We start from the raw sequence: 72,089 nt of genomic DNA on the forward strand, positions 1-72,089 counted from the left end.
TGTTGGAGCAACTCACTCATTGACTAGATGTCATGGATGAGTGATACGCTCGAGAGGAGTATGGACCCTTCAATCGGAGAGGGCGCAGAACAGTTCATGATGGGGGGAGGTTGGACGAAAGTGATGGAGATGCTGATGAAAATGAAGAAGAAGAAGAAAATTAGGAGTTTGAGGATCATGAGCCTCGAAGTCGACGTCATAAACAAAATTTTCACCGAGGTTATGCTGGTCATCATGCAGCTTATCAACCTCTTGGTGAACTAACCAAGAGAATGAGAGTTGATGTACCAAACTTTTTTGGAAAATTGGAACCCAACACTTTTGAGGACTAGTTAATGGCTATCGAGGATTATTTCAATTGATTTGATGTATCGGAGGATAGAAAGGTTCGTTATGTTCGGATGAAATTGAAGGGGCATGCACGAGCATGGTGGAAAAGTGTGGAAGAACAATTACGCCATACACGACGACCAACAGTTTCTAACTGGGAAGAGATGAAGGAGCGACTAAAGGAAAAATATTTGCCCATTGATTATGAGCAGATGATGTTCGAGGAGATGTTGCAACTCAGGCAAGGATCATTGAGTGTTGATCAATTTACGGATCACTTCCACGAGTTGACTATCCGTAGCAAGATCGTGGAGACTGAGCAACAAACTTTAGCTTGATACCGTACCGGATTACGCAGTGAACTACACAAAGAAATGTGGATTGCACATTTAATCAACGTGAAGGAGGCGTATCAAATGGCACTTCGTATTGAGAAACAAATAGGGCCTTCGTTTGGAAGGAAAATGACGTCAATGGATTCAAGACAGGAACGCGTTACCACACCTTCATTCCAAAAGCCTCCATTGCTAAAAGATCAATCTAAGGGTGCTGCAAGTGGAAACCAGAAGAGAAAAGCAAAAGTTACCAGTGAAAGGCCACAATGTTATAAATGTAAAGGATTCAGACACTATGTTGTTGTGTGTCCTACAAGAGATAAAAAACTAGCCTTTATATGTGAAAAAAAATTATTAATGGTGGACGCTATTGAAGACACGGATGGGGAGGAAACCGAAGAGGGTAATCATAGTGAGGAAAAACATTTGGGTGCGTTAAACCTACCTATCTACGTGATCCAGCAAGTTTTGACAGGAACTAAGAGAGAGTTCCAAATGAATCCCGAGTGGCTACGCACCAATATTTTCCACACTCGTATGGAGCATAATGGTCAAACCTTGAATGTTATTATTGATAATGGCAGTGGCATGAATGTGATCTTCGAAACGGCTGTCGAATGTTTGGGGTTGAAGATTAAGAACCATCCTATTCCTTATAGGATCGGCTGGGTTAATGAAGCCAATTTAGTCTTAGTAAAGCAACAGTGCTTGGTTAAATTTTCTTTGGGAAAAAAATATATGGACGAAGCTTGGTGCGATGTAATCCCTATGACAGTCTATCACATGTTATTAGGACGCCTATGGCTCTATGATCAAATGGTATTCTACGATGGGTATGCTAAAACTTACTCTTTTACTTTCAAAGGTAAGAAATTTGTTTTGGATCCTTTACAAATTTTGAAATTTAAGGCAAGAAAAAACGTAGTCCCAGTTTTGACGATGCGACAATTCTCTCGAGTCTTGCATGAGGGTGATATGTTGCTTATGGTCATAAAACGTGAAGTAAAGCAGGTGGACAGTAATATTCCAGCGGAATTCAAGGCAATGTTGGAGGAATTTTAGGATATCATGCCGGATGAAGTGCCGAATCAACTACCTCCAATGAGGGAAGTGCAACATGCTATCGATCTGATCCCCGACTCAACTTTGCCTAATTTACCATACTACCGCATGAGCCTAATAGAGAATGAAGAACTTAGTCGACAAATTCAACAATTACTAGACAAAGGTTTTATTTGAGAAAGTCTTAGCCCCTGTGCTATTCCAATTTTACTCACCAAAGAAGGATGGTAGTTGGAGGATGTGCGTTGATAGTCGAGCAATTAATAAGATAACCGTGAAGTACCCATTTCTCATTCCCCGTCTTGATGATATGTTAGATTTGCTATGTGGCTCCTCTATTTTCACTAAGATTGACCTTCGAAGTGGTTACCACCAAATCCGTATCCGGTCAAGAGACGAGTGGAAGACGACCTTTAAAACGAAGGATGGTTTGTTTGAATGGCTAGTTATGCCCTTCGGATTAACTAACGCGCCAAACACTTTCATGCGCGTGATGACACAAGTTCTCAAACCATTTTTGGGAAAATTTGTCGTTTATTTTGATGATATTTTGATTTTTAGCCAAAGTTTGCAGGATCATTTAAGCCATGTTGAGCAGGTATTGAAGGTTCTAAGAGCCGAACAACATTATATTAATCGGGACAAATGCTCATTCATGAAGAAAAGTGTCGAGTTTCTGGGTTTTATAATTTTTTATCAAGTTGTTGAGGTTGATCCCGCCAAAGTGCAAGCTATCCAGAATTGGCCTACGCCCTAGAATTTTATTCGAGGTTAGAAGCTTTCCATGGTTTGGCCACGTTCTATCGACGATTTATTCGCAGTTTTAGCACTATAATGGGTCCAATCACCGAGTGCTTGAAAGGAAAAAATTTCTATGGAGTGTCGCAGCTGCCAAGGCATTCTCCAAAATTAAAAAGCGAATGGGGCAAGCACCGGTACTTAAGTTACCGGACTTCTCTAAATTTTTTGAAGTAGTTTATGATGCTTCACATGTGGTCATCGAAGGTGTGTTGAGTCAGGAAGGGCACCCTATTACTTTTTTCAGTGAGAAACTTAACGATACTCGTCGGCGATACTCGATATATGATATTGACTATGCTTTAATTCAAACTCTCAAGCATTGGCGACCATACTTGATCCACAGAGAGTTTATTCTTTATACAGACCATGACTATTTGAAGCATTTAAATTCTCAAAGTAAACTGAATGCACGACATGCTTGTTGGATGGATTATTTGCAGCAATTCGAATTCGTTATCAGACATAAGTCAGGGGCTGAAAATAAGGTGGCTGACGCCTTAAGCAGGAGACCACACTTGTTACATGTGTTTTCAACTAATGTCGTAGGATTTGATAATATAAAAACAGAGTATGCCAATGATGAAGACTTCAACAATATATGGAGTGATCTCTCCACTCATCAGTACACATCTAGTAATGATTATATGTTGCACGATGGTTTCTTATTCTACAAATCACGGCTATGTGTTCCGCATGGCTCTTTTTGGGAGTTTCTAATTACGGAACTCCACGGTGGGGGTTTAGTTGGGCATTTCGGTCATGATAAAACCTTTGCCATTGTTGTTGATCAGTTCTATTGGTCTCGGATGCGGAGATACGTGTATACAATGGTTGATCGATGTCGGATTTGCCAATTAAACAAAGGCACCAAGCAACAAGCAAGGCTCTATTTGCCACTTCCCATTCCCGACAAACCATGGCAGCATATTAGTATGGACTTTGTTCTTGGGTTGCCAAGAACTCTTCGACAACATGATTCAATTATGGTGGTGGTCGATCGTTTTTCCAAGATGTCCCATTTTATTCCATGTCACAAAACTTATGACGCATCAAAAGTTGCTGCAATATTTTTGCAAGAAATTGTCTGTTTGCATGGTATTCTGACTTCGATTGTGTTTGACAAGGACGTCAAATTTGTGAGTTATTTCTGGAAAACATTGTGGACGAAGATGGGAACAAAGCTTATGTTTTCTAATGCATTCCATCCCCAAACTGATGGCCAAACTGAGGTAACCAAGAGGACAACATGTTGCACTCCATTTGAGGTGGTGTATGGGTTCCGACCTAGCACTCCACTTGATGTTAATTCATTGCCATTGCCACCTAGGCCAAGTGAGGTTGCATTGGATTTTTCTAGCTATATGCGAGCTGTCCATGAAGAATGCAAACGACACCTTACCATCCATACAAATTCTTATGCAGCTTCAACAAATGCAAAACGCAAGGATCGACAATTTAATGAAGGCGATATGGTCCTTGTTCGTTTAAGGCTGGAGCGATTCCCTCCAGGGAGTTTTACCAAGCTGCATGCACGTTGAGCAGGTCCTTTTAGAATAACCAAGAAGTTGGGCACCAATGCATATGTTATTAAATTACCCTTTGAATTCAGTATTAGCCTTGTTTTTAACATAGAAGATCTTATAGAGTTCAAAGGTGATGTCGATGAAAATTCCGCAATTTCGTTACCAGAGGCAACACCAGTGCGGGTTCTAGAAAATACAACACCACGAGATGAGATTGCTGCCATTCTTGACCATCAATTTGTTACAACTCGTCGAGGAGGATATTACAAGTTCTTAGTGCAGTGGACAAATCGTCCAAATTCGGACTCTGTCTGGTTGCAAGCTTCAGAAGTCAAGCGTTTACACCCACATCTATTTGATGCTTACATTCGTCAAAACTTGCCAGAGTCAAGTTCTTCAGGAGAGCCGACAATTGATGCAAATCAGGAGAAGGATATCCCATAATTTCGTAAACCATGGAGCTATTATGTGATGCAGAGGACTTTTAGGAATCTTACGTATTTGTTGCAATTCTGTTTTTATTTTTTATTTTTTTTATTCTGTTATTCTTTCCAAGTTCATTGCTTTCCTAGTTTATTTCTTCCAATTTTAATGCTTTCCTAGTTGGAGTTGGAGATTTGAATATTGGTTTGTTATTTAAGGAATGATGGAAAACTAATGATGGCAATTTTTTTGGCCATTCGAAAATTCGAATCCTTTCTTTCTTTAGAGTGATTCCAATTTTGCAGATAGATTTTGTGTTTGCTTAGCTCTTGGTTTTGACATGAGATTGGTCTAGGACGCTTGGCGTCAATTTTATGATGTTTTATAAAACAAAAATCTGTTTAAAAACCTAAAATGCTTTTAACCTGTTTTTAATATTTTTAAATATATTTTAAAAATAATTTTTATGTCTAATGTTTTATTTTTAATCATTTTACATGTTTATATAATTATTTTTAAAAATAATTATCACAAAACAAGTAAAAATAACAAGAAACTGTTCTAAAAAACAGTTACCAAGCAAGCCCAAAATATCCATCTTGAAGATGTCAAAAAGAAAGAAAACCCCCAAGCTACAGTTACCATAAATTACTTGACATATGTTTCACCCAAAATTAGCTGACACCTTGTGTTTTTCTCATGTTAGACTAGGTTTTGAAGGCCTTTTTGGTAGCCTATCATTTTCTTTGCCACAATCCTTTCTAGCAATAATGCCCCACTCGTTGGAGTTGGGCAAAATGATCCATCTGCAACAACCCAACCAGCGAGAAAAGTCTGATTCTTTCAACACTTTACAATCAAGGTCATCATGAAATCCAAAGACTACTATGATATCAAACAATGAACATGATATGATCGAACCAAGACTTGCATTTCTAACATGTTTCCTGGAACATTACATCATAAAAGATCAAAGACAACACATTTTTCCATCGTTTTGATGCGTGCAGCATTGTAATCAACAAGTCGAAACAAGTCTCTCACCAAGACAACCACCTAAACATTTACAGCAGATAATGTACATATGCCCTTTGCTCTTTTGCCTTTGTTTCCATCTTTCCCACCAACTGCTTCTACACTCTAGGAACATTCACCAGGCCTCAAAACAATAAGGCTGGCAAAGACAGTCAATAGCATGTATAAGCTTTCTCCGAGGCCCTACTGCATCAGCACCCATATCCTTCAGTTTCTTCATGGTCAAGTTTATCAATTGAAATTTATCAACACTCCTACGCTGAAAAATCTTCACAAACTGTCCCAGTCCCAGTAATGCAAGCCACCTACTCAATCCACCAGCTCTTTGAAGCTTCCTCTCAAGATTCAATGCTCTCATTCGTTGATTTAGCAACACACCCCCAATAGGGAAGTTAATGGGTTCATGTAAAAGTGTTGGCCGCTTAATAGCTTTTGCAGCACTATTAGGCCCAAGCATTCTTTGGGGTTTAAATGTACCAACTCCTTCTGTATTGTCTGACCCCCTCCCAAAATATAGCCTTGGTGGTTTTACTGATGTTGAAACAGGTTGAGCTGAAGGAATTTTTTGAGTAACTTGAATATCCCTTTGAGAACCTAATGATGTGGACTTCTCTCTTTCAACAACTGAATCCCTCAGAGGACATGCCTCACTTGAAACTTGCCATCTTTTAGTATTAGTTTCCTGGGGAATGGCTTGTGGCTGACTTAGTCCTGGATTTGGCATTTGAGATTCTTTAGCAACAGGCAGAGGAGGAACCAGAATGGTGACTCTTTGCTTCTTCACTATCACCCAACTATCCTCTCCAAGCAGGTCCACTTTAGTTTTCGAGTTTACAGAACCACTAAGGCCACTTGGAGCACCATTCTTGTTTGCTGGTAATGCTGCCAGCTGTCTTTTCTTTGGTTTCACCATTAATGTTGCACACCTTCTAGGCAAAAAACAGTATTAGATATTAAATCAACATTTATTAATCACAAGCAATGAGATGAGTGGTTTTAGTGGATACTCGGTGAAAATAGAACACTTACCTATAAGTTTAGCAATTGATGCATGTTATTGGCAATATTGTACCATCTTAATGACAAGCACATGGCATATCATAAATTGGTAGAAGGAACTTACAGTCACATTGAATTCAATAAATAAGAGAAATCAACAACTAAATAAAGTACCAATATAGCGGAAAACAAGATAGCACAATAATAACTAGTAGGATTTTTTGTTTAATGAAACACACAGGTTTTATGAAACTTAAATTTGAAAAGCTAATGATAATTGTTGGACAACTAATTTTCTCAAAAAGCTTAAGCTATTAAAATTTGAATCCATATTGTATACCATGCTCAATTAGTGGTAGGAGGAGAAAAATTAAAAAATTGTTATCACAAGTAATTAAATAGATAATAATTCAATAGGAGAGGATGAACCGGATCTTTAATACCATGTTGGATAATCAATTTTCACAAAAACATAAGCTTTTCAGATAATAATTCAATCAATCACAAGAAAAAAAAAGAAGCTACCTTGACAGATACACCTTGGATATGGATTGAATTTTAGGATTTAGAATTTGCCCTTGTGGATATAAAAGTTTTAATATTTGGATTTAGTTATGGATTCAATTTGGCAATAGGTTCGCCTTGGATATGGATTTCTTTTGACAATAGATTTGTTTTGGCAATATGTTAAATTGTTGATATATTGCATATGCAATCTTGACATAAAATAGACTAACTTTCTTGATATATGAACAAAGAAACCTTAATATAAAATATATTAAATTTTGAGAATTTGCATCATCAAATACTCAATGTTGTGTAGCAAGTACTTCGGATGAAGGTGAAATCCTGTACAGTGAGGCAATAATCATAGTAGAAGGCAAAAAAAAAAAAAAATGTTGAAGTTTGGATTATTGACTTAATAGCATGGCACATGACTTCTCATAAAGAATGGCTTCACTATTATGAACCTATCTCAAGAGGATCAATGTACATGGATGACAATCATGCCCCAGAGATTGCTGGCATTAACTCCACCAAAGTAAAGATGGATGATGGTGAGATTCACACCATTCCAGAGGTACGGCATGCAAAGGGCTAAAAGAGGAATCCATTATCTATGGGCTAATTGGATGACCTTGCATATGAATTTCATACTAAAAATGAAATCATAACAGTTATCAAAAGTACGCTTGTGGTGGTGAAGGCCAAGAAGACTGTCGCAAACTTGTACATGTTGCATGAAAGGACATATTGGGAGGCAGAGACTTTTGTTGCAAACTTCGGAGAAGAATTGACAATGATGTGGCATCGCAAACTTAATTGCATGTCAGAAAAGAACTTAAAAATCCTCTCCAACCAAAAGCTATTTGCACTATGTTATCGATAACTAGCATAGATTAAAATTTGATAAATCTACTGTAACAAGTACAGGAATTCTACACTTAGTCCATTTTGATGTTTGGGAATTACCAATCACATGTCTTGGAATACTAAACTATTTAGCATTGCTCGTAAATGATTATTCCAAAAGATATTAGGTATATCTTATCAAGAGAAAGTCAAATCTTTTTCCAATATTCAAAGCCTTTAAAGTGCGATGGGAGCTTGAAATGGAAAAGAAGATTAAATGTTTGAAGACAAACAATGGAGGAGAATTTTGTAGCCAAGAGTTTGATGCATTTTTCAATTGAAAAAGCATACAATGACAGAAAACTATTACTTACACTCCACAATAAAATGACGTAGTAGAGTGGACAAATAGAATCCTCACAAAAAGAATGAAAGTTATGATGAAGATAGCCGGGGACAACCCAAAACATTCTGGGCTAAAGAAGCAACAACTATCTGCCATATAATTAATAGGTCTCTATTGACAACAATTGAGATGAAGACATGTATGGAGATGTGGACTGGTAAGCCAACAAACTATTCCTCCCTACACATATTTAGATGTTCTGCTTATGTGATGTATAATGACCAAAAAAGAACAAAACTGGATCTAAAATCTAGAAAATGTAAATTCCTAGGATATGATAATAGAGTAAAGGGGTATCGTTTATGGATCCCACTGCCCGCAAGGTTATCATCAATAAAAATGTCATCTTTGTAGAAGACATGCTATATATTAAAGAAGGGGATAGCACACTAAAGAAAAATGCAGATACTATAAGTTTCATTGAAGACAAACAGTCAAAACAAGAACAACTAAAATCTTTTGAAGTAGTTTCAGAGCATAATGAACAAGTGCTAGATGAGTCTGAGACACCTGAAGTGTGGCAATCAACCCGAAAAAGAAGAGAACCTTCCTGGCACTCACAGTTTATTTTGGCAATCAATGCTGCAAACTATCTCCTTACAGATTGTGAGGAGTTTAAAAATTATTAGGAGACCATAAATAGTTCAAATTCATCTTTATAGGTGACAACAATACAAAAGGAGGTTAAAGCTTTGCATAAGAACCATACATGCAAACTAGTGCCACTACCACCATGAAGAAAAACTATTGGACACAAGTGAGTTTATATGATTAAATGAGATAGCAATGATCAAGTGGAGTGATATTGTGCAAGACGGGTAGTTAAAGGATATACTCAGAAAGGTGTTGATTTCAACAAGATCTTTTTTCAGTTGTTTGACTTACATCAATTTGAATGGTCCTGACCATGTGTGTTAAATTTGATTTACACCTTGAGCAATTAGATGTAAAAACTGTGTCTCTTTATGTAGAGCTTAAAAAAAAAATTATATGCTCCAACGAAAGGTTTAGAAGAAAATGGGAAAGAGAACTTGGTTTCCAAATTAAGCAAGTCTTTATACGGCCTAAAATAGACGCCAAGATGTTGGTACAAGAGATTTGATTCCTTCATTTTGAGTATTGGGTACCAGAAATTCAATTTAAATTATTGTACATATTACAAGAGGTTAGGGGGTGATGATTTAGTTATCTTCTTATTGTACATAAATGATATGTTGGTTGCAAACTCCAACAAAAATCGAGTCCAAGAATTGAAGGCACAATTGATTAGGATGTTTGATATGAAAGATCTAGGAGCAATAAACAAGATTCTTGGGATGCAAATTCACTGAGACAGACAAAGCAGAAAGATTTGACTTTCATAGAAAAACCAATTGAAGAAAATTCCATGTCACTTCAACATGTATGATTATAAGCCAATTTCTACCCCACTTCTTGTGAATTACAAATTATCCTAAGTATGAATCCTAGTAATAAAGAAGAGAGGATAAAACTATTTCGAACACCATATGCATCAACAATGGCAAGCTTAATGTTTGTTGTGATTTGTGCAAGACTAGACATTGCACCAACAGTGGGAACAGCAAGTCGGTTCATGGCAAATCCAATGAGAGAGCATTGAAATATAGTTAAGAGAATCCTTAGATACATCAAAGGGACCTTAAATGTTGAATTATGTTTTAGAGGATCAAAATTCATCATCAAAGGCTATGTTGATTCAAACTTTGCAAGTGATACTAATAAGAGGAAATCTACTAGGGGATATGTGTTCACACTTACAGGAGGAGCTATAGGCTGTGTTTCAAAACTCCAAACTATTGTGGCTTTATCTACAATAGAAACAGGGTGCATGGCAACTACACATGCTTACAAGGAAGCTACTTGGATCAAAAAGTTATTGGAGGAGCTTGGGTACAAATAAGAGAAGATTTTTTGTTCTATGATAGTCAAAATGCTTTGTACATTGCAATGAATCTAGTCTTCCATTCCAAATTAAGCACATAGGAGTTCAATATCATTTTGTTCGAGAAACAGAAGAAGAAAAAATTGTGAACATGCAAAAGATCCATATGAAGAACAATCTTGCAAATCCCTAAACAAAATCAATTAATGCCAATAATTTTTATTTTTTTATCAGAAACAAAATATATGTATTAATAGAGAAAAGGGACATGAGAAGGATGAGAAACCCTCCCCATGAAGTACAAGCCTGATCAAAAGAACTAAGTAAATCTCCACTAATCAAGGAATGCTATACAAGAGGTACAAAAGGCCACGTGATCGAAAGAATTAAGTAAACCTCCACTAACCCAAGGAGAGCTATACAAAACAAAATGCCTATACAAGTAAAAGAATCTTGACCCTCTAAACCCAACCCTAGGGTGTACATAACAAAAGCCAATTAATGCTAACAAATTCAACTAATACAAATCCTCTTATGATTTGACAGTAACATAAGCAGTAAGTGATAAGACAAAACATTAAAAAAAAAAAAGACTTAAAGTAGGAGAATGTTAAGTTCGAAGTCATCCCACATTGGTTAGGAGACAAAGGGAGGGAGCTTTTGTAGGCTATATAAGGAGGACTTCATCCCCTATTCTTAGTACCCTAAAACTACCATCTTTTTGTAAGCTTTTATCTTCTTTCTCTTGTCACAAAATATCCTCTCTTCCTAATCAAGAGAGATGATGTAATTATTTTATGTCCTTAGTGAAAAAAAATTCGATCTTTCCTGGTAAGGGTTTTCAAGGAGGGTTTTACCACAAGTACTTTTGTTCCATTGCTTTATTTATAGCTTCATTACCCTTTTATTGTTTTATTTCAAATTATCATTACAAGTACATTTCATAATAGTGGCATATTGAACTCAACATTGACAAAAGCATAAGTTAACCTTAACCTTAACAAATAAGAAGAATAATGAACCTCAAAAATCAACAAAAATTGAAGTCAATAAAGCACTTGGTTCTCAATTATTAAAGCACTTTACAAGCAAAAATTAAAGCTAATAAAACACCTAATAACAAGATATAACAGTTGCATTGACACCCAATATAATATTAATCCTAATGTAATTGTGCTCATTAAAACCAAAAAAAGTCATGATATAAATTAATTGAAGAACCCAAATAAGCCACAAACCACCACAATGGCAATCAAGAACTAAAAACAATTTCATTGTCTTATGGCTATGAAACAAAGAATTAAGATTTTGTGGGGGTTGATTTAATGCTTGTCAATCAACTAGCATATCAACATTTGTGAAAAGAAAGAGATTGAAACTATTATGAAACAAAACATCAAAATTTAACCCTAAAAGGAGGGGTAAGAGATAGAAAAAAAAAATTCAAACCAAAGGATTCCAACTTGAAAAAACTCACACTTTTGTATGAAACAAAAAAAGAAAAACATTTAAATAAAAGAAGAAAACCTCTCAATATTTTGAGCTACTTGATAATTTTTAGATCTATGTTTATTTTCAACTATTGAATCATAAATACCATTAGAATCACCTTAGTATACAATATAGATAGATAATCAACTAAAGAAATATAGCCTTAATATCAATAATTTTAGAATGATAGAGAGTTGAGTCACCCATAAGAATTTACTAGGTCGATTGAAAGCTTTTTTTTATTTTTTTTTTATTTTTTTATTTTTTTTTTATTTTTTTATTTTTTTATTTTTTTCCATTTTTCTATGTAGAGCTTTTCATTTCGCAAACTTCCTAGACAAAATTAGATCTAGGCATCATAACCTAACACATTCTAATATTGTATGTTAGATTCATACAATATACCTTAGGAGAAAAGAGACGAGAGATGCATGAAAAACAAGCTCCCTTTATATTTTTTGTTGTGTGTGTGTGTGTGAATTATAGGGAATATAGGTACTCAAATGTATATCAGTTTCATATAGTTGAAAGTCATACTCCAAACTTTCATGCAAGAATACAAAGGGAAAAGAACAACTCTATCCTTTAGCTTTAATTATTTTTTATCATTTTTTAATTAGTAAAAAAAAAAAAAAAAAAAAAAAGAGAGAGAGAGAGAGGGTGCCCTACCAATATAGCTAGAACAACAGAAAACCTAGGAGAAAAATTATAAATGAACTAGTTTATACTACTCATTGCATTGATGAAAATCAAAACTTAACCTCTCTTCCCATATAGGAAATCTAAACCAAAGAGGTTGCCTAATTAGAATATACATTTGGGTACAGAGGTAAGGATTTTGAAGTATAGGAAGACAAAGTGCACATCCACCACTAAAGTCAACATATGACTCCTCATGCCAAGTTTAATAGAGTTCATGAGTTGTGGCATTTCAAATGACAAATTTTGTACAACCATTTGGTATGAAATCAAACAACTTCCATCTTTGGAGCTAATAGACATAGTACAAGCACACCAATATAAAATATTGTTAAAATAAAACACATGTCCCACAAGGACATTTAAACACACACACATGTTTATTATCTACTTGCATCCCTCCTTATCTCCAATCCTCCGCCATCGTGACCTAGTTCAATTTTTATTATATGTTACCAGATGAATCAATAAATTCCCATGTACAAAAATATCCTCCTAGTAAAATGTAAATTGCAGATGAAATTGATTAATAACAGGAATAATACTTTTTTTAGTTTAGAGTCAAACAAATGATGCAATAAATTCTAATTGAGAAAAACATTAAAAGCCTTTGGAAATTTTTTCTTTATTATCTTGTTTTTTTAAATAAGAAAAACTATAAAAATAAATGAATAAAATTATATTGGGTAATGCGATTTTATCTCAAATTTTTCAGAAATTATACTTCCAAATTGACAAGTACCTAAGGATCTTTAATTTTTCTTAGATGGAAAACCTATTTTAGAAGCATGACCTTCATTTGCAACTGATTTCATGTACACCTCTTAAATCAACCCCAAAACTATTCGCTAGCTTAACCAACAACAATGAGTTTCACATATTAACCACCTGTTATTCAAGCCATCATTAAAATTTATCACATTAATTTAACCAGAATTTTGTAGAGTCTTAAAAGTTTTAAGAACCTTTATTGGTGATCACAGAAGACAAGACTACCCGGTTTCTCCCCTTTTCAACAAAGGATCCCAAGTTCTTTTCTTCTCGACCTTTCACTCTCTGCCATCATACTACCCAATAAACCCAACAAAACAAATACCACCAAAAAACAGGTCAAGAACTGAATATTACCATCTAGGATTGCCTGCAACTACTTTTCAAACCATAAACCCATTTCTCCGCCAAAGTGTGTTTAGATGTATATACATGAAGAGAAAAAAAAAAAACCATCCAAATGACAAAACTATGAAGAAAGAGAGAGCAAAGATAAAGATAAATAAAACCTTACTTCGGTCACAAAATGCCCCATAATAATAAAACTGATACCCTAATGAAAAACCCATGAGGCGATTTCACCCCTAAAACAAGGAAGACCAACACAGAGTCAGAACCCTTAAACGCTTAATCCATTTCTCAACATTCATTCCTCTTCTTTCTTTCACTAGGGACGACTTAGCACTTCATTGATAGAGCAAAAGGAGCAATGAACCCTAACCTTAGCCCTACCGTAATCCAAAATGTATCACCGTTTGGATTCATAGAAAATCGCAGAAAATGAAACAAAATCTAGAATGGAAATAAATAACAAAACCCTCGCTTCAAAGAAGTACCTAAAAGCCAATGATTTGATGGAAAATCCTGGAGGAGCCGCACTGGCGCTGAATTCTGGGAAATTCTGGGTTATGGGGTTCCAAAATCGTCTCTATCCTTGTGCGTTTGGAGTGTGCATATTCACCGTCAGATCCTTTATAATCCAAAGGGTGGAGAATATCATATAAATTATCTCCTTCATTAATTTCCTTCTTCTCCCAATCTTGACGTCCAGAGTTGCGGGTTGCGATCCGGAATTAGAAAAGGGTTATTTGGCTAGAAGGGTCTTTAAAAATCTAACTTTTTATTTTTTTTTGTTTTTTTATTTTTTTATTTTTATTTTTGTGAAAATAATCCCTCCATTTAAAGCTTATATATAAATATTTGAAATGACAAAAAGTATTTATACCAAAAATGAGTTATTTTTTAGAGATTATTTTATCCCTTTTAACCTAATATTTATTAGAAGAAAAAGTTATTTAGTTAAAAGAGCTATTTGGATAGAGATAACAAAATAACTTTCAAATTATAAAAACGACCCCTCTTTTTTATTTTGATAAGAAATAACCCATTTTGAGACTTATTTGAAAACTGTTTTTCAAGATAAAAAACGTATAAAACATATTTAACAATAAAAAACTATTTTTCATTTTGAAGAATAGAAAACATGTTTTCAAAGAATATGTTTTAGTTGTTTTGTTATTTTTTTAAAAATAATTATATCAATATGTAAAATAATTCAAAATAAAATACTACTTATAAAATTATTTTTTAAAATATTAAAAATAGGTTTAAAAAATTTCAAGTTTTCATACAGACTTTTATTTTATAAAAATTAGAAAACTATTTTTTAAAATTATTTTTAAAAATAGTTACCAAACATGCTCTTACATTTTTTATTTATTTTTATTTGCATTAAAAATACTATTTTCTCAATTATTTTATTCATTCTATTTCTTTCATTTTATAACACATTTATCCGGTTTTCTTTTTCTTTGAAAAAACTTTCTTAACTATTTTATCTCTCAAACAACTCAATTTTAGTTTCTTTCTAAATTCGGGTTAAATTTTCAATTATAATGGAAACTTGAATCATACGATGGTTATGTTTCATTTACAAATGAGGGTTGACCTTTCTGGTCTGGTCCTCTCTTTTGGGCCGAACACCCATCGAACCGTCTAAATCGGCTATCGGCGGATGAACTGGTTCAAAGCCCACCTCCTTTGCTACCTTTTTGGGCAAAAGGTGGCCCAAACACCAAGCCCCACCAACCCAATGTGCAACCCCACTACCCACCTCCTGGCTGGTCACTTGTTGAAAGCCCTTTTTATCTCCCTCTGTTTTCGATGTGGGATAAATGAATGAATATTTTAAAGAAAAATTACATTTATAATGAGGAGAGCTTGAACCTAAGAACCCAGGTTAAAGCAAAGCTGATGGCACCACTCTACTACGCCCTCTTAGCTGCTAATATTGATGAAAAAAAAAAACAAATAAATTGCATATATTATTTCAAAAAAATAATATAAATAATATATATATTATTTAATAAAATTTAAAATATTAATACATTTATATAAAAGATGAAGAAATAAATATCATTGATTTTTAATTTTATATATAGTTTAAATTTTAAAAAATTATTTTAAAATTTAATAAATATATAAATTATATATTTATGACGTCATCGGTTCGATTGCAGTTCAACCATCGGTCCGATCGCTAAACTGTGAAACAGTAATGAGAAAACAAATGTTATGCTTAGTTAAGAAAAACACCCAAAGGGGGGGGGGGGGGGGGGGTGAATTGGGTTTTTAAAATCTTTTCAATCACAACAAATTTAAACAAAATATAAGCAAAGTAAATAGATAGAGTTTAGAGAATTCAAACTCGGGTTTATAGTGGTTCGGCACTTCCTTGCCTACATCTACTCTCCTCAACCTCCTAACCGAGTGAAGGTTCCACTAACTTGAAGCTTCAACCAAGCTTCCAATCTTCTTACACTTGGATTCCGGCTCCAATGGGCTCTTACACAACCTCTTCAAGATTCAACCCTCTTGAAGGCTTTAACACTCAGATTGTTACAAGATATAATCACTCAACCTAGCTTAAGGATGACTCAAATACAAGACAAAGCTAGGATGACAAACAAAAGTGCACTAAAGGATATGCAAGTGGTGATTTAATGCACTATGAAAGAAATGAGAGATTTTTTATCAAGAACAGGTAGGTATGCTTCGAATGCAAGTGTTATCTTCTCAATAAATGAAGTGGAGCTCTCAATTTATAGGTTTCTAAGCTCAGGAGTCAAAAACAGCAAAAGGTAACCTCGTCTGGTCGAGCTAGGGGTCAACCGGTTCACTAGCCGTTGGAGCATTTAATGCATGACAGGTTACCGTTGCCTCAACCGGACCTCGACCGGTAAGAGAATCACCTCGATCGGGAAGAGAAGGCTACTGGGAGAGAGAGAAGGTTTTTAACCTTTCTTGATCGGTCCTCGATCGGACGACCACAACCGGTCGACCGATTCCTCAACCAGTTGACCGGTTGGCCATAGCCTCGACCGGTTGAGCCTTTTTGGCCTCGAAAACCTATTTTTTTTATTCCTTTCTTTTCTAACACTTAGGCAAGGTCTTTAGGTAAATTATTAAGCCAATTTTGAACATTTTGCCTAAGGTACATTAGTTAAAAACTCGGGTTTGAATGAAATCAACGTTTTCGAGAATAAACCGAGTTTTCAAAGATGCATGAAACATGTGAAAATCCTAAGTGCACTCATGCATTCATTTTACATTAGTTTCCTATAAACACAAGTCTTCCAAGCGTCTCGATCTTGTATCCATTTGGTCCTTTGATGAATTTTCGCGTTTATACCTGAGATTCTTAAACATTTAAACCAATTAGTCACTTAACCATGGTTTGTTATCATCAAAACCCAATTAGGTGAACCCTTGGGCTAACAATCTCCTCCTTTTTTATGATGACAAACCTTAGTTATCTAGGAGAGGAAAAAATTTCCCCTTCAAACCAATCATGGATCAATCAAATGATTTTTAATAGGAAGCAATGTAAAACACGAAAAATGAACAATGGATCATAAAAATATCATATCATATATATATGGAAACCTCATATGTACAACAAGATAGATATGACAATGATAACAATGACATGCATGAGGGTCTCTTAGATCCTATAAATTTCTCCCCCTTTGGCAACATAAAAAAGAAACGGAAGGGGATGTCTAGATAGTCTCAAGGCTGAGGGGGTAGAGGAGGAAACACAGAGCGGAGGTAAGCCATCATCTCCTCATGCTGACTTGCCTGACGACTCTTAATACGATCAATGCGCTGCTGGAGATGCTCAAATGTAGTCTGCTGCTGATCCATACGCTCCTCTATGCGCTCAAATCGCTGCTGGAAGTGATCAAACCGAGAAGTGACTCCAATATGATACTGATCCAGGTGCTCCTCCATAGAGTAGAAGCGAGAGTCATGGACTAAGGCAAGCTCCTCCATACGAGTCCCAAGAGAGCTGATCTAAGCGGAGACATCCATCCAAGGTGCATCATCAAGAGCGTGAGGTGCCTGAGATGGTAACTCGGTAAATGATGGTTGACATGATGGTCCTGTTGTGAAAGACGGTTCAGTCATCATAGGCTATGAGAAGGTAGCCTCAACATGAATGTCCTCTAACTGAGGTGGAAGCGGAATGTCAAGCTCGGGCCCTCTCTGCTCAAAGTCCCTATAAGGGTCCAACCCATCCTCCATCTCTTTGATCTCAGCCTCCTCCTCAATTCCGGGATGTATATGATCTTGTCCACGGGCCTATCGCTCGGCTTTCCTAACCCATGAGCCATCGGGTGCCTTCTCGAACGTCATACGTACCAAAGACTGTTCATCATACGTGTCATAGCTGGTGGGAGCCTCGAAATCCGTCTCTCTACTCAAGTCGACCCCGACATCCTTGAAAACTCGGGTAAGGAAGTGGTCGTAAGGGAGTACTCGTGTCATGCTCTCAACACAGGAGATCATATGTATCATCATCAGGTATCCTACTTGAATCCGTCTCCCGGTGAGGATCGAGTCCACAATAAAAGCCTCGAGGTAGGAGACCTCGTCTCGATGTCCTCCACGTGGTAAGAGAATAGAGCAGATCATGTGGTGAAGGACTCGGCTGGTCACAGTTAGGCTGTGAGTCGATGGTTTGCCCATCCCCTGGGGATCGGCAAGTCCGCACAACCTCTGAACAACCTCTCTAGGCTCGAATCCCGGCACAGTGGGCCACGCCTTGGCCTCATACACTCGGAGTCCAAACGAAGGGATGTCAAGAATGCGGTAGATACTCTCGGGACTCAATCTGATCTCAACTCCTCTCACAGTGGATAATACGGGTCCTCCAAGCCTGTAGGTCGCCCGAGAATAAAAAGGCCGCACCAGAGTCAGGAAGATCGGCTCAGAGATCGTCACAACTAGCAACCATCCCATCCGACCGAATAGCTCCTCAAACCTGAAGTGCTGAAGTTGGGAAAAATTGACACTTCTCCCTAGGACGACTTTCCTTTGGGCAAATTTTTGCTTGTAGCGCTGATAGTCTTCATTCGAACTGAAGAGTGTCGTTTCATACCTCACCTTTCGGCGAGCCTCCGTCTGCTCGGTCTGAGATGGCTCAATAGGGCGCTTGCCCTGAGCCCTGTAAGTGTCCATCTCTCACCTTGGTGCCATCCAATGGAATAGAAAGGAGAAGGAGAAGGCCAAAACGAGAATGAAAGCAAATAGGAAGGAGCAACCACCAACCCGAAGCCCTAGACGCACGGAGATGGAGCTTAACAGACCCTAAGGCGCGCTATGCAGAGAGAAAACGCTCCCAAAAGATGAAACCCTGGGTTTCAAATCAAAGCCCTAGCTCAAATGCGTCCCAAAAGCAAGTCCAAGCCTTCAATTAGTCCAAAATCCAACCCAAAATGGCCTCTGGAAGTAGGTATGTGAAGGGGCGGCAAGCTATGGAGGAGAAAATGTGAGAAATGAAGCGCAGGGGAGGGGGGTTTAAATTCCCAGCCCCAACGAACCGGTTGATCGCCTGGTCAACGGTCAACGGTCGTGGTCAACGGTCAATTTTTCCAAATTTTGTTGCATTTTCTTGTCTCGTGATCCTCACACTGCCATTTTCAGTTGAAATCCCCAATTTTTTTTATGTCCAATGCCACGGGAATTTTGATTTTTGGTCAAAATTTGACCTCTTTCCTATGATTATTTTTATATGATGCATATGATATGAATTTCACACAATCATAGGGTATATTTAAGAGTAATATCAACAAGAATTCATCAAGCAATCATTTGATCATAAAGAAATCACCCCTAGTTGTCTTCTAATATCAACAAATTGCTCTTCACTTAGGGGTTTTGTAAAAATATTGGCAAGTTGATCTTTTGTGCTTACAAATTCAAGTGTAATGTCACTCTTTTGTGCATGGTCTCTAAGAAAATAATGTCTTATCTCTATATGCTTAGTCCTAGAGTGTTGTACTGGATTTTTTGAAATGTTTATGGCACTAGTGTTATCACATTTTATAGGAACATGCTCAAAAATCAAATTGAAATCACTAAATGTTTGTTTCATCCGAAGGATTTGTGCACAACATAAACCGACTGCTATGTATTCAGCTTCCGCCGTAGACAAAGCTACCGAATTTTGCTTCTTACTATGCCATGAAACAAGTGAGTGTCTTAGGAAATGACAAGTTCCACTAGTGCTTTTCCTCACAACTTTACAACCGGCAAAGTCAGCATCCGAGTATCCAATTTATTCAAAGTTATCACCCTTAGGATACCATAGGCCTATGTCCATAGTCCCTTTTAAATATCTAAAAATTCGTTTTACAGCACTTAAATGAAATTCCTTAGGACAAGATTGAAATCTAGCACACAAGCATACACTATACATGATGTCAGGTCTACTAGCGGTCAAATATAGCAAAGAACCTATCATGCCTCTATACATGGTTGAGTTGACGGGCTTACCTTTCTCATCCATGTCAAGCTTGATGGATGAACTCATTGGAGTCTTCATTGTTTTAGCTTCCTCCATATTGAACCTTTTGAGGAGATCTCTTATATACTTTGCTTGATTGATGAAGGTTCCTTCCTTTAGTTACTTGATTTGAAGTCCAAGGAAGAAGTTAAGTTCTCCCATCATGCTCATTTCGAACTCACTATGCATGCATTTAGAGAATTCCTCACAAAGAGAGACATTAGTAGCTTCAAAAATGATATCATCAACGTATATTTGTACTAAGAGCATGTCATTTTCTTTGGTTTTTATGAAAAAAGTTGTGTCAATTATTCCCATTTTAAAACCCTTTTTCAAAAGAAATTTACTCAATCTTTCATACCATGCTCTAGGTGTTTGTTTCAAACCATAAAGTGTCTTTTTAAGTCTAAAAACATGATTAGGAAAGTTAAAACTTTGAAAACCGGGTGGTTGTTCAACATATACCTCTTCATTTATAAAGCCATTTAAGAAGACACTTTTCACATCCATTTGATATAAAACAAAGTCTTTAAAACATGAAAAAACAAGTAGCATCCTAATGGCTTCCAATCTAGCTACGAGAACAAAGGTTTCTTCATAATCTATCCATTCTTCTTGATTAAAACCTTGGGCTACCAATCTTGCTTTGTTCCTTATAATTATGTCATTTTCATCCATTTTATTTCTAAAGACCCATCTAGTTCCAATAACACTTTGATTTTGAGGTCTTGACACTAATTCTCATACTTCACTTCTTTCAAATTGGTTTAACTCTTCTTGCATGACAATCACCCAATTTTCATCAACTAGAGCATCTTTTATATTTTTAGGTTCAATTTGAGAGTAAAAGCAAGATTATTGCAAATATTTCTAAGAGATGATCTAGTTCTTACCCCACTAGATGGATTACCTATAATTTGATCTTGTGGATGGTTGATGATAAACTTCCAATCTTTAAGGAGGTCTTGGCTTGATTCACCTTACACTTGTTGAGGAAGAGGTAGTGCCAAAGGTGATTCTTTTTTCTTGGGATCCTCTATAACTTCTTGTTGCCTTCTATCTTCAATTTGTAATTTTCCCATGGAAGTCTCCAAGCCTAAATCATCATCAAAGCTCTCTTTTTCTTGGAAAGAATTGTTAGATTCATAAAAAATAACTTGGATGAAATCCTCAACTACCATGGTTTTTTTGTTAAAACTCTAAAGGCTTTACTTGAAGTTGAGTAACCAAGAAAAATTCCAATATCCGATTTTGCATCAAATTTTCCAAGATTGTCTTTGGTGTTTAATATAAAGCATTTGCACTCAAAGACTTTGAAATAGCTAATGTTGGGTTTCTTGTTTTTCCAAAGCTCATAGAGAGTTTTCTTAAGAATAGGCCTTAATAAAATTCTATTTAAAATATAACAAGAAGTGTTAACCACTTCGGCCCAAAAGTATTTTGGTAAATTGTTTTCATTTAGCATGGTTCTAGCCATTTCTTGAAGAGTTCTATTTTTCCTTTCAATTACCCCATTTTGTTGAGGAGTTCTAGGAGCCAAAAAGTTGTGGTTAATACCATGCTCATTGCAATAGTCTTCAAAATCAATATTTTCAAATTCTCTCCCATGATCACTTCTTATACAAGTGATTGTAAAACCTTTTTCATTTTGAACTTTGTTGCAAAACTTTGAAACTCATAAAATGCTTCATTCTTTTGACTTAAAAATAAGATCCAAGTGTATCTCGAGAAGTCATCCACAATAACAAAAGCATAAGATTTTCCTCCGAGGCTTGGTGTCCTAGAGGGACCAAATAAATCCATATGCAACAATTCAAGAGGCCTAGTTGTTGAAATGAAATTTTTGTTTTTAAAGAGTTTTTGATTTGCTTTCCCATTTGACAAGCTTCACAAACTTTGTCTTTTTGAAGCCTCTAACAAGTTCATCTATGTTGAGTTGGGAAATGAGGTCCATGTTAGCATGTCCCAACCTCCTATGCCATAACCAACTTTGATCATGCATGCTTGAAAAGCATCTATCATGGTCATCATATTTTGAAATATTTATTGCATAAACATTATTACATCTATGGCCCATGAAGATGGTTTTATCATTTTGAATATCTTTGATGATGCAATGAGATGCTTCAAAAATCACTTTAAAACCTTTGTCACAAAGTTGACTTATGCTCAAAAGATTATGTTTTAAATCATCAACTAATAAAACATTTTCAATAAGAGAGGATGTGTCATTACCAATGTTGCCTTGACCAATGATCCTTCCTTTTGAATTGTCTCCAAAGGTAACGTATCCTCCCTTTCTCTTTGTAAGGAAAGCAAACTTGGATTCATCCCCGGTCATGTGTCTTGAGCATCCACTATCCAAGAACCACTTATCATTCTTTGATCCCTACAAAATAAAATTTAAGTTAATTTAGGTACCCATATCTTTTTGGGTCCTTGAGGGTTAGTGACCTTGGATTTCTCAACCCAAACCTTTTTAGCTTTAGCATTTGAATTCTTTTGAGAACCATTTTTTAAGGGACATGTACTACTAATGTGCCCTCATTTTCCACAAAAATTGCAAGTGGTAGAAGGACTTGCACTTGCGGATTCTTTTACAAAGTAGTTTTTAAAATACTTTTGATTTTTTTGAAGATTTGAATCCTAGCCCTTGTTTTTCAAAAACACATTTTTGGCTAACCAATATCATTTCAAAAGATTTTTGTCTACAAGAGAAAATTGAAAGAGAGGAGGTTAACCATTCATTTTTCTTTTTCAAAATCTCATTTTCACTCCTCAAAATCTCATTTTCTTTTTCAAGATGAGTTTTAGATATTTCAACAATTGAAAATTTTTCTTTCACTTCTTCAAGTTCCTTTTCAAGTTATTGAATTTTATTTTTAAGAGAATTATTTTTCAAACTAAGTTTTTCAAAATCCTCATATAATTCTTCAAAAACATTATGCATATCTTCATCACTAAAGTTAAAGTTTACCTCATCAAGATCATCTATTGCCATGAAGCACATGTTTGCTACTTCCTTCTCATTTTCTTCTTCGGAGGATTCTTCACTTTCACTCCAAGTGGCCATCATTGCCTTCTTCATTCTTCTCTTGGCTTCACTTTTGTAGAGAGGACAATCATATTTGATGTGTCCCGGTTTTTTGCACTTGAAGCATGTCAAATCTCTTTTCTCTTCCCATTTCTCCTTATTACCATGGGATGAAGATTCCTTTTTAGAAGGATCCCTTTTAGAGGTGAATTTCCTTTCTCTAAACCTTTCACCTCTCATATATTTGTTGAGCTTTCTTGTGATGAGGGCTAAATCATCATCTTCATCACTTGGCTTTTCTTCTTCAACATCTTCTTCTTCCTTGGTTGTAGCTTTGAGGGCTATGCTCTTCTTCTTTTTGTCTTCACCCTCCTGTAGCTTCTTTGTCAAATTGATCTCATATGTCATTAATGACCCTATGAGCTCTTCCATAGGTAGCTTAGTCAAGTCTTTTGCTTCTTGAATTGCGGTGACCTTGGTATGTCACTTTGATGGGAGAGACCTTAATATCTTCATCACCTTCTCGGATTCTTTGTAGCTTTTTCCCAAAACTTCAAGACCGTTGACAATGTCGGTGAACTTAGTAATCATCTCAACAATATTCTTAGTTTCTTTCATTGAAAACAATTCACAGTTATGAACAAGTAAATTGATTTTTGACTCTTTCACTTGATTAGTTCCTTCATGAGTTATTTCAAGCAACCTCCAAATTTCTTTAGCCGATTTACATTGACATATTCTATTATATTCATTTCTATCCATAGCACATTGCAAAGTAAAAACAGATTTAGCATTTAATTGAAAGTTTCTTCTATTAAGCTCATTTCATTCTTGCTTGGGTTTTGGAACCAAAACTCCATCAACTAGTTTAGTGGGAAAAGTTGGGTCATCTTCAATGACATCTCATACATTTAAATCAGTAGATTGCAAATACCAAGTCATTCTAGTTTTCTAATAGGGATAGTCAGTTCCCGTAAAGAATGGAGCTCTATGTTTTGAAAAAATTTCACCTTGGGATGAGCTTGATGGAATAGTCATTTCCTCTTAGACGATTAAGTCTTAAAAAAAAAAGAGGTCTAGCTCTGATACCAATTGAGAAAACAAAGGTTATGCTTAGTTAAGAAAAACACCCAAAAGGGGGGGGGAGGGGGGTTGTGAATTGGGTTTTTAAAATCTTTTCAATCACAACAAATTTAAACAAAATATAAGCAAAGTAAATAGATAGAGTTTAGAGAATTCAAACTCGGGTTTATACTAGTTCAACACTTCCTTGCCTACGTTCACTCTCCTCAACCTCCTAACCGAATGAGGGTTCCACTAACTTGAAGCTTCAACCAAACTTCTAATCTTCTTACACTTGGATTCCGGATCCAATGGGCTCTTACACAACCTCTTCAAGATTCAACCCTCTTAAAGGATTTAACACTCAGATTGTTACAAGATATAATCACTCAACCTAGCTTAAGGATGACTCAAATACAAGACAAAGCTAGGATGACAAACAAGAGTGCACTAAAGGATATGCAAGTGGTGATTTAATGCACTATGAAATAAATGAGAGCTTTTTGATCAAGAACAGGTAGGTAGGCTTTGAATGCAAGTGTTCTCTTCTCAATAAATGAAGTGAAGCTCTCAATTTATAGGTTTCTAAGCTCGAAAGTCAAAAACAGCAAAAGGTAACCTCGTCTGGTCGAGCTAGGGGTCGACCGGTTCACTAGTTGTTGGAGCATTTAATGCATGACAGGTTACCGTTGCCTCAACCGGACCTCGACCGGTAAGAGAATCACCTCGATCGGGAAGAGAAGGCTACTGGGAGAGAGAGAAGGTTTTTGACCTTCCTCGACCGATCCTCGATCGGACGACCGCAACTGGTCGACCGGTTCCTCAACCGGTTGACCGATTGGAGCATTTAATGCATGACAGGTTACCATTGCCTCAACCGGACCTCGACCGGTCCTCGACCTGTAAGGGAATCACCTCGACCGGGAAGAGAAGGCTACTGGGAGAGAGAGAAGGTTTTTGACCTTCCTCGACCGATCCTCGATCGGACGACCGCAACTGGTCGACCGGTTCCTCAACCGGTTGACCGATTGGCCATAGCCTCAACCGGTTGAGCCTTTTTGGCCCCGAAAACCTATTTTTTTTATTCATTTCTTTTCTAACACTTAGGCAAGGTCTTTAGGTAAATTATTAAGCCAATTTTGAAACATTTTGCCTTAGTTAAAAAATTGGGTTTTAATGAAATCAACGTTTTAGAGAATAAACCGAGTTTTCAAAGATGCATGAAACATGTGAAAATCCTAAGTGCACTCATGCATTCATCTTACATTAGTTTCCTATGAACACAAGTCTTCCAAGCGTCTCGATCTTGTATCCATTTGGTCATTTGATGAATTTTCGTGTTTATACCTGAGATTCTTAAACATTTAAACCAATTAGTCACTTAACCATGGTTTATTATCATCAAAACCCGATTAGGAGAACTCTTGGGCTAACAAGTAACTTTTTAGGTTCAATGACCTATTCGGTTTTCAAAACATTGCAAATAACTTGATCATTATTAAGTTTTAATTATAAAGAACTGAATTGGGGTTAAGTTTCTATTTTATCTACTAAATGTTCATTTGAACTTGAATGTTAGATCACAGGACTTTGTTATCATCCTCACATTTTAGGGAAATACATACCTCATTTGAGATTGAGCGTTGTGAGGATTTGAAAGATAGTCAGCATCCACATAGCCAAGTAATTGAGAATTTGATCATTTTGAATAAAATAAACTTTTATTAGTTGTTCCACGAAAATATCATAGTACGTGTTTGACCCAATTCCAATGTCTTTGAGCTGGTATGGAACTATATATTGTAAGCACGTTGACAGAGAATGCCATATCTGATCATGCATAATTGAAAAGGTACATGAGTGCACTAATAGCACTAAGATAATATGCTTCTGGACCAAGTATTTTTTTCATTATCTTTTTTAGGACAAAATGAGTCTTTTTTCACTTCTAATGAGCACATTACTATTTGGGAATTTAGTGGATATGATTTTTCCATATGAAAGTGTTTCAAGACTTTTTCTATGTAAGTTGATTGATAGACTAACATTCCATTTGAAGAATGCTTGATTTGTAAACTAAGATAAAATTTTGTTTTTCTCGAATCTCTCATTTCAAATTATCTTTTCAAATAATTAATAATTTTTGTGAGTTCTTTAGAAATTCCCACAAGATTCAAATCATCAACAAACATTACAGTTGTTGTAAATTCAATTTTTGATCTCTCAATGAAAATGCATGAACATATAAGGTTATTCACATACCCTTCTTTTAAAAAGTATTCACTAAGGCAATCATACCACATACGTCAAGATATATTCAATCCACATAAGGATCATTGTAGCTTGATTGAGTTCATGCTATGAGGATTTGTAATATTTGCTTCAAACATTTAAGGACTTTCATGTGTATATCATTTTCTATGGATCCATATAAATATGTTGTAACAACATATATGAGATGCACATCCAATCCTGTTAAGACCGTCAAACTAATTAAAAATGAAAATGTGATTGCATCCATGATAGAACAGTATATTTCTTTATGGTTAATATTAAATCTTTGCAAGAAACCTTGTGCTACTAATCGTGTTTTACATTTTATGATTTCATTTCTCTCATTTTGTTTTCATATAAAAACCCATTTAAATCTAACAGACTTTATATCTTAAGGCATTTAGACTACATATCTAAATATTTCTTTTTATGTTAATGAGTTTAGCTCTGTTTAGATTGCTTCCTTCCATTTTAGCAAATCATTTCTATGTTGACATTCATTCACGGTTTTTGGTTCGAGATCTTCATCATTTCTTATAACGTCAATAGCAACTTGGAAAGAAAATATTTTGTCAATAGTAAGTGTATTTCAATCCTATTTTTCTTCTATATGTAGATAATTAATTGAGATTTCATTATTTTGAGGTATTTGTGCCTTTTCATAGGTTTATGGTATAATATGCACCTCTCAAGGGCCATTTGATTGTTAACTTGAGGCTGATCATTCAATTTTCACAACCCATTTTTAGATACCATTTCCACAAGAGTTTAAACCTTTTCATATGCTTTTCTTATATATATATATATATATATATATATATATATATATATATATATATATATATATATGTCAATAGGTCTACCACACTTCAAGCATGCTTTATATTCATTTACTTTGATATTTATTAATCGTCTTCTAAGAACATCAATTCGTCCTAAAGTATTTGCAACTGGTATATATAACTTTGTCATTTTCTTTGCATCAATGAATGCATTTGATAGTCGATTAGCAATTTCTTGCAAGTAAAAAATCTTTTAAACTTCTAGTTCACATTGGTCTTTTTTTTTTTTAGGATCAAATGAGACAAAACTAATTATCTAAATATTTCTTTTTATGTTAATGAGTTTAGCTTTGTTTAGATTGCTTCCTTCCATTTTAACTAATCATTTCTATGTTGACATTCATTCACGGTTTTTGGTTCGAGATCTTCATCATTTCTTATAACGTCAATAGCAACTTGGAAAGAAAATATTTTGTCAATAATAAGTGTATTTCAATCCTATTTTTCTTCTATATGTAGATAATTAATTGAGATTTCATTATTTTGAGGTATTTGTGCCTTTTCATAGGTTTATTGTATAATATGCACCTCTCAAGGGCCATTTGATTGTTAACTTGAGACTGATCATTCAATTTTCACAACCCATTTTTAGATACCACTTCTGCAAGAGTTTAAACCTTTTCATTTGTTTTTCTTATATTTTTACTTTTTTTGTATCTTTTGAGTCGATAGGTCTACTACACTTCAAACATGTTTTATATTCATTTACTTTGATATTTATTAATCGTCTTCTACGAACATCAATTCGTCCTAAAGTATTTGCAACTAGTATATATAACTTTGTCGTTTTCTTTGCATCAATGAATGCATTTAATAGTTGATTAACAATTTCTTGCAAGTAAAAAATCTTTTAAACCTCTAGTTCACAGTGTTTTTTTTTTTTTTTTTTTTTTTTTTTAGGATCAAGTGAGACAAAACTAATGCATTCCAAGTAATTTTATTTTTTTCACATCATTCTTTTGGAAACTTTCCTCCTCATAAGGGCAAGAAAATTATTTCATTATAATGGCAATCAACAAAATGTGTTGTAAAAACATCACTTGTTTAGGGTCCTAAATATTGAATGATGGATGGAGAATAAAAACCAACATAGATTCTAAGATTCCTTTGAGGACCTATATTAAAATAAGGTTTGGCTAATCTCAATTTTGATGATAACAAAACAAGGTTTGGATTTAATGTTTATCTTAAGTATGCTTAGGCAATAAAATTCCCAAAGTAACAATTACAAAGATAAATCAAGTCAAAGGAAAATCAAGAAGAAGCATAAAACGTCAAAAAGAAGAGCTTTCAAGACTTGAGTTAAGAAATGGAGGAGAGAAAGAGTGCAAGAGCACCGGAGGAGAGCGAGGCGTGTGGCGAGCGAAAGAAGGGGTAGAGGGCGGAGCGAGTGAGGGTGCAGAAGGTGATGTTTTCATGGGGGCTAGGAAAAGCATTAGAAATGGTAGTTTTGGAATGGAGTCGAAGTCTTTTGATGTTGAGGTGGATGAGCAAAAAGTTAAGGTGCAAGCTATGATTGTGGAAAAGAAATGAGGGATCTCCTCATGGATTAGGCTGGAACCGAAGAGCATTGGGTTCTTTTTCAATGGTCTGGTTATGTGTATTAAGGATGCGGGATCTGGTAAATTGGAAAGAAAGTGGAGGGAAAGTGGGATGACCTACTCTTTGGTGCGAGATCAAAATAAGGGGGGGGGGGGGGGGGAGGGGAAAGGGGGGAGGTGTTTTCTTCGATTAGAGGTTGTGGACCTGGAAAATAAAAGGTTCTACATCTTTATTTAGGAAGAGGAGCTAAGGGTGGCTAGGTTTCAATGATGGAGACGCTACGACGATTGGGTTTCATTGACGGAGAAGAGGGATGCCAGAAAGAAGAAACGTTGTTGTTGAAACCCAGCATGGGGAAAACCTACACGGAAGTGGCGAAGCAGCCAAAAGGAAAAGAAAAAGCAGCGATTAGGGTGGAGATAAGAAAGAAGGAGTTGAACCGAAACTTAAATAAGCTGGCTCACTACTTGGTTGGGATTTGGAACCCTAACTCTGTGAGAGGGGATGACCTAAAAAGTTGGGGGACCTATTTGGCAATTTTTGGAGCCTGAAGGGTAATCTAGGGCTAGCGAAATTGGAAATGGGCAAAGTTTTAATCAAATTTGAGTTTTTGACAGAAGTAGAGAAAGCCCTAAAAATCGGGGGGATTTCGGTTGGGGGGTCTCTCCTTCACTTAGAGAAATGGAGGTCTGAGTTGGGATGCCTGATGGATGGAGAGAAAATGAACGAGGCTTGGGTGCGTATTGTGGGATTACCCGTTTCCTTATGGGATCGAGCCATTCTGAGAAGGATAGGGGAGGAGTGCAGGGGCTTCCTCTCAGTCGATTCCCAAATAGAGAAGCTAGAGGATCTGCAATGGGCAAGGATCCTAGTGAAGCTCAACGGTGAGAAGCCTCATTTATGCTACGAGGTTACCCTCTGGTGGGAGATCAGGCATGTCCTGAGAACGAAGATGGCAAGAAAGAGCGGAAACATTGTCGGTACAAAAGGGGAGGTTGGGGGTGAGGCCATTGCACGTGCGATCGAACTTGTGAGGGGAGAGGACGACGCACCGAGGCTCGAGGACTTGCTACGACCTGCTGATGGGACGAGGGAGCAGACTAATGGGTCGGGGCAGGCCTTGGATCATGTTTGGTGCTCTGTCTGGCTGTCGGTCGGGCCCCAAGGTTTGGATGGGCCTCTGTCGCCGCGTAGTGCAGAGCCCTTTGTGGACTTTAGGCCTGCTCCTCTTGAGGCCTTTCCCCCCGAGTTTGGGCCGTCTTATTTTGGGTTGCCGTCTCTTAAGGATTCTAGGCGGGCTAAGGAAAAGGAGCATGTTGGGCTTGGGTTGGTTTGCCGAGGCCCGACCCTGCCCTTAGCTAAGGGAAGAGCCTAGTTGGGGGCATCCTGCCCTTTCAATTTTTATGGCCCAAGTCTTATGGGGGCCCCAGACCATTCCATTTCTTCCATCTGGGTGTATGAAAGCCTTTGTAGACCTTCGGCTGAAAAACAACTTTTAGAGGAGAGTTCAAAGATCGATTGTGCTCTAATGGAGGAAGCTTCGAGGTATGGGAACACCTCTAACCCTTGTGGAACGTTGGTTTGTGATTTCTCCTCTCTCCCCTTTTCTTTTTCTGGTCGGACTCCATTGGGGGAGTATTACGACCGTTCTGGGGCTAGATCGGAAAAATTCCAGAGGGAATCACCGGGTCGCATGGTTATTGGTAAGGAGTCTTCAGTGATGGAGATTGTTACTCGTTGGGAGCTAATGGAAGTTAACAATGGTAATACTGAAGAAAGTGGAGAGGAGCTTTGCTTAGCTAGTGCCACGCCACTTGAAGTTAAAAGTTGGGATGAGACCAGTTGGGAGGAAAGCGATCTGGCGAGGTTCAGCAAGTTTTTGGGGGTTTCGACAGAGAGATTGGAGAAGGACATTTTGGAGTTTCTGGTCAAAATAAAAAAAAGAAGGGAGAGAGTTCATAGTAAAACTCTTCTAGAAAAATCGAAATTTGAAAGGGAATTGAAGAGACTTGAATGTTCCATCAATTATGAAGGAGGGAGGAAGCAGAAAGGTACAATGCAAGGAAGAGGGTGCCAGATTTTGGTTGTCCAATGAAGTTAAGGTTGTTGAGCTGGAACGTGCGTGGAGCTAACGATAGCTCTAAAAGAAAGGTGATCAAGGCTATGATTAGAAGTCAAAGGGTGGATTTGTTTTGTATCCAGGAGACGAAAACTCAGACAATGTCAGAGGGTGTGGTGAGGAATTTGGGCTCTGGGAGGTTTCTTAATTGGGGAGCTAAGGATGCTCAAGCTCTGTGGGTGGGATTTTGATATGCTGGGACAAAAGGTCCCTGGAATTGTTGGAGATGGAGGTGGGACAATTTTCTATTTCATGTAGGCTCAGGAATGTTGAAGATGGGCTTGTTTGGATTTTCACTAGAGTCTATGTGGGAAGAGCTAGGGGCAATAAGGGGCATATGGGATGACCCCTGGTGTTTAGGGGGCCACTTTAATGTCACCCTCTCCCAAAGGGAAAGGAGTAGTCAGGGTAGTTTGAATGGTGCAATGAGAAGGTTTGCTCAGGTGGTTGATGATCTAGAGCTCCTAGATCTCCCTCTACAAGGGGGTGTGTTCTCCTGGAGCGGGGGTAGGAACAATCAATCTTGGGCTAGACTGGATTGTTTCCTGGTGACCCAAAGTCGGCTTGACTTGTTTAGGGGGGTTGTCCAAAGTAGGCTTCCCAAGCCCACTTCAGATCACTTCCCCATTCTATTGAAGGGTGGCGGGCTAAGGCGGGGACCCTCCCCGTTCAGGTTTGAAAACATGTGGCTTAAGGTTGATGGTTTTAAGGATCTCCTTCGGGATTGGTGGCAGGGAGTGGGGAGGAGAGGGAGGGCTAGCTTTAGACTAGCTGCTAAGATGAAGGTGTTGAAGGAGAAAATCAAAGTTTGGAACAGGGATGTGTTTGGTAGGCTGGAAGTTAATAAAAGCTCAGCTCTTCAGCAAGTTGATTTTTGGGATATGGTGGAATGTGATAGGGGCTTGTCAGAAAGAGAAACGAAATTGAAAAATGAAACTAAGGAAACTTTTAAAAAGTGGGTACTTTTGGAAGAAACCCATTGGAGACAATTGTCAAGGGAGTTGTGGCTAAAGGAAGGGGATAAGAACACAAGGCTTTTCCACCGGATGACCAACACCCACTGGAGAAACAACTTTTTGGATAGAATCAAGATTGATGGGGTGGAGTTGGATGAGGAACAGGAGGTGAGGGAGGAGATTGTGAATGCTTTTCAGCATCTGCTCTTGGAAGAGCTAGGATAGAGAGCTGGCATTGAGGGGCTACACCTTCAACGTCTAAACCACAGTGAAGCTAAAGCTCTGGAGATGCCCTTTACTGAGGAAGAAATTTTCTTAGCTCTGATGGAAATGAACGGAGACAAAGCTCCAGGCCCGGATGGGCTTACTATGGCCTTTTGGCAATCTTGTTGGGATTTTCTGAAGAAGGAGGTTGTAGAGTTGTTTAAGGAATTTTATGACCAGAAATCTTTTGCCAAAAGCCTAAATACTACCTTCTTGGTCCTCATCCCAAAAAAAGGTGGGGTTGAGGATCTTGGGGATTTTCTGCCCATCAACCTTTTAGGGGGGCTGTACAAGCTTCTGGCCAAAGTGTTGGCCAATAAGCTGAAGAAGGTGTTAGGTAAGGTGGTCTCGGCTGATCAAAATGTGTTTGTGAGGGGAAGACAGATTCTGGATGCCTCTCTCATAACTAATGAGGTGGTTGATTATAGGCAGAAGCGGAAAGAGAAAGAGCTAGTTTACAAACTGGATATTGAAAAAGCCTATGATAGTATTAATTGGAACTTCCTCATAAAGGTTTTGCATAAGATGGGCTTTGGGTCTCGTTAGATGGAGTGGATTTGGTGGTGCATCTCAACTACAAAAATTTTTGTTCTTGTCAACGGGGTACCAGAAGGCTTCTTTTCCAACTCTAGGGGGCTGCATCAAGAAGATCTCATTTCTCCTTACCTTTTTGTTTTGGGTATGGAAGTGCTGAGTGCACTCATAAGAAGGGCTATTGAGGGGGGCTTCATTGCCGGTTGCAGACTTCGAGGAAGAGGGGGGATGGAGATGAATGTGTCCCACTTGCTCTTTGCTGAGACACAATCATCTTCTGTGAAGCAAGGAAGAAGCATCTAACTCATCTTGGCTGGATTTTGGCGTGGTTTGAGGCGGCTTCTAGTCTTAGGATTAATCTGGCCAAGAGTGAATTAATTCCTGTTGGGGAGATTGAAGATATTGAGGAAATGGTTGTGGAGTTAGGGTGCAAAGTGGGGGATTTTCCTGTTAAGTATTTGGGGTTGCCTCTTGGAGCCCATCATAAGGCCTTGTCTATGTGGGATGGGGTAGAGGAAAGAACGAGGAGAAGATTAGCTCTTTGGAAAAGGCATTATTTGTCTAAGGGCGGGAGAATTACCCTCATTAAAAGTACATTAGCCAGCATTCCCATATACCAATTGTCCATTTTCCGAATGCCCAAGTTAGTGGTAAAAAGGCTTGAAAAATTACAAAGAGATTTTCTTTGGGGAGGGGGAAGCTTGGAAAGGAAAATCCACTTAATCAATTGGGACGTGGTGTATACTCAAAAGGAGAAGGGGGGTCTTGGCATTCGAAAGATTGTTTTATTAAACAAGGCTTTGCTGGGTAAGTGGATTTGGAGGTTTGCCTTTGAAAAAGATTCATTTTGGAAGAAGGTGATCGGGGTGAAGTATGGCCAAGAGGGATGTGGTTGGAGGACTAATGAAACTCGTGGTACTTTTGGAGTGGGGGTTTGGAAGGAGATCCTGAAGGAGGCAAGTTGGTGTTGGGATAACATTGAGTTCAAGGTGGGGAGGGGGACTAAGGTCAAGTTCTAGACTGACCATTGGTGCGGCAACGCAACGCTCTCCCAAAATTTTCCCTAGCTTTATGCCATGGCGGTTTTTAGAAACGCAACGGTCAATGAAGTGTGGGATTCAAGCCTTGGTCAAGGAGGGTGGAATCTCAGATTGTCTAGAGATTCTAATGATTGGGAGCTGGATTTAATAGAAGAGTTGTTTCTTTTGCTAAAGGACTTCAAGATTTCTTCAGAAGAGGACTTAGTGTTATGGAAAGGAGGGGGTCTTGATATTTTTCGAATTCGAGAGGCTTATAATTTGTTGGCAGCCCCCAATCCCTTCGTCTTTCCGAAAAAAAACATTTGGGTGGATAATTCCAACCAAAGTTGCTTTCTTTGCGTGGGAGGCCACTTGGGAAAAAATTCTCACGTTGGATAGGCTTCAAAATCGAGGGTGGCAGCTCTATAATCATTGTTATTTGTGTGGCTGTGAAGAGGAAAATGTAAATCACATTCTTTTACACTATACAGTGGTCAGGGTCCTCTGGGAGATCATCCTTGCCTTGTTTGAGGTTCAGTGGGTGTTCCCAGAGACAGTCAAAGAGGTGTTATTTTGTTGGAGAGGCCCTTTTGTGGGTAAAAAGAGGAAAAAGATTTGGAATTCCATCCCGTTGTGTATTTTTTGGACGGTTTGGAAGAAAATAAATAGGTTAGCTTTTAGAGGGGGTTCTTTAGCTATTCAGACACTCAAGAATTCTTTTGTATTTAGTTTGTGGAGTTGGGTTATGGTGTATATGGGAGAGGAGTCCTCTTCGCTTTTAGGCTTCTTGGAGTGGTTAGCAGCTCCTTAAGGGCCGGTGAGGTTGTTCTGTTTATGCAGGTTTTGCTTTGTGGCTACTTTGTATACTCCTTGTATGCTTTGTGGCCTTCCGGCCTTTATTAATATATTTTATGCTCATTTATAAAATATATATAAAAAAAAAAGCTTTCAAGACTTTGTTTAGGATCTCTTTGTAAGGTTGTTGGTGCACTAGGATTATGTATCTTATTTTTATTCATGTGCCTAAAATCATCTAAGAGTTAAATTGTTTTAAAAAAATTTATATTAGGATGATTTCATGTTTTTAATTAAAACCTTAAATCAATTCTTTTTTAAACTTGCTTTAAAGGTTTTAAGTTGCTTTACAGAAATTGTTAAAAGTTCCAAACCTTGAAATCGAGTTATTTGAGCACTTCACAATGCAATGATTGAGGGTCTAAGGAACTAGTTGAGTCGGTTGGGCTCGATTAATTAAGGGACATTTTGTGCACCCTTGACTTTCAGAAGCATGTGTTCAACTAATTAAGGCAAAACCTCAACCAATTGAGGATCAGTCAAGTTTCAATTGAGGCCAGATCAGAGCCTTGAACCCTAACGATCACTTGTTAGAAGCATTAATTGCTAATGACTAGTGAACCAGTAGAATAGGTATTCAACTGATCAAAAACCAAATTATGCCTAACCGTTAGTTTGGGCTTCCTACTCTAATAAAAGGGCTCCAAAATTCATTATTTCAATAGGTAAATATTCCAAACTCTTTCTTGATTATATTTGAGCCTTAAGGGAGTGTTTTTTTCAATGCATATTGTTTCAAAACTTCAATATCATTAGTGCACCTCAATCATAGATTTTCTTTTACCCATTTAAACTTAAACTTGTACTAGGATTTTGTATGATCAAATTTGATATATTTCTTATAATATTTGTGAGGTGAGCTCAAGTGTGGGGTATCATTTAAGGGAAAAATCAAGGTGTGAGGTATCACTTAGTGTTTGTCGCATGTAGGGTATCACTTAGGGAGCTTAAGAGTGAGACGTCTCCTAAAGAATTTTTAAATGCCCATTATAGTGAGTTAATCCAATTGTAAAGATTGGAGGCTTGTGTTGGAAATCTTAGATTAGTGGACCCTCACTTGTTTAGGAGTTTGAGGGAAGTAGATGGAGGCCAAATTACATCAAACCACTATAAAATCTTGTATTTGTTCTCTTTTTATGGACTAGCATTTTTCACGTGCATTCTCACTCAACGGTGAGATTCATTTTTTATTGTGAAAAACTGATTTTCAAAAAAATTGGAACTGCAATTTATTTTTGCTTATTTTTTAAGGGAAAGTAATAATATTAAAAAAAAAAAAAAAACCTATGTGAATCCTTTTTAAAGGAAAATAAAAGTTTAAGAAAATCTAAGGATTAGGTTATTTATTGGGAATATATCATAGGGTAGCACCCTCTAAACCCTAAAGTGGTTTTTACTGAACAAGTAGAAAGAAATAAAACAATTAACTAAGAGACCATGGATAACAAGAGATAACAACATGAATACACAACAAGAGAATGGTGATGAAGAGCAAGAGATAAAGAATACCCATAGCATGACATGTATATCAAAAGAATCAAATAAACAAGAAAGAAAGAGCGCATCTCAAAAATGCCCAAAATAGGACAACACGCTTACATAAGAGACTGGGGGTTAGTTTACAAGCAGAACAAGAGATATAATATCAAAGTAACAACCACCCAATATACAACATATATATAATTCAAATCAAGAGTCAAAAGATCACTAAACTAGCATCAAAACGGACTAATATACACCTAAAAATGCATAGAGATCAGAATTGAACAATGCTTTCCCGTCAATTTTTTTTTTCTTCTTGCAATTAGACTCTTTGATGTACTTTTCCAATGTGGCTTCTTAGTAGAAGAAAAAAAAGAACACCAAAAAAATAACTAATATATATAATATTTCACATATGGTAATTTACAATAGCTGTGTATCCAACTATCTATATGTTTCTCAAATCCAAACCAAATAATATAAGTAAAAAAACAAAGCAAAATCACTACAGCCTCATCTATGTACAAGTCAAAAGGGCATATATTATTAATTCCTGTCGTCTCATCTCACCTCTCTATGTGTAGGTTTTCTTTATCATCATTTCTCAGTGAAGATTCCTCCTCTAAGAGCACTGGACGCCCTTTCAATGGCTCTGGCAACCCTCCATATCTCATGCTGAATTGCTGCTTCACCTTCTTTCCTCTTCATTCTTGTGGATGCAGATATGGCATCTGCTATTCCAGGGAAGAATATCAGCTTGCTTTCTGAGTCACCACGAGGCCCGTAAACCTATAAACCATATCACAAAGCAGCAGTTACGGGTTATAGATAAACTAAGAGGCTATTAATTGATCTAAGCTATGATAATCGTAACTCTGATACCATGCCTGGCTACCAATAGACTTAGAACTTAAAATTTGGAGGCTACCAATTCACAAAGTTAACCACAACTCTAATGCCATATTAGGCTACTAATTGATTAATCATAGTTTTATTACAATGTTCGTAGGCTACTACTTGGCATAAAAGTTTTCAGTTGTTAGAATATGGACCCACAATGTATATAGTCTACTGTTAACCATAGATGTTAAGTTATTAATTTTCCTAAAAGGTTAAACAGCTAGGATATGGGCAACAATGCACATCATACCGACAATGATAATTAGCAGAATCTTCGTATTTCTAAGACATTATAGGCATTCTCTTTGAATGGAAAAGGTACATTTAAAAATCAAGCTTCCTAAAGAATCTAACTTCAAAGTATAATTTTAGCCTTGAGAATAAAGTAAACAAAAATAGAGGGATGGTGTAGGGGAGTGAAAATTTGTGATGATATTGCAAGTGTGAACCTTCCAACTGCTTACAGGTGAGTACATGAGTGTCAAATAAACGCTCACACCCATGCATATACATACCGTGAAACACACAAATATGTATTTTGTGGTAAGTGAAAACGAATTCTTATCTCTAGCCATGCATAGTGACATTAGAAAATATCCCTTTTCTGTCCAAAAAAGATATGAACAAGTATTCTTTGTAAACCATGGAACCAAATTAGACCTTTGAAAATTTGCGCATAAATTATTAATTATTGGGAGAACTTCCATGATTCAGGTGTCTCGATAAAGTTGAAAATACAGTGATTGGGACTAAAGAATGTGATTTATTGCAAACTTGTTTTTCAATATCCAAAATAACCATTTGGAAAATTTGGAAAGCAGATGGTACATGCTTTTTTTTTTTTTGATCAGAGATGGTACATGCTTTTCATTCCTCCTTTTTTTAGTTCATTTGTTTTTGCTCCAAATCGCTTCAGTGGTATAATAGCTTCAAAAAACTTTACATAAATGCTCAGTGTAGAGATTTAACATAGAGGTTTGATTGGAACAAGTTCATCATTATAGTTTTTTGAAACACAACAGTTTCCAGTAGCAATCAGCATCATTGAACTAGGGGAAGGGAAAACACTCACCAGATGCTTGAACCATTGCCTCCCTTGAAGCCCATCAGCATCCAGGAAGCCTCTTTCAGCAAGCATCAGTCGATCATTTAATGCCCGCTTCTTCAATACCAAAAACTCACTATTTCTTTCCTCTTCTCTCAGTTTCTGCATTTTAGAACAACATCCTTAGAATATGGAGAAAGAAAATGAATAAGAACAGAGACGTGAAAGGAAATTTTTTGCGTTACTACTTCATATAATTTCTAACAAGGTTCTTTGTCTCTCACCTTTGCTTCTCCCTCAGCTTCTTCGGCTGCAGAGGCGAGTTCCTGAATGGATGCAGTTATAGGGTGCAGGGATACATTACCTTTCACCAAGTTGCGTAAGAGATTTGTGTAGTTCTGCCCCAAGAAAAAAGATTATTACAAGACTAGTATATGTATATAACAGAACAAATATACAAATGCATATCAGCACTTACACAAATTTTAAATAGCATTAGTGCAACATCTTGGACCACACCATGTCACATTTTTACAGAAAAATTGATTATCTTTTTCTCTCTTCTGAGAAAATATCCAGGGACCAACCAAGGAAACTTATACTAAACCAAAAGTAGCCCCAGTGTTTAATTGTAATGAATAATAACTTCTTGAAGGCAGTAACACATGAAATCAAATTACCTATCCATAAAAGAAAAAAATAAAATAAAATGAACAATCAATTATTTCTAGTCTATTTGAAATTTTCAATTTCTAAAACATGGTAACATCCTTTTGCATCCCAAAGAAAGAAAAAAAAAAGAAATAATGCTGTGTAAAACAGATGTACTCAAGTTCTTTTTTCCACCCTCCCTTCTTGTCCTTTATTTTTCATTTTTGTGCAGGTAGAGCAGGGGCTTTCTCACAAAATGAAGTGACTAACTCTGGCAAATGGAATGGTTACCCAAGGTTGCAGACAAAAGGACGGTGAGTAGCAGTTCCTAAAGGAATACCATTTCAAAAGATCAAAACTTCCCTATTTAGATATAAGGCTAGATCAGAATTTTTGAAAATAAGGTCACTTCACCTGATTAAGTTGCAGTTACCAGAGTATAAAATCTCAATTCAAAAAATCTAGTTTAATTACTGAGAAAATAAGCAATGATAAATGAAAGATAATAGATGCCTACCCATAATTGTTCTGTGTAAGAGACATAGTTGAAAGGTAAAATAGGATCATCAGCCAGGTGAAGAGCTAGAAGTCCCCAAACTCCAGCTACTGAGGCGGTAAAAAACAGAAAACTATGTAAGCTTGAAGAAGTGACAATGAAGCAGTGATTTTCCTAGTTCATCGATAAATCTTTTTCAAGAATGCATCCTAGAAGGAAAAGAAGCTAACCAGCCACATGACGTTGAAACAATGGATCCCCATGGTTTGTCATCCAGTCATAGGAGTCAAAAGCAGTGTGATAGACTGGAAAATCTGAAGGACAAAAGAAAAAGAAAGTTGAAGTTCTATTTTACCAAATTGATTAGCATGAAATCTTAATTGTGATGTAAATTATACTACTAACATTATTGACAGTGCTTGGAGTATCATAATAAAAGCTTTCGATAATCCTTTTAGTGGAAATAATTTGCCTAAAAATGAAAAAAAAATTATTTTTTTCTTTTATACTCCGTCTTATGCCTTGAAACTAGAATCTTTCCAGGTGTAATTTCTGGTGCATTTAGAAAAGGGAAAAAAGGAACAAGCAAAAAACCATCCTTTAAAATGGAAATACGAAAGAAACCAGAAATACCATCAGAGATAATGAGAAAATTAAGAAATTCAAAATACCATTTCATAAAGCCCTAAAAATGATCCTACACACACAAGAAAATGTTTTCAAGTGCGATAATATAAAAGAACAAAACTAAATCATTCCACATCCAAGTAAACCCAGTGGAATGATTTTGGTTGCACTAGATTTGCAAACACACCACAGCTGAATGAAAAGGTTATTAATATGTGGAGTCACTGCCAAATTGACCAAGATAATTGTAAGGAAATAAGGAAACGTACACTTTTTAAAAAAGCTCAACTGACCTCATTTTTAAGTGTTACAGAAAAGAAAAAAAAAGGTGGAAGAAAACTGCAAAAGCACAAGCAACATGCTCTCTCTTTGCAAATCAGCATACCAATTAGAAAAGAACCTCTTTGCCTACATATATTGGAATACTTATTTTGAAACTCTTCAAAATAGTTTTCTGCTATTTAGAATATAAAACAATTTTTTAACTTAAAAAACACATTTAGAATTATTTTTTTTTAAATAAACAGGTTATTTTTACAACTACTTCAAGGAGTTTTTGTAGAGTATTATAAGAAAACATTGAAAATATAGAGAATACTTTAGGAACTTTACAGCATACATAAATGCATTTTACCTTCATGGAGAATAAACAGAAAAAACTATCTTCAATTTTTGAGTTCCCATAAAGAATTTTTTACTTGAAAATAATTGGTAATTATTTTTAAAAATTGTTCTACAAAACTGTTTTTTGATAACCATATTTGAAAATGTTGCCAAACAAACCCTTAAACCCCTTCAATTAATTGAAAAAGTACAAATAGCTGAGATAGTCTGATCACAGATTGATTTCGCAAAGCAATGGCAAAAATAAACCAAATTATGCATATCTATTCACTCACTTTAGGAGAAACAAAAAATTCATTAGGAGATTGAAGACAATTCAGCTTGTATATTCAAATTAAAGGAAAAGGAATCTTTGCCTTGCATTCTGGATTATGAAATTGCAGAATTTGATTGCAAAAAAAATCCCAGGTTTTCTTTAAAACTGACACATTCACTTACAGAAGAGAACAAGCGAAAGCAATGACTGAGGCACTCTTGTTCAACACTAGGGATGGCAATAGGGCAGGTTTAGGATGGGTCACCCCCATGCCAACCCTGCCCTGTTTAATTTTTTCTTCATTTCTTAAAACTTTTTTATTTTTAAAATTTTAAATTATATTAAAAATAAATATAATTTAAATATAAATATATAGTATATTTTTTACAATTTATTTAATGAAAAATAATTTTTTGATTTTATATATGTAAAATAAAGGTAAAATGAAAAAAAGAATCAAAATATTTTTTATTTAATATTATATATAATCAGGGCAAGACATACCCAAACCCACCATGGATTTAAAAAAAAAAATCCCCAACTCGTCCTATTAGGGGTGGGATGGGGCAAACACTCAAAAAAACCCGCCCCATGTCATCTCTATTCAACACAAACATGTATGTTCTTTGAGAACTCTGATATCCATGATGGAAGCCTAAGGCAATCTCTTTGTCCCACAACGGAGAAGGATGGGAATGATAAATTACAAACAGAACTAACATTTGCTAACTTATAAAAATAACTACACTTTGTTCCACTTTTATGTCCTTTCATCGATTAAAAAAAAAAATCAAGGACAAAGCTAATGTCCCCCTTAAAGTGGAGATGCTTAGTTTTCTTTATGCATGCATGTCTAAGCACACCAGTTCCCTTCACAAGAACACATTTTCTCAATACTCATATAGCTTTCCTAATCTCCATCTGTAATTTGGAAATGTTAGGGTATAAGTGATGTACCTCTTCCATAGTATAAATCAACAGAAGGAACCCCTGCATGTTGCAAAAGTGGAGCAAAATCAGAATCCACTCCACTTAGCCTCTGGATCTGCAATCCAGCCAAGACAATCCCAATAATTACTTCATACAGTCCATATAGAAACAACAAAGATAAATTTTGACATATCCAAAGCCATAATTTATAAAGCAAGAAAAGTGGTATACTTGTCTCTCCTTTTTGCTTTTTGATGAAAAACAGAAGTAAAAAGCATCTTTACAAGTATTCTGTGCAGACAGACTAATTTATTTAAGCAAAGTATTGATGAAACAGAACTGGTGGTTGTAGTAGACAACCAAGGTGGTGGTAGCAGTACTGCTGTGGTGTGATGCTCATGGAAGCAGTGTGTTGATTTGATCATAGGTTATGGGAAAAGTAAATTTTGTTCTCTCCAAAACATTTTATTTTTTAACTGCAACTGAAGCTTTTTAGTTGTATTTTTGCAATTGAAAAAGTACTTCCAAAAATGGTGTAACTTGGAAGGGGGTGGTACTGAGGGGCAAAAGGAGATAATTAAGTGATAAACATCTATAGTGGAGGTGGTGGTAACAACAATACTGCTGTGGTCGTGGTGGTCATGGTATTAGCATGAATAAGTTGGTGTGATGATTGGTGGTATAATATGACGAAATACGCAAATTTTGTTCTCTCCAAGATGAAACCTTTTCTCTAACCTAAAACCCAACTTCTACAACACATTTACCCAAGTAACAGAGAAATTGAATTAATTATCGTCCTGAAATTTCACAACTCACTCCTCTTTTCATAATTTCAGAACTTTTTAAGCATAACCCATTCTACCAAAATTTCAAATAAACCCTATAAGAATTTATCCAATTTGACAAGCCTTAAAATCCATACAATACCCTAAACATTATTGTCCAACTAAACAAGTGATTAAGACAACTTTATTCTGAGTTTAAGGAACTATCCAACTTCAAAGGGAGCATCAGCATGAGAATAATAAAATTTTGAAACAAATTTCCTTAGAATCCTAGACAGTCATTTGTACATTCAACAAATAAATTTATTTGAATTGCCACCTACAAAGGAGGACAATCATTTCACATGTGAAGATCAACCTCCACAAACCAAAAAATGGTTTGTAATGTTTCATAACTTCATTTACTTGGAACCTTGTGTTTTTCAAAGATGGGTAAAAGCACGAGGACCATCATAATGCAACCATTCCAATGATTTGAAAAGCTAAAGATTAGGGTTAACTTACATTGATGACTTTATTTGTAATCATCCAGTTATCATATATGGTCATGCTCTCTGAGTCAGGATCCTGGACCTGGAATTCAGTTTAAATCACAATTTAGACACAGTTTGAAATACCAGGTGTTGTCATCAATTCAGATCCAAATAGATTGAACATTAACAATCTTGTGAACTTATTTTGCCATCTTTTTCTACCTTCTTTGCAACCTCAATGAGAAGATTATCTAGCTGAGGCGTTGCACCAGCAAAGAAGCCTGGTCCTTGAACTGCACAGTCTACATTAAGGTATGCTACAACTTTAGAACCCAGATTCAAAAGGTTTTGTTCGACCCACTCAGTAGATCCTATCTGAAACCACGCAACACAAGTAAATTACTTTGAGTGTTAAATACACACAACCATTCAAATAGAACAAGCCTAGCTAATTGGATTACTTTTAGAACAAATAAATGAGCAAGTGCATATAGCAATTCAGGCAGCAACAGTAAAAACTGGTGATGGTGATATACACAACTTCAAGCAAGGAAAAAGGTTTATCTGACAGATGGTAGCCTCTTGAGTTCATACACATTTGAAAAAATCCACTATTGATTCATCTACAATGGTTGCAAATTGCCAGCTGATAATCAGTCTGAGGTTTCACATCAGGGATGAGTACATAATTCGCTAAAACCACATAAACTAACGACTTAAGCTCTCATTTTTATTTTTTTTTCGTCACTGATATCATGGAAGTAGGAATATCTCTCCTAGTGATGTGCACCGCAATGACTCAACCGGATGGCAATTCCAATAATAGAAGAGTGGCAGAGCCTACATGTCACGGCTATTCTTTGCCCATTAACATCCTAAACCAAATATAGGCATTAAGAGTGATCAAATGCCTTTCTTTGACACACTTTCAAGGTGCAGTATCTAGGACACAATTGTATTTGTTCTTTATAGAATCCAAAATTCATAGAAATAACAAAATGATCTAGAGATTGACAACCTGGTCCATTTTATATTAATGACCAACAAAGATGAAATATTACCTACCATCCCAAACTCTTCTGCATCCCAACTGCATAGAACAATTGTCCTCCGAGGTTGCCACCCCTGACGCATCATAAGAGCATATCTACGAGCAATGTCAAGTAGCACTGCAGTTCCACTATTGGGGTCAACAGCTCCATATGTCCATGCATCTCTGTGGTTGCCAAGCAGGACATAGCGATCAGGCTCTTCAGATCCCCTTATGATAGCAAAAACATTATGAATGGTAGCTATCTTTTTCTCCGCCTGAAAAAGAGGGAAAAAATAAAATAAATGGAGAAACATTTCAATAAGCTTTCCACAAGTGGGCTTTAGTAGAAGTCTTCCACTCATTTTTCCTTTTTAACCCTCTCATGTTTAACAACTAGCTAACAAGATAATATGTAAAAGAGAATAAAAATAATTGGAGAATTAATTCAGGTGACTTCACAAGGTACTATTTTGTGGCAGATAATTGACAGAATTGAGTAATAGAACAAAGACAAACAAAAAGACACTCATAAGAAAGCTCCCAAGGTCTCATTCCCTGTAAAGGGCCATAACCCAAACCTCCCCCCATGAAAATAATTAGGACTTGTAACATAGCCTTGATATCGATTGAACTGGATGCATACACTTTGCAAAGTCCCCATACTCTTAGGTTACATTTTTTTGAAGGAAAAAGTAACATGAACAGAGTTCAGCAATCCTACAAGAGGAAGCATGTGCCATAATCATAAGAGCCTCTGTAAGCTATTATTATGGTAATAATGCATGACAGAAGCTTAAAGAGGCAGTTATTGACATCCCATATTCCAAAAACAATGAATTAACCCGTTACCATTGGACTTTGGCACAGGTTGTTCAATCTAGTAGGTGTGATTTGGGTCCCTCCAAGGAGCCTTGAGGACATGTTGGTTATTTCTTTTAAAGGCTTGGGGAACTCATTAAGAGGCAAGACACTTTGGCAAATTGCTTGCCTTACTTTGATTTGGATGGTGTGGCAAGAAAGGAACAATAGGATCTTTGAGGATAAAGGGAGAACGGAAGAGATGGTTTGGGATTTGATCCGGTTTTATTCTTCTCTATGGGCTTCTTGTACTGAAGCTTTTAGAGGAGTTCCTCTAAGCATTCTACAACTCAATTGGATTGGGGTTTGCGTTTCAAGAGTTTGAAGATTGATGGGGTTTCTTTTGTTTTTAGAGTTCTATTGTTGGGTGTTTTTCTTTGGTATTTGTGTAGGAAGGACCTCTCATCCTTCCCTTGGTTTTTTTCTCTTTCTTTTGTCTCTTTTTTCTCTCCTGTATTTGTTCTTTTGTTAATATAATCTTCTTCATTTCTGATCAAAAAAATAACCAACATACTACATTTTTTTGATAGGCAAGTAAGAATAAATACATATATTAAAAACACCAATAAAAAAGGGGCGAACACAATACACTAGAAGTACACATGTAAGGAAACAAAAAGAAGCAAGCTACAACCACAGCCCCAATCTAGTACTTAGATATCAAGTTAATAATAAAATCTATCGAGGATGGTGGATTAGTTTGACCATCAACTATAAGATACCCTCAAGACCACATATATAGATCAGATATAAGGTAGTCTTTAAGATATTGGTTAGTGCATTGCTTTCCTTCCGAATTGTCTAGAAAAGGTAAAAAGGAGTTGTTTTCCATGTTGTTCTTGTCTTCTTGCCCACAAGTCAAATTCCAACACATTAACATGTCCTTCACCAAATGTGGGAGAACCCATGAAATGCTAAACAAAGAGAATAGGAAGTGCCATAGCCCTCTAACTTTCCCACAATGGATAAGGAGATAGTCCACTGATTCTTCTACATCATTAGACATACAACAATAACCCGCTAAAAGCCATCCTTTTATTTTAAGTCGGTCCTCAGTAAGAATCCTTCCCCAAACCACTTCCCACACAACAAAAAATAAAAAATAAAAAAAATTACAAAATCCACTTTGATAGGAGCTCAAGAGCCCACACTATCTTTGAGGGGAATGACACTAGACCCTCCAATTCCAAGGCGGAGTAGAAAGATTTCACTAAGAATGGCTAGCCTTCCAAACCATCTAAAGCTTCCAAAGAAACTCCTCAACATTATCTATCCCCCAAACTTGAAAATGTCTTGAGAAGCACATGTTCTATAGGACCATCTCGTCTTCTATCTCCCAAAAATCATTCACCCAAGCCTCCTTGGAAGTTGCAAAGGAGAATAGAAATGGAAAAGAGTCCTTTAAGGGAACATTACCACATCATACATCATGCCAAAACTTTATTCTTCTCCCATTGCCCACCTCAAATCTTGTTTTAGTTTTAATAATTTCTCACCCTTTCTTATTGACTTCCACAAGCTAACACCATAGCCTTCTCTCGCTACCCAAGAGCACCATTCACTTGGCTCTTCTCCAAAATTTCCTACTATAACCTTTCTCCAAAGCATATCTCCCTTCAAAGCGAATCTTTAACACCATTTCCAATGAAGACTTATTGAGAATGGACAACTCCTTAATGCCTAGACCCCTTTTCTTTTTTGCAAATTGTCAAATGTTTCACTAGATGGGGCTTTTTCTTGAGAGCCCCTCCTCCCAGTAGGAAATCCCATTGAATTTTTTTAGTCTCAAAACCACTATGTACCGCATAACAGCCGTAGCTCATAATTGAGATCTAATCAATAAAAAATTAGAATCAACTTTAAATAATAACATAAAATAGGAGAAGAAAAAATGAAAGTCAAAACTCCTCACGGCATATGATTAAACTGTTTTATAGACTTAAAGATGTAAACCAAAATTAGGTAGTTGCTGATTGATTGCCTAAGATAGGAGCTTCATAGCTAGAGAAATTTGCCAAAGAGTTCCCATCCCACTCAGTTTTAACAGTTCTTCTGTTTGGCTTTGAACCTTCCTCAAAACTAGTGAAACTATTATTTCTTAACAAGATACAAATAAAAGCATATAACAAAGGATCTCCCACTTTCCAGTTTTCTCCATCTTTCTCCTTTTAACAGCCATCCGAAGATGATCCAAAGTAGAGCATTTATCCTCAAGTTAACTTCCTCTCAATTGTTTCTCCATACATCTTCTTTGCACAAACTGATGCAACTGCAAGATTGTAACTGCTTCTCTCTTCATCTCAAGCCATGGGTTTCCAAAACATAAAATAACAATACTCCATTGAAACAATAGTACCCAAAACCTCATTTTAGTGTATTTTCAGATCCAACAAGAAATGGAAAATTTATTTTATAGCAAAGATGCAATAAAAAGCGGCTAACAAAAAGGGGTGCACCTCATGTACACAAGAGGTACTCAAGATGCACCATCAACAGAGCAAACAAAAGAAATAAATAAATAACAGAGAAAACAGCAGCACAAAACCACCTAGCCCCGATTTAAGCTGTCAATGGAATCCAGTAATGTGTAGTTCAGAACCAATAAGAACTAAGAATTTCATCATCACTAGGTCTGTTAACTGCCACCATCTAGTACAATTTTTCCAGCTTCATGACTGCTTCTTCCAAATTCAAATTTCAAGCACATTATCATCTAACAACGTGCTAACAAGCTTCCCAATCATTGTACATGATATTCTAAATCCAACTACCATGAAACTGTACCAGTTAAAACACACTTCTTGAATCCCCAAATATTCCAACCTTCAGATCTAACACCAAAATGATATAGCATGTAACTAATCTATCTCAAGCATTAGAGCTGCCATCCATAACAAGCGATTAAGATCAGCCTTAAACAATAGATAGATGGATCTACCATTCAATACCACAAAATAGGTGAAAAGAAGAAACGAACTCTTAAAATTTCAAAAAACCAAGCCTTCCCATTATATTGTGAACATGTATGACTAAACCTGCTAAAACATAACAATTTTAAAGATGCTAAACTTATAATAATGGGAAGAAATAAAAATCAAACCCCATACTTACTAAACTAATTAGAACCAAACAAGCTTATTTAACACCCATCTCTTTTTCTAAGAGGAATGACTGGGTATAGTGCAGTATTTATCCCAAAAAATCGTTGATTTAAGGCAAGGTTTTTTTACCAGATTCAATCCACCTTTGAGATTCACCTTGTAAATCAAAGACTTAAATGTACTTCTCCAAAGAACCAATCCATTTTGAGCAAGAGAAGAAAGGAGAGTCCAAAATAACAATAAGATAAATGAATGATATGGAAATAATGCATCCCTCATCAAATAACTATAGAATGAACGTATTTAGTATCATGCTTCTTATTACCAGGGAGCAACTTTCAAATCTACAAGCATGATTCACAACAAGCCAGGAATTATGTATTGTAGAGTATTAAAAACTAATGATGTTCATCGATTTACAATATTACTTTGTCATAAGGTCATTTTCAATTTCTTATACAAAAATACGATTTAAGCATCAAAATCCAAGTTCAAACTAATAACCACCAGAGTTCAAAGTTAGCATAAAAAGAATATGTAAAAAGATGAGTACATTTTGGATTTTATGAGTTTCTTGAGGATTTTTTAGATTCAATCACCTAACTTTTTATCACAGAACACACTATGGATACATAATACTTGAATGACTAAGTCACTTTGTATGGTCAAGCTCTTTAAGCCACTAACAGTTAAGCTCACTTGATTACCAAGATGTCATGAGAAAAGAAAAGAGAAACTGTGAATCCTACAACAATCAGTCCAAACCCAATCTATCATATAATTTCAAGTTTCAATTCTTACTCTATGCCCTCTGCAATCAGCACAAGAAATTGAAGATCAAAATATGGAAAAATGCAAGGATATGAAATTCTTATTATTAAGTTTTAGACCTAAGGTGGTTTAATTGGCAGGCCCTCCCAATCAGGAACAGAAAGTTCCCCGTGGGTGGCATGAACCCCATGATTTTTTTATTTTTTTTTTATCTGATAACTAAATGCAATTGTATTAAGAAAGCCAAAAAAATACACCTAAAAGTATACACAATGTATACTTTTAAAAAAACCTATCCCAACCAATCAATGAAATCAAGTAAAGACCATGAGCTAAAGCCAACATTAATTGGTAAAGACAACTTCTCACAGCTTATATATTAATTTCCTTTAAAACCTAATAAGTAATTCCATATTGCCATGTCAACATAACAAAAGATAACATCAGAAGAGGGTTGGGACTCACAATTTGTGGGATCCCATAAAAAAAAAATTAAATGTTTCAAATTTGATTGAATTTTGATGAATTTAGTTCTTTGTTTTCAATCATCTTGAGAATCCCACGTGAGAATATTCTTCTTTTTTCTTTACAGTATTAAAAAGAAACACATGCAAACCAAAGAAAAATTAAACAAAGCATACTCACACTCCTGAGAGAGACATGGTAAGATGAGACTTGTTAATTAGATACTAATAGAAGAACATGGGAGGATAGGAGTCAAAACCCCTAAGACCACTCAGCTGCTTCCAGAAACCAACCTGCTTATCACCAAAAAAAAAAAGTCCGACCTCCTTATGCTCACCTCTTCCTATTTTCCCCTAATCCCCCCCATTCTATCAAAATTGCCAAAGGTAAAACATTTGATTCAGGCACCCTACCCAGATTGAAACCTGATCAAACTTTCCACAATCCACATTGACACTAGATATAATTTCCAATCCTAGCTCTATACAAACCAATAGCATCAAGCTTGAAACTTTTCAATGAAATAGGGAAAAAATAAACGTACTAACCTGGTACGTGAAGTTCAAAAGAGTCGGACCGGGTCCAACCCGACCGGGTTGGGGACCTAGGGCATCATCTCTCCAGTGGTGGGGCATTTGAGGGCCCTCAAGGGACCTCAAAATGGAGTAAGCAACTTCAGGTGAAATGGGCATAGATGGAATTTTGGGAAATCTGTTCAAAATCTGAGAGTCCTCCAAGTCCAAAGCCTCACCACCCTCAACACCACCCCACCCGGGGGTTAGTGGGTCCCCCAAGCCTTTCATCACCGTCCCTCTCTCAACCCCACTCATACTCTCCCCCTCCGTGTACATTAGCACCGCCACCGCCCCCTCCTCCGCCGCCCTCCCCACCACCCCTCCCCTCGACTCCTCCCCCCTTCTCACCACCGCCACACACCCCTTAACATCCACCCCGACCCTCCTCAGGGCACGGTAGTCCTCCTCCCTCCCCAGATTCACATACACTGCCTGCGCCCCCGTCACCACCCCCGACGGCGAGTAGGCATGGTACGGCCGAACCACCTCCGCCCCGGCCCCACCCGGCTCCACCAACGGCAGCTCCCTGGAGCTCCCATCACTAGAATGTGCCGAGAGCGAGGCGTGCAAAGGATAAGAGAGAAGAGCTCTATAATCAACTGTGTGGGTCCGAAGCCCTAGGTCGGCGAAGTGGGAGTGGACGAAGCGGGCAGTCTGGAGAGCGGGGTGGGTGCCGGCGAGGTGAGGGTGGAGGGTGAGGGCCCGGAGATAGGCGGAGACGGTGGAGTTGGTGGCGAAGGAGAGGTAAATGTTGCGGAAGCGGAGGGCATCTCGGACATTTGAAAAGGCAGCAGCAGAGTTTGGGAGGTGGAGAGTGTAGAAACCGACAGTGCAGAGGAAAAGAAGAAAGAGAAGAGTCCACTGTGGTGATGGAACAGAACTGAAAATAGTGCTGGTAGGTTTAGAGGAGTGAGGCTGAGACATTCTACAGGGAGAAAGAGAAAGGTGCTGTGAAAAAGTAAGCAGAGGCGTAGTAGGGGAAGCGTCAGAGGCAGAAGAAGAAGAAGAAGAAGGTGGTGGTGAGGTGACCGGTGAAGTGATGCGTTATTATTGGTGCAATTTTTTAGTTAAAGAAGATGAAAGAAAACGTAAAAGCGTGAATATGCTAGGGTTAATGGGGTGGTGGATTCATGCATGAGGCCCCAAAGGTTGTTTTCATTTCTTTTTATATCTCAAATTTTCATATTAATAATTATAATTTTGATTGACCAAAAAAATATATTATTATTATATCTTAACCTTCTCTTCTCTTCAATGATTCAAAATTAATTACTAAGCCCAAATAAATACAACGAGTAGAAGATAATAAGAGTCAAAGTTTTTCAATTTTTTTTTTTATAAATTTTGTTAATAATAATGACGATGATGAAATAAGGGATTGTTTGATCCTTTGATAATTTAAGCCGGCCTCTTTTTGTTCTTCCATTAAAAATTGTTGTTGAATCAAGTAAAACAATTTAAAAACATCAACCCCTTCACAACAAACCAAACATGCCTCTCCAACCTGTGACCAATTCCATAACAAACTTTTTTAATTTTTTATTTTAAGTTTTAAGCTTTGACTGAGGTAAATAGAAACCTCCCATTATAATTACTTTATGTCAATATTTTATTGGTTAGATTATTAGTCGAATTAATGACATTATAAATGTATATTTTATATATATATGTAAATTATTTTTTAATTTAAATTTATAAATTTTTAAATGTTTTTAAATTATTAACTTATTTTAAAATTGAAAATTTATATTTATTAAAAAAATTTAAAAACGAGGACACATTTGATTGTTTCCAAAAAAATAAAAAATAAATCCTAATGTTTTCAATTATTTCATTAATTTAAATTCAAATGACAATTTTTAAAAATCAAAAGGATAAATTGATTGCAAATGTAAAACTAATATAAAATATAAAATATAAAGAAAACGGGGAAATGCTCATCACTATCGAATGGTTATTGGCGGCGTAATTGTCAGGCTGTTGGTGGCGTCCCCGTCTACCAGCGTTGGCAAGGACGGTGGACCTAAAGCAGGAACCTACAGCTGGAGCTAAGGTGGTGTTTGTTTTTTCACTCACTTTTGAATACAACGGTTAATAGTGCTAAATATGAGATGATTTATTTTTGTAGTATTTTATTTTTATTAAATATTAAAAAATAAAAAAAATATTAATATATATATATATTTTTTTTAGAAAAATCTATATATTTTAATTTTTTTTATTTAATAAAAAATTTATAATAAATTATGAAAAAATAGAAAAACAAATTATCTAAATTCTGAAAATAAATTGCTTTTAGTAAAAAATAAAAAAAAAAACAAACATCATCTAAGACGTAAGGGGTAACAACAACATAGGGTTCTCTGGGGAGATAAGGGCTCTAATCCAAAACGGTGTTATTTTGATAAGGAAGAATAAGAGCTTTTGAATCCTTCGATCAAGCATAACCGCGATTCATTGATGCGACCGTCGGTGGTTTCGACGATTTGATGTATGTTTAAAAAGTGGTTCAAATGGTTGAATCAAATAGAAAAGACAACCATCCAGTTAGACAAATCAATTTGGTTCGATTTTTAAAACCTTGTTTAATTTGGTTTGATTTTTAAAACCTTGCGTTTTCTTATAAATTTAATGATAATAAATAATAAAAACAAAAAATAAATTTTAAATTAATAAATTATTTCAAAATATTATTTAAAAACTTATTTTATTTATTTAATTATCTTAGAATTAATTTATTTAAAAGGATAAAAATATTTCAAATTTATAAATCTAATTTCCTCCATTTTTATCTTGAAAACTGACTTATTTTTTTTACATAAATATCACTCAACATATTGATTATTTATATATATGTCTTAATTGAAAATATTACTTTTATCGAAAACATGTTTTTTTTTTTTTAAAGTTAAAAAAAGTTTAAGAGCTAAATTTATAAAATGAGATGATTCCATTCATTTCAATCAAATAACTCATTGTTTTATGGGAAGATTTAATAATTCTGATTTTATATTTATTAAAATTTAAAATAATTTTTTATATTTCAATAAAAAAAAATTAGAATATATATTTTTAATATTTTCCAAAAACCAAATATATCCTAACTAAAATATTTACATATCATGCATAAAAAGAGGATGTGGAAGTAGAATACCATTCAATGAACAAATGGCCCAAAAAGACAAAAAAAAACAAAAAAAGCACCAAGTTGAAAGGGGGAAAGAAAGGGAAAGAGCAAAAGCCTAGGCATTTCTATCATGATCATCTACCAAAATTTGGATGGCGATGGTTGATGCAATTCAACACAAGATAAGAGCAAATGTTTAAAGTTGAAAGTTTTGGTTCATTGCATTTACCCAACTCCATCAAAATCTAGTATCAACAACTTATTTTCCATCAAGGTGATCACTATGTACTTCCACATAAAGTGGAATGTGTGATTTAAAAGAGAGATGCCACGCCACCATTTTGGTTTTTTGTTTTTTTCGTTTTTTATTTTTTGTTTTAAAAATTTGGTGAAAATAATTTTGATTTATTTTATCAAAAATATTTTCTCCCATTATTTTGTTTTTAAAAACTATAAATAGAGAACAATGATCAAATGAGATTATAAATTTTTAAAAAATAATTTTTTATATTTATAAATAAAAAATTGTTTTCAAATCAAAATATCAACCAAATCTTAACATACTGTCAAAAAAGAATTCAATAAAAAGTTAGAGTATGTTTACTTGTGATTTAAAAATGGTTTTCTATTTTTAAAAACAAAAAACCGTTTTTAAAAACTTTTAACACTATTTGATCATAGTTTTTTGAAAATAATTTAAAAAAACAAAGTGAAATAAAAAATAAATAAGAATTGTTTTTACTAATTTTAAAAAATAAAAGGAAAATATGAGACTGTTTGATCATGTTTTTTTAAACTTGTTTTTAAAAACTATTTTTTTTTTAACTTCAAATCATTTAAAACAAATAGATTTTTAAAAATATAGCCGGACCTTTATCTTATTAGAAGACAACTTTTAATTGATATTTTGAAAGGTCTAGTATATAATCAAAAATTAAAAAATAAAATAAAAATATAAATTTTTTTTTCCATATCAGAAAAGAGCTTCAACTTAAAAAGGAAAAATAAGAGGAAAAGAGCACAAACCTTCAAATTTTATGCCACCACAACCAATGCTATATATAGAGAAAGGTGTGACCCAAAAGAGAAAGGCATTAACGCAATGGGATTAATTGATATACCTTAATGGGAAGCTTCAAGTCTCAACCACATCACCTTTCACACTGCCTTTTTTTCTCAAAGGATAAGAAGAATGAATCAACCCAATGTTAAAAAGAAGATGATTTTTAAATTAATTTTTCTAAAAATATTTTTAAAAATTATAGTGGGAGTGCAAATGGAAAACAGAGCTTCACTTTACAGTGAATTTAAATAGTGGAAAACAGAAAGCTTTAGACAAACATTTCAGAAACAGCATCAAACATTGAGCAAAGTGTCTCAAGTGGGGACACCATGAAAATTAAAAAAAAATAAATTCTGTATTTTTATAATATTGATGAATGGCATAGCAAGTAGTAGTGGCTGCATGCCCATCTCCCACAATCATCTTTAATAGATACTAGGAATGCCAAAATATGTGGCCAGAGAATGAGTGGAGAAAGGAGCTGTCATAGCTTTGTTGAAGAAAGGGACACTACAGGAATGCCCATCTCCCTCTCTCTCTCTCTCTCTCTCTCTCTCTCTCTCCCTCTCTCTCTCCATCTCTCTCTTGGGCCATCATCTATCTCTCTCTTTCTCCATCTCTCTCTCTCTCCCTCTCTATCTCCATCTCTCTCTTGGGCCATCATCTATCTATCTATCTAGCTATACAAATACAAGATGTGGCCACCATTAGTATTTTTCTTTTGAAAGCAAGAATGAGAATCTATGTTCTCTTTTTAACTTTCACTTTCACTTTGTAATCTAATACCAACTCACTCGCAACTCATCACCCTCACCAAATATTGGATGAGTGGGAAAAGCATTATTGGCTTCTCTCCTCTCAAGTCTCATGCATCCAATATGTTAGATGGTCTGCCTCTCACCTGAAAAAGATGCCACCAACTTCATTATATGCTATCATATCATATGCCTTTTTGCCTTTTGCCTTGTGAAGTTAATTTGAGGCCACCCTGCCCGCCCTCAATATGATGCTCAAGGCCCAATGGTGATGCCCCATCTGGATTTTGTGCTCTTTTTGGGTCACCCAGGGCCCTATCCCCCAGTTTGGCAGCTGGCAATTAGCCCATGAACTTTTCTTTTTCTCCTCTCTCTATATCTCAATTGGGTTGGTGGGTGGACAGTGGCCACACCAAGTTTGGATTTGTTGGTTTTTTTTTCTTTTAAATAAAAATAAATATAAAAATACCCTAATTTTGGTCACTTGTTTTATTTTTACATTCAATTCCTCTTTCCAAAAGAGGAAAATCAAATCCATTTTTTTAATTAAATTTTTATATTAATCTTCTTTATTGAATTCATCATTTCAAAAAAATAAGTTTATTTATTTTATATCCAACTTATCATTTAAAAATTCGTTATGACTTTTACATTGAACTTGTATTTTCATGTTGACTAGGAAAAGTGTAGCAATGGTAGCTTTGAGGCTCCATTTGAGTATAATGAATTTATGAATTTTAGGTTTTTGATGTATTTTTTATTTTTAGATATATATATATATTTAAAAAAAAGAAAGAAAAATTATTTTCTTTCTAGGTGGTAATCTATTAAGGTTACATTTGGTTAATGGGATAAGATATTTATATCTTAAAATATTAAATTTTATTCGATAGGAAATACATATTATAGGATATGATTTTCGATGTGATATAATATTTGTAAATATATATATATATATATATTTTATGAACATAATATTTTAAGGTAGCATATTTAATGAGATATGTTATATTATATTATATTTATATTTAATTTGTAAAACAAATAAAAAATAGTATGGAATATATATTATTTTAAATGTTTAAAATAAAAATTATATCACATTTCAATATTTTCTATTTTAAAAAAATGAAATTTCTCTTATATTTAACAATATTCATGATTAAAATATTTAAACTTTATAAATAATTTTTTTATATTATGTTATTCAATATATAACATTAATTTATAAATCATATATTAATGTTATTTTATAAATATATTTTTTTTATCCATAAATTTAATTTATATTAAAAAATTATTTTGTAAAATAAGTATATAAAAAATAAATTTATGATATATAAGATATTCATATATCATATCTTAGCATAAAATTAACATATTTCACATAGAATGGATATAAAAAAGAGGGTGCATAATATATCCCACACTAGGGTTGCAACTTAGGCGGGTTGGTTGGGTTGATGACTAACCCAAGGCCAACCCAACCTCATTTTTCTAAACTCGGGTTATTCGGGTTAAATTCAAGTTGGTCGAATTAAAATTAGGTTGATCGGGTTACACTTGGATTCATTTTTCATTTTATACTTTTTTTTATCCATTTATATGAAAATTTAAATAGTAAATAGGATAAAATTTTAAGACAATAACAAGAGAATAAACATAAATTTATATATTTTTCATTAAAAAGAAAAATAAAATTATATTATATAATATAATTTGACATTTTTCTTCTTAAAAATATAAAAAGAAAATAAGTATTATTATATAGGATAATATATGTTATAAATATCATAAAGATATTAAATGGAGTTTGGGTTAGGTTCGAGCTGTTTGAACCTTGGCCCAAGCCCAACCTAAATTAAGTTCAGGTTAAAAAAAACCTAACCCAAGACCAACCCAAATATTGCAAATAATTGCCCAAGTCTGCCCAAACATCGAGTTGGGTTGGGGTTAAACCACCCAAGTTGTACCCCTACCCATTGCCCATTTTATCCCATGTTTGATTAAACATATGATAAGATAACTAATGAGATAATTTATCTTATCCCATCACCAATTAAGTATTGGATAAGATGTAATATTCCATCTCTAATCCTATCCCATATTATATTCGGTCAATCAAATATAGTCCAATGATATTTTAAGTATTATTGGAAAGTCAATAGATCAAATATCCATTATATCAAATTATATACTAACATCTAAAAAATTTTGAACCTAATTATACATTTTTCATATCCTTTCCGCTCATTATGTTATTTAAAATCCTAAATCACAAGTGTTCATGATACTTATTTCCATCTTGTTTTGTTATTAAAAAAAAAAAAAGAAGTTAAAAGGTTATTTCAAATGGGTTTAAACAAATTTTTTTATTAAATTTTTTTTTATTTAAATAAGTGAATTTACAAAAGTTCCATTTTTTTTCTCAAGGATTGTTCTTTACCACTTTAGTGTACTCATAGTTTTAAAAGACTCAAGACACAAAATACTCTTGGAGTTTGAGGCGTAAGGCGCACCTAAGGCGCAGACTCTAGTGAAGTGAGGTGTACCCTAATTTACATATATATTTTTATATAATATATTCAAATTTAATACTTATTTATTTGTCTTAAACACGTAAATCATTAAATATCATCTAAAACTTCGATTTAATTAACAAAGCATCATGATTGCTAATACATATCCAAATCCAAAGTTTCCAAACCAAAATATGAAATTTGTCCACAATTCAAAAACATCATTAAAAAAATACTTGAATAACAAATTTGTCCACAACAATCAATCATCACTCATCCTCTAAATCAACAAAATCATCATCATTATTTCCATTATCACATTGGTAGCCTTCCCCATCTTCCTCCTCTACTGAATCAACCATTTCTTCATCTTCATCTATTAGTGAGCAAGAAGACAAAGTTCTAGAGCTTGAAGTTATCCTCCTTGGTTGTGGTATTATGCTTAAGCTTACTTTAGCTCTAGGAGTGAATTTGGCCTCCTCAGCTCTAGGAGATCTAGCAACATCATTTCATGTCAAATTATCATCATCAAATACAAAATCATCTTGTGCACCTCCATGAGAATCCCCATTTTCTATTCTTCATATCAATCATTCATTGTTATCATTTATATCTTTCAAGGAAATTGGGTCAATGGTGTCATGTTCATTGTATCTTCTCTTCAAGGCTCGCTTATACTTAATGTATACCAAATCATTCAAGCATTGATGATCTAACATATTTCTCATCTCACTATGAATTTGTAAAAATTTATAAGCTCATAAATATATTTTAAATTTTTAACTTTTAACTTTTAAGTTACATTCAAGACTTTATTAGACAATTAATTGTAATTATTTTGGTCACTTACATTTTCAAACATGTTCCAATTCCGTTCACAACTCGATGCACTACATGTTAGGTTGAGGACTTTCATTGCAAATCTTTGGAAATTTGGAGTTGAAGCTCCATATGCAGCCCATCATTCAACTATAGTATAGGTATTAACAATTCACCTATTTTAGCAAAAATATAATCTAATCATTTAAAAAACAAAACTAAATAACTAACCTGGTGCTCCAGTCTTTCTTATCCTAACAACTAACTCATTCTTGAATAGTTTTTAGGCATTTGTGTACAAACTCATTTTGACCACAACCTTTTCTTAGCAGGTTCTCTTGTTAGCCTTAAGATGCATTTATACAAATTACTCATAATCTCTACATCATGCTTTATTTCTGGTTTATCATAGAAGAATTCCAGGTTCAAAAAGTACTTGATTGCATGTAAAGGGTGATGAATCTAAATCTCCCACCTCTTATCAATGATTTTGAAGATTTCTTTGTATTTCTCTTCATTTCTATTAAAACTTCTCACAATTGTATCCTTAGCTCTATTCATAGCCTCATAGATTATCCCATAGGACCTTTTTTTTCACCATCAACCAAACGAAACACATGAACAAGGGAACTTGAAACCTTTTAGCAAAACACAGTAAGTGTTCCAAAATGAAGGCATTAGAACTATGTTGACTATAGTTTTCCCCTTCTGCTCTTTTACCCATTTACTATCTAACTAATCTGAACTTGTAAACATCTTCTTCAAGTTTTTTTTGGTTCATGCAATCGCGATAATGTGATGAAAGCAGTTGCAAACTGAGTCTTAGCAAGCCTAAACAATCCCTTTGTCCAATAAACCCCCTCATTATGTTGAGTAACCTTGAGCAATTATAAATATACCCATTTAGTGATATAACCCTCTCCAATGTCCTTTTGATGTTTGGTAGCTTTCCAATATCTTCCAACATCAAGTCAAGGCAATGTGCAACATGTGATGTCCAATAAAAATACAAGTGCTTTAATTCTAACAACCTCTCTACATGACATTGTATATAATAAATTTACGTAAGTTCTTAAAATAAATAATTCAAATTTTAAAATTAAATAAAAATTCAAGAAATAGTATTTGTTACCTGTCATCACATAGCTTGAGTTATTATTTGTTATAACTTGAATAACATTCTCCTCACCAACTTGCTCTACCCATTTGTTGAGTAACTCAAACATCTTTTATTCTATCTTAATCATCGAAGAAGCATCAATGGATTGCATAAACATCGTTCCCTTTGAACAATTAACCAAAAAGTTCACCAAAGTTCTCTATTTTCTATCGGTTCATCCATCCGACATAATTGAACATCCATTTTTTTTTTTCCATTTCACTATATGATCCTTCATCAAATATTTTGTAAGAGTCAATTCTTTCTTAAGGTTAATAACTCTTACCTCATGAAGAGTTGACCCCTTCATACCCACACCATATTGGCCAATAGCCTCAATCATTGGTTGGAAAATCGTATATGTGATTGCATTAAATGTAATAATAGTCTCATACACCCACCTTGTGATAAGCATACAAGCTATTTCTTTTGCTTCCTTTTTGTAGGCATTATTAATAGTAGTTTAGTACATCTTCCCACTCTTTCAATTTTGAACAATCATCTTTGCATTATGAGTGAAAAAAATGATCTATGAGACCTTTTTGTCTTGGTTTTTTTGAAGAAAATATCCTATCTCTACTTCCTCCTCGGTTACTACCTTTACTAGAAATATTGGTGACATTCATTCTACTATTAATTTCCTCATCAAAATCTTCATTATTTGAATCAAACAAATCTTCATTGACATTTTCGCTTCCCATATTCATTTGTTTTTTTTTTTTTTTGACTTTTTTTGGAACTCATATACTTTTCCATTTATTCTCTAACATGTTCCAAACATTTTCTACTCTTTTTAACATTTCTATATCCACCAACAAAATGTTGTTTGTCTATATGTCTCTTTTGGTTACTTTGTCACAAAAAAATGCATATAAAGTTGTTCAATTTTTATTTTTGTTTGGCAAATGAGCATACTTCTATCCAAGATATCTTTTTCCACTTACACTAAAGTTTAGTGGAGTTTCACTCTCATTATCAATCTTGCAAACAAATCGTCTATACTACAATAAAATAATTATAATTAAATTAAGAAAATACAAAATTGAAAAAAAAAAAAATATGCATATCATATTAACAAAAAAAATGCACATGACAATGTTTTTTATTTAGCAAAATTTTCATGTAAAAATACAATATTTATTTGTTTATTTTTTTAAAAATGACAATGAGAGTCATGAGACAAGAATAAAAAAAAAAAGTGCAATTGAAAAGAGAAAAATACCAAGGGTTCGGAAAGGTATGTCTATTTTTTCTTTATTTTTCTTATATTTTTCATCATTTTCTTTGTCCTCTTCGCTTCTTCACAACACAACAAAGGCTAGGGCAATATTTTGGGGTTTTGTCAGGTTGAAAAGAACCAAAGTAGGGGGTTGGAATGAAAAACAAGGCCAAAATGATGTCATTTTGGCCTGTTTTTATTTTATTTTATTTTATTTTAAAAGAACAAACTCCAAAACAACATCGTTTTGGCTTGTTCTTTTTAAAATAAGAAGGGTTAAAACGATATCGTTTTAATTTTTTAAATAAAGATCCAAAATGATGTCATTTTGGTATTAGGAATTTTTTTTTTAATTTAAAAAAAAGGCCTTGTTTTGCCATTTGCAAATCATCGCCAAAGAAAAAAACGACGACCAAAAGAAGAAGAATAAAGAGATAAGGGATGGAGGTGCACCTGTGGGCCGAGTCGTGCCTGGTTGAATGTGAGCGCCTAAACTGTGTCTTCGTGAAGGGACGTCGCTTGTAGTTAAGCAAGATGCCGAAGGGTAGCATTGCACCATTTGGAACCTAGACACGTCTTTCACAACTATGAGTGTACATCATAGATTGCTTATTTTATCACAAAAATAAAATAAAGCTAGAAAATTTGAAGCATGGTCATTCAATTAATGAATAGTATAAATTTCATTTACAATTTCTCAAATTTCCACTTAATTAGGTCTTTTTCTTGGTGTTTTGATAATACCTATATTAATTATAGTTTTTTTTTAAATAATGTGCCTTTTAAAAAAATTTTACATGTTAAATTATAAAAATTACCCTCAATTTAATCTTCAAACTTTATTTTAAAGTAATGCAAATTATAAATTATTCTTAAATATCAAATAAAACATTTTATCAAAAAAGTCTTATAAAACTCATGTGGTAACATCTACATATGTATTTGTTATGTGTACTTTTCACTTAATTTATAATAAAAAAGCATCATTTGAAGTTAGAGTATCTTTTCTCGTTGAAACAAAGTTTAGAAATTAAATTGAGATAAAAGTGACAAATTTAAAAATGTTTTTTTACAATTTATTTTCTAAATCCAAGAGATAATGACTTTTTACCTTTTTTAGAAATACATGTGCATTTGGTCCTCTTGAATATTTAAATATTAGCTCATAATTTTCCATTTAATTAATATAATTTGACATAGAATTTTAAAAAACATTTAATTTAATAATTTTAAATTCCAATAAGGAGAGGTTATATATACCCTTCTTTTTGTCCTCATAGTATATGATTTGATTTTACTTAGTACCCCACACTACTTTCGTGTAGTACACATATAGGAACCTCCCTCTTTACTTAACTGTTCTCATACTCTTTAATGATCCCTTTGCTAATTGGCTTTGACACTAATTTTTAAGCCATGTTTTGGAAACCTTTTGGAGGGAGTTTTGAATCTATAGTGTGACTTTAATGGCACCTTAAAAGTCTTTAAAGTTTTAGCGTGTTTAGAACTCAAATAGGGCTTCAATTGTGTGAAATAGACTTTTTAGACTTTTTTTTCTAGTCCATTTTTTATGTTTTTTTTCTTACTTAGTCTTTATATATATATATATATATATATATATATATATTACAGTTTTTAGGTTGGTTTTATGGGAGCTTTAGGTCCCCATAGTTGGTCTTTAATTTAAGAAAGTTTGGAATAAGAATTTGAGTCTAGGTAAAGATAATGATATGCATCAAAAGCATCATCCTTTAACCCATAAATATGGGCCTTTAGGCTCATTTTCAATAGCTCTCTTTGGTTTTTTGAGGGAAAACTCTGCCTAAATTTTGAGAGAGTTTGGAAGAAAAATTTGGGCTTAGGTGGAGATGATGACATGTGTTAAAATCTTCACATTCTCTTGACCTATAAATATGGGTCTTGGTGCTCATTTTCAATAGCTCTCTCTTTGAAGGCAAACTCTACCTAAATTTGAGAGAGAAACAAAAGAAGAGAAAGTTTGAAAGATTTGAAAAAAGTTTGGCTTACAAGTTTGGTGCTTACTAGAAGCCAAGTGTTTTACTTGAGATTTTTCATAAGTTCTTCTTGATTTCATTTTCTTAGGATTATTTTCATTTATTTATTGATTCTTGAGATGATGATTATATGGGTTATAAGTATTGCAAAGCCACATGATTGATTTTGCTTTTCATCTTTGGGTTCTAAGCTACTGTGCTTCATTCTTATCATTTTGAGTGTTTGTTAGATGTTTGTTCATTTGTCTAAATCATTTTTCAATGTCTTTTCAACATTGCTTGGATGCTTTATGCTTATTTCTTAGTTTTTTTTTTTTTTTTGGAAGCCCATTGAGTTGAAACATGACATTGGACTCATTCGAAAAAGTAAGAAAAATTTATGTATAATTTTTCTTTGTTTGGTTGTTGATTGGAGACAAAATACGTGCTCCAATAGCACATATATTTTATGATTTATGCAATATAAAAGCTCAAATAATCCAACTTAACTCAACTTGATTCTAAGACCATAGTTATGGATTTAACTTCTATTTTGAGCTTAATCCCAGATTTAAGAGATGAAAAAAAATGACAAGTGCAAAAGTCATTATCAACCAATGATGTAGAAAAGGTTAAACATGAATAATTGAGAGACTCAGACTTGTAAACCATGAAGAGTCTAAGAAAGGGCATGTTGAGCAACTCATAGGCATGAAATGCTAGCAATGAATATTGTGAAGTAAGAAAGAAGGCACACAAATATGGACAATGAGGCATGAAGCAAATACATGAAGTTTGCATGGAAATTTGGAACTCAAAATCTGGTGGTAACATATACTTTGATTTTGAGGTAAAATTTAAGGCACTTTTTAAAGTCTATTTTGCATAAGCTATATATCATTTTGAAGCTCTAGAAGTTAGGAATCCAATACTTTAGATAGTGTAAAAATTAGGAATGCAACAAAGAAGTTATGTACATTTGAAGCAAATTGGTTAGGGAAGAATGTTGAGTTCGAAATTCACTGTGCATTTCGAACTCAACCCCTTGATTTCAAATTAGACCTCCCTCTTTCACTTATGAGTTCGAAATTGACTTGGAACTCACCTAGATTTTGAATTCAGCCTCTTTTGATTGAGTTTGAGCCTTGAGACACGTCAAAACGAGTTCTAAATGCCTCCATCCAATTTGAAATGCCTTGTACTCATTTAAAACTCGTAATTTTTGAAATTTTTTAGGTGTCTTATGACTTTTCCTTGTAATAAGTGGCCAATGAGAGTGTGCCACTTGTTAGGTCTTTGATGATACTATATAAACTCTCTCAGTTCTAGGGTTGAGGGATATTTCGGGGAGTTTGACATTGGGGTGAAAAAAGACGAGAACTTCACTTTGTTTTTATTTTTATTTTTTATTGAATATATTGTTTTTATCTTCTTTTGATTCAAATTATGGATTTTTACTCTATTATGAATTGTGAATATGACATCACCCCCATGAGAGACTAAAAATTCAACTTGAGGCTTGAAGCATGAAAACCTAAGAGCTAGAAACTTATAGGAACAATGGATAAGTTAATGTAACAATGAGATCAATTATTGGCTAGGTTACAATTTATCAAGTTTTAATCCTATTTTTGTGAGTTAGTTTAGGGAATAATACATAGGTTATTACCCAATATTAGTGATTCTTAGTTACTCTTGATTATTAGTTATTTGGGTCTTCCCTATTATTATTTTCCTCAAAACAAAGCTATAAGAAATAGAAGAGTTCAAAAGTCAAACCCAAACTAGTAATCAATCTCATACATTTGATAGTTTTAGGAATCTGTTTTTTTTTAAAAAGAATAATTAGGTTTCAAATGTAATTTTGAGTTATAGAGCTTAAGTTGATCGTGAGCAGTTAAGGATCTCAAAACCTTAAAATCACTCTACTTAAAAATCTCTTGTTCTCTTTATTTCTATATCTTAAGTTGGATTATGGAAAACCCCAGACTTGAATCAAAAATCAATAATTATTCTATAATTTAAATAGGTATATTTAGGAAATTTTTATCCATATTTTATTTTGATTTATTTGAATTAGGTATTTTTTTTTTACCTATAACAAATAATTAATCCTTTGAATCTATAATCAAATAAACATATTAGAGTTGGTTTCTGAGAACAACAACCCGAAATACTACAAAGTTGTGGTAACTCTATCTTTGGTTTTTCTTGACTAGAGTTGTCACTTATTTAGGCTTTTGTATTTTATTTATAATAGAGATTTGTGGTCAGTTGTCCATAAAAAGTTAATTGAAAGAAAATTAAATTTGTTAGGTTAATACTAATCGAATCTAGGTTAACCACCCAAGGGAGAGTGTGAATTATGTGATGGTCATTTTTAAAGATATTAATGAATTTTAATTTAGATGGATATAAGCAAAAATTCAAAGAGTAATAAAATAATAGTTTAAACAATGAAATGTAAAGAGAAAAGAAAAGAGAAATTGCAAACAATGATTTATAATGGCCCAACCTATGTCCATTTTCTTCTTACTTCAATTTCAAGCTCAAGGTCTTATTATACCAACACTTCCAAACTAAGTATAGACCCTAAAATTTGTCCTAAGTGTAGGGAATCTTGGATCTCTCCATTTCCTATCCTAGGCTCAACTTAGATACATGAAACTTTCCCTAAGGCTTCTAGATCTTAACAACAAAAACAAAAATAAGATTGTTAACAATTAAGAACTAGAAGAATAGTGCTATAGATGTTTTATCTAGATTTGAATGTTCCTAGATCAAATTCTTTGTGGTGAAAAAAATGTTTAAATACTTTGGAGGTTTTGTACACCCAAAATCTTTCGTTCGATTATTCTCATCACGACCTTGACATTCCAAAGAGTGGGCTTTAGAAAGGAGGATGCCTTGGCTCTCTCTCTCCCTCTAAAAGTAAAAGACAAGTCTCTTGAAAATCATTAGGAAACTTTAACCCTTAATGGGGGTATTTATACATTTCTCCTATAGGACTTAAGTGACTTGAGCCCATATGGGTTTGGGTTACTTAATCTAACCCAAATTGGATCCTAATTAATTAATTAACCATACAAGGTCATATAATTAATCAATTAGCTCAATCCAAAAACATTGTTTACTATTCCCTATGCAACATTGTATAATTACCAAAACACCCTTATGCATAAGAGTGAACCTAGAGCTAATCTAACCCTCATAAACCATGTCATCATGGTATATGAACTTAAAGGAGGAGTACTGACTCCCTCAGAATCCAATTCTAAATTTGATTCAATATTCTACTATAGAGAATCAATTGTACTCTAGTATGTAAATAATGAGACAAAGCTCGAGTTTGTATCTCACTATAAAGAACAAATTGCACTCTAGTACCGTATATAAATAATGAGACAAAGCTCAGGTCTATGTCCAACTATCCATTACATGCAAACTTCTCATAAAATGGTGTCCGTAATCTAACAAGGTAGTGATATCACCTATCAAGATTACCTCTTCAATCCCTAAGTTATAGATCCCACTAATTTTATTATCAATAAACATACTCTAGTTCCAAGGAGCATATGTTAAATTTTCGCTAAAGGAAATGTTATGACTATAGTCTTCTAGATCACACATATTTTGGATCACCCAAGGGGAAACATTGTCTTAATCTATGAGATATCATGGTCCCTCTATTGAGAGAATACTTGTTGCCACTAGTCTTCATCAATAATGACTCAATCTATAGAGATATGTGACCACCTTAGGGTTTCACCTATAGGTTAAAACTTCATATTCAATTTATCACAAACTCTATCTTCTCAAGGTTGAAAGTCCATCTAATATAGTAGCTTGGTGAATCACGACAACTGATAGCCTTACGTCATGATTCATCGTATGTCTTGTTCAGTGTACATCACATACACTAGTGCACTCATCATAGGAAAACCATCATGATGACCGGGACAAGTCATCCTTCCAATTAGGTGGTAGTGCAATATAATCTCAAATGGATTGCCCAAGTCCATGAATCAACTATGGACTACTCATTACTCTGCAAATAACCCATGACTTAGATCTTCTTTGCAATTTCTAATACACCCAAGTCATCATGTACAATACAAGTGATATGGGCATGTATGTTCAAATGATCAATTAATACAAATGAGATAAAATAAGGAAACTAAGAAAAATAAATAAGTAAATTTATAAATGAATCTCTATTGTTACAACATATCATACTTTCTAGGGTTCAATCCTAAACCATTCTTACTTTGTTTTTAGGCCTATTCTTGTTTGTTATTTTTAAGCTCATTTTATTTAACCTTCAACCTAATTTTTAGGCCCATTTATATACCCATTAGCAAGACTCAATCGTAACCCTTTATTTCTTATCTCATCCTTACCATCCATTAGCCTTTGATTATTTTTTTTCAAACCCTAAGTACCCTTCATCTCCTTACAACCACCTACCATTTTTTCCTTCTTTTTATTTGTTAGGACATTAAGTCTTGTTTGTATGTTGACAATTTTGTTCCAACTTATGTTTAGCCAAACAAGTCTTTTTAGATATTGAATTGCTTTCCATTGAAGATCAAGGGTTACTATTCATCCAACTAAGAAGTTACAAGTATATCTAAAAAGGTTTGACTTGTGGCACATAAAGGTTTCTTTGATGTATAAAAGGTTTAATATCATTTTTAAGCTTAAAATGTTTTTTCAAAAAACTATGAATTGTTCAAGCAGTTAATCCCGCTCAAGCGGTCATGACAGTCTTACCGAGTTTAGAAAATATTTTGAATGAATTTTAATCAAATTCTAATTTTGAAACTTGAGATATAGAAATCCTTATGGTTTTTGCCTATAAATACCTCCCTTATAACCCTTTGAGGGTTAGAGATTCGAGCTAAGAGGTTAGAGATCATAGAGATCTAATTGTTAAAAGACCTTTAATTCTCGAGAGGGACTCCATGTGAAGAAAGCCTATATTGTTACACCATTCCCATTCTCTCATTCAAGGATTCGATTCTTTGAATACTTGGTTGAAGACCATAATCCCTTTGGAGGAACCGAAGGATTTACTAGGGAGCAACAAGTAGTTACTGCTCGCAAATGTGGATCAAGTTGTAGGTACTTGAGAGTAATTCTTTAGATTAAAGAAGCTAGATAAATATATGTGACTTAATTTTGAATAGTGGATTTCGATTTATAGGTCTTAGACCTTGTGGTTTTTTATCTCCGTAGTTGTGGGGGTTTTCCATGTAAAAATCTTGTGCTTCATTATCTATATCTTTATATTTAATATTACGTTTGAATTGCCTAGAGTATGTAAATTTTTTTAACCTAATATCTTGTAGGGCTATTCTAAAAGGTTTATATTTATTCTTGCATATATTTTGGTCAAAGATATTGAATTTTTTGGATTGATTGGCTAATTGGTTATTGAGTTTGTTGAATTAGTTAGCTTGTAGTAGTTATACCTATAACCAAATATTGATTTGTTAGGATTATCATTGAGTTTGTTAGGTTGGTTATTCTTATGATTATTACTATTATCCCTAACTTATTTGAACATATATTGTTAATATTTGGATATCAATTAACCATAAAAATCATTTTTTTTTAATTGCGGTGAAATACTAATATCTAGGTTATCCCTATAATATCTTGGGATAAGAAAAGTGATTCCCCTCTCCCCACCTTTGGGCGTTCCCAATTGAACTTTCAGTTATTCAAGTGGTATTTAAAGTAATACCCCTTTTTTCAATTAGTATTGAGTGAGATAAAAAACCGATTCTTTATCATATTGATTAAAAATTCAATTTTTATTGATCATATTGTTTAAAAAATCAATTTTTTTTAATTAATCATATAAGATAAAAAAAAAGTGGTGCTTCTTTGAATAGTCCACCCTATTTTGATGGGAATAATTACTCTCATTAGAATGCACAAATGATGTTTTTGCTCAAAATGCAAGGCGAAAAGGTGTGGAACTTAGTTGAATATGATTGGGGACCACCATTAATCCTTGATGCTCAAGGAAGATCAACAGGAGAATTTAAAGCTAAACATGAATGGGACAAAGCCGATAATGATGAAGGTAGTGAAGCCAATGCTAGGGTTTTATTTAGTATTTTTAATGGAGTTTGTCTAAATGAGTTTTGTATGTAGGATAGCAAATTGTAAACGTGCAAAGAAAGCATGAGATATTCTTTAAGTCACTCATGAGGGTACGTCCATTGTAAAGATTTTTAAATTAAAAATACTTGCTACTAAGTTTGAGAATATTAGGATGCATAAAATAAAATAAAAAATTCTTCATTTTGTTTTGAATTTAGTGATATTGTAAATTTTTCATTTAACCTTGGAGAAACTTTTCCTGATTCTAAGGTAACCTATAGGTGAGTCCCTAAGGTAGTCATATATTCCTTACGAATTGAGTCACTATTGATTAAGGTATAGAGCAATAGGTATTCTTGATATAGGCACCATGGTATCTCATGGGTTGAGACAACATGTTTGTTTGAGTGATCCTAAAGACATGTGATCAGGAAAACTATTGTCCTAGTAATTCCTTGATTGGAATTTGATAGATACTCTTAGAGAGCTAGATTATGTTGATTGATCACATAATAGGAGGATCTAAGACTCAAAGATTAAAGAGGTTATTTTGAGAAAATAAAGGCTATGCTTAATTAAGAAAAACACCCAAAAGGGGGGGGGGGGGTGAATTGGGTTTTTTCTAAAATCTTTTCAAACGCAACAAGTTCAAGCACAATATATATATATATATATATATATATATATATATATATATATATAAAGATAGAGTTAGAGAATTCAAACTCAGGTTTTATAGTGGTTCAACACTTCCTTACCTAAGTCCACTCTCCTCAATCTCTTAACCGAGTGAGGGTTCCACTAACTTGAAGCTTCAACCAAGCTTCCAATCTTCTTACATTTGGATTCCTGCTCCAATGGGCTTTTACACAATCCCTTCAAGATTCAAACCTCTTGAAGGCTTTAACACTCAGTTTTTACAAGAATGAATCCCTCAACCTAGCTTAAGGATAGCTCAAATACAAGACAAAGCTAGGATGACACACAAGAGTGCACTAAAGGATATGCAAGTGATGATTTAATGCACTAAGAAAGAAATGAGAGCTTTTTGGTCAATAACAGGTAGGTAGACAATTGATTTCAAGTGTTCTCTTATCAATAAATGAAGTGGAGCTCTCAATTTATAGGTTTCTAAGCTCGGGAGCCAAAAACGACAAAAGGTAACCTCGACCAGTCGAGCTAGGGGTCGACCGGTTCACTAGCCGTTGGAGCATTTAATGCTTGACAGGTTACCGTTGCCTCGACCAGACCTCGACTGGGAAGAGAAGGCTACTGGGAGAGAGAGAAGATTTTGGGCATCCCTCGACCGAACAAGGATAACCGGTTGACTGGTTCCCCAACCGGTTGAGCCGGTTGGTCATAGCCTCGACTGGTTGAGCCTTTTGACCCCGAAAACCTATCTTTTTCAATTCCTTTCTTTTCTAACTCTTAGGCAAGGTCTTTAGGTGAATTATTATGTCAATTTTAAAACATTTTGCCTAAGGTACATTTGTTAAAACTCGGGTTTTAATGAAATTGAAGTTTTAAAGGATAAACCAAGTTTTCTAAGTTGCATGAAATGGTATGAAAATCTTAAGTGCACCCATGCATTCATCTTACATTCGTTTCCTATGATCACAAGTCTTCCAAAAGTCTCGATCTTGTGCCCATTTGGTCCTTTGATGAATTTTCGAGTTTATGCCTGAAATTTTTAATCATTAAACCAATTAGTCACTTAACCATGGTTTGTTATCATCAAAACCCAATTAGGAGAACCCTTGGGCTAACATATATATACCTCGTTAAATTACAAACATTAGTTTATGGTGAGTCTGAACATAGTAGATAGTAAGTCACAAACTCAAGTTTATATCTCGTTATGATATTATAAGATATTGGAGTGCAATTGATTCTATGTAGTGGGATGTTGAGTCAACTTTAAAATTGGATTATGGGAGAATCAATATTTTCCTATTAATACTAGAGATCCCTACTTAAGCTCATATTCCTTGGTGACACATTTTATTGAGGTATATTTGGGTTTCTTATTCATATGTGTACATAAGGGAATTTTGGTACAAATGCAAGGTTGCATAAAAGGTTATGAATAATCTTTCTTGATTGGACTAATTAATTAATTAATTGAAATTCAATAGTACTAATTAATTAATGAAGACCCAAGTAGGCTAGATTAAGTGACCTAAATCCAAAATGAGCTTAAGTTAGTTATGCCCATAAGGAAACCTATATAAACCCCCTTAGAGGTTAGGGCTTCACATACAAGCTTTTGTCATTCAAACTCTAGGGGGAACTCTAGCCTCCATTCCCTTGAAAAAGATTCCACTTGCTCTCATGTTAGGATCTAGGAAAGAAAAGTCATCTGGTTTTCGAGATCTACAATGTTTCTTTTTTGGATTGGATTTGATTTGGGAACATCCAAATTATAGTTATGACCTTCTCCTTTTTAGATCTAAGTTTTTAAATGCTATCGGTTTCCTTATGCATAGATCTAAAGAAGCCTAGGATATATAGTTATGCATGCATCGTAACCATCCAAGGACGAGAATGGAGATATCCAAGTATTCCTAACACTTGCATGCACTTATAATCCCAAGGTTATCCCAATAGTTATTTATAAATGAAATAAGAACTTAACCCTATATTTTTAAATGAAATTTATCCACGGTATAGTTCAATTAACATTGAGGTTAAGTTATTGGTAAATAAAAATAATCACATTACATCTCAATGTAATATGAAAACTCTTCGTTAATTTAAATCAAGTCTCATTTACAAGGATCTTAACACTTCTAAAGTTCTCCGTCATCATGTTTAATTATACTCAATGATCTTTAAATTGTATTCATAAAGAACATAATAATACTTCAATCTAGTTTTAAATTTTGTAAATATACATTTGATTTAATACCATTTATTTCTAGTTTTAAATTTTTAAATATATACTTGACTCTGCTTCGTGTAACTTCATTTTCACAAATAAATTTACTTAGATTTAATAAAAAATTCCACCATCTTATATACAAGAAGAAATTCTCAAGAAGAAAAAAAAAAGTAAAAATGAAATTCTTGTAACAAAAGAGAATGATTAGGTTGTGACGGTGCGGGACATAAAAGTAGTCGAGGTAGTAAAAATATTGAGGAAGTTGTGGTGGTAAGAAAGCGATTGAGAAAGTCATACCAGTGAAAAAAAATCTAGTTAGAGAAGAAGCGGGCACTTCATAAATTGACGGCATAAAAAAGATAGAGGGACTTCATAGGAAGAGAGAAAGCAAAATCAACGAGAGAGAGAGAGAGAGAGAGAGAGAGAGAGAGAGAGAGAGAGAGAGAGAGAGAGAGAGAGAGAGAGCTCTATATATTAGAAATAAGAGAGAAAAATAGGATTTTTGGAGGGAAATAAAGAGCATTAAAAATATTAACAAGGGTCATATATCATCAAAGAATGAATAAGATCGATCATTTATTTTAGATATTATTTGCCTTAAAATGTTTTGTATTTAACATCGAATAGATTTCTAATACTTGGTGAAGTTATTCAACACTCATGCTATGAGAGTGATATCCATATTGAGCTTATGAGCTTGATACATGAACCAACCATGATGGTCTTAGGATTTTAGTTTTAGATTTAGAGTCATGTTCAGGATTTTGTTTTTGTTTTTAAGTACTAGCTTTTGTTAAGTGGCAATCTTGAGAGATTGGAACATGAGTGCTAAATAGAAGTGGGAATCCTAATGTTTGGTGGAAATCAAATATCGTGGCTAAA

The 72,089-nt window shown here is 34.6% G+C and overlaps 4 protein-coding genes across 5 annotated transcripts; 2 read left to right on the plus strand and 2 right to left on the minus strand.

Annotated features, from left to right (window-relative positions):
* Positions 1-5,386: 5,386 nt before the first annotated feature.
* On the minus strand, positions 5,387-14,211 carry LOC100246168 (uncharacterized). 2 transcript variants are annotated; one of them, XM_002268017.5, is made up of 2 exons: positions 13,968-14,211; positions 5,387-6,435 (listed from the first exon to the last, which is right to left on the minus strand). In XM_002268017.5, the coding sequence occupies exon 2, from the start codon at positions 6,420-6,422 to the stop codon at positions 5,625-5,627; it is 798 nt and encodes a 265-aa protein (XP_002268053.1). In that variant the 5' UTR covers positions 6,423-6,435; positions 13,968-14,211; the 3' UTR covers positions 5,387-5,624. The 2 variants fall into 2 exon arrangements, with proteins under 2 accessions (XP_002268053.1, XP_010653228.1); XM_010654926.3 differs by having other exon boundaries at positions 5,387-6,438.
* Positions 14,212-31,129: 16,918 nt separating this feature from the next.
* Positions 31,130-32,035, plus strand: LOC104879993 (uncharacterized). The gene has a single exon (XM_010654970.1). It carries the CDS (start codon positions 31,130-31,132, stop codon positions 32,033-32,035), a length of 906 nt encoding a protein of 301 aa, XP_010653272.1.
* A 63-nt stretch (positions 32,036-32,098) lies between these two features.
* LOC104879995 (uncharacterized) lies at positions 32,099-33,627 on the plus strand. The gene is made up of 2 exons (XM_010654971.1): positions 32,099-32,615; positions 32,894-33,627. Exons 1-2 carry the CDS (start codon positions 32,099-32,101, stop codon positions 33,625-33,627), a joined length of 1,251 nt encoding a protein of 416 aa, XP_010653273.1.
* A 2,712-nt stretch (positions 33,628-36,339) lies between these two features.
* LOC100247933 (probable glutamate carboxypeptidase AMP1) lies at positions 36,340-50,768 on the minus strand. Its single transcript, XM_010654927.3, has 10 exons — positions 49,531-50,768; positions 43,820-44,062; positions 42,977-43,129; positions 42,786-42,854; positions 41,521-41,608; positions 39,287-39,370; positions 39,078-39,166; positions 38,194-38,307; positions 37,937-38,071; positions 36,340-36,753 (listed from the first exon to the last, which is right to left on the minus strand). The coding sequence occupies exons 1-10, from the start codon at positions 50,479-50,481 to the stop codon at positions 36,562-36,564; spliced, it is 2,118 nt and encodes a 705-aa protein (XP_010653229.1). The 5' UTR covers positions 50,482-50,768; the 3' UTR covers positions 36,340-36,561.
* Positions 50,769-72,089: the final 21,321 nt, after the last annotated feature.

This window comes from Vitis vinifera, chromosome 8 (assembly GCF_030704535.1).
Source record: "Vitis vinifera cultivar Pinot Noir 40024 chromosome 8, ASM3070453v1".
Classification (NCBI taxonomy): Eukaryota; Viridiplantae; Streptophyta; class Magnoliopsida; order Vitales; family Vitaceae; genus Vitis; species Vitis vinifera.

Bases quoted from the DNA above. Each gene is read 5' to 3' on its own strand.
- LOC100247933 (XM_010654927.3), bottom strand. From the start codon at position 50,481: ATGTCTCAGCCTCACTCCTCTAAACCTACCAGCACTATTTTCAGTTCT. The intron at 38,308-39,077 runs GTAGGCATCTAT...TTCTTGGGGCAG, and splicing joins CTTACACAGAACAATTATGG to AACTACACAAATCTCTTACG. The intron at 36,754-37,936 runs GTGAGTGTTTTC...TATGGTTTATAG, and splicing joins GGCAATGGTTCAAGCATCTG to GTTTACGGGCCTCGTGGTGA.
- LOC100246168 (XM_002268017.5), bottom strand. From the start codon at position 6,422: ATGGTGAAACCAAAGAAAAGACAGCTGGCAGCATTACCAGCAAACAAG.
- LOC104879995 (XM_010654971.1), top strand. From the start codon at position 32,099: ATGCCCTTTACTGAGGAAGAAATTTTCTTAGCTCTGATGGAAATGAAC. The intron at 32,616-32,893 runs GTTAGATGGAGT...TCTTCTGTGAAG, and splicing joins TAAGATGGGCTTTGGGTCTC to CAAGGAAGAAGCATCTAACT.
- LOC104879993 (XM_010654970.1), top strand. From the start codon at position 31,130: ATGGGCTTGTTTGGATTTTCACTAGAGTCTATGTGGGAAGAGCTAGGG.